This window comes from Psammomys obesus, unplaced genomic scaffold (assembly GCF_907164565.1).
Source record: "Psammomys obesus unplaced genomic scaffold, mPsaObe1.curated_primary_1811, whole genome shotgun sequence".
Lineage (NCBI taxonomy): Eukaryota > Metazoa > Chordata > Mammalia > Rodentia > Muridae > Psammomys > Psammomys obesus.
The window spans coordinates 248539-300871 of record NW_026590435.1 but is presented as its reverse complement, the minus strand read 5'-3'; the positions used below and the strand labels follow the sequence as shown (position 1 = coordinate 300871).

The following is a 52333-nucleotide window of genomic DNA, read 5'->3' as shown; positions in this document are numbered from 1 at the left end:
ACACACACACACACACACACACACACACACACACACACACACACACATATATATATATACAACCTACTGGGTACATTTAGTTATTCTTCTATGTGAATGTATCCTGAGGTCAGCAGTTGAGATTAGAAAACCAATGTGGGATTTCATCTGCAGATACAGCTTTCTCTCTCTCTCTCTCTCTCTCTCTCTCTCTCTCTCTCTCTCTCTCTCCAGAATTGATATTATTTCCTCATTGAAGTAAGACCATGGAGTCCCTGGCCTTACTGGTGTGCTCAGTGATGTCACTATGCTGGTTTTTTGGTGACTGTGTTGTTGAGAGTTCGTGGATCTACTTTTATGCCATATCTAGGAGATGTATCAGCAGGCATCCTGGCTGTCTGGGGGTTTTCTGTATCTTTTGTCATTTTCTGTGAGTCTAAAGTTGAAGAAATTTATTGCAGATGTACCAGTTGGGGTTGGGCAACTTACAGCCAATTATTATTTGCATTTTGACAGTTGTGGATCTTTGTGAGAGTCTCCACATGTTGCAAAAAGAAGCTACTTTGATAAGGGGTAGGTAGTGGGGGAGAATTGCATGGCACTTGTGGACATGATTTAGAAAACATCTGGAAATTAAACTGGTTTAGGAAACTGGAAGTACTGGATTCTCCTCTCGAATTTTTAACCTTTCCAGGCCCAAGTGCTTGTCTATGTTTACAGAACCAGATATGGCATCCTTCTTTTTGAGTAGGCCTTAGGTCCAATTGAATAGCTTTCCATCCCCCAAAGATATAGTTGGCACCAGTGTGCCACTATAGATGTTTTGCCAGTCCTGTCATTCTTGTGGCTCACAGGCTTCATATCTGGGTATTCTGAGTGGTTGCTCCTCTCCCTTGGCAGATTGAATAGCATCTTCTCCTGTCTGAAAACCACTTTCCAGGGAATAAATTTCCAGGAAATTCTAGCTCAATGCCTCAAAATTCTGGATCTGAACAGGCTGGGTATTTGTGGATTCAGCAAGAGAATCTTTTTTGTTTGTTTTGAAACTCAGAATACCATGTTTGGTTTTTATTTATTTAGTTTTGACAACACTCATGGACAGGATACTAGCCCTGAAAATTTTAGCAAAAAGATGTTAAAATTGCTTGAGAATTAAAGCCCTGTTACAAATGTACTTAAAGCCTCAAACTAAATAGCAATTTTTAAAAATAATTAATTTTTTTCATAATTTTTTTTCATTATACATCCTGATTGAATCGGCAACAGAATCTTACCTTCATGTTCTTGGAGGCTCTTGCACTCTCCTGACCGGTTACCACTTAAGAGGAAGTTTCTAATTAATGATATTGGGGTTCTGTTATACTCTCTATGGCTCTTGGAGGGAACATTGTCATTCCAAGTAGCAACACATCTTTACACTACACATTTATATTACACACACATATGTATGCTATGTGTGATTTTAGATAAACATTGAATAATATGATTACATATCTTTTTAAATTTAAATTCATTTTTTATAATTTATTCACTTTACATCTCAAATGTAACACCTTCCTTCATCTCCTACCAGTCCTACGCTCCCCCTGTCTTCTCCCAATCCCCCTTCCCCAGTTCTCAGAAAGAGGGAGCACTCCTCCCCTGTCATCTGACCCCAGCCCATCAAGTCTCATTTGGAATGCCTGCATCCTCTTCCTATGTGTCTTGGCAAGGTCACTTCTTTGCCAAGGTCATGGGGAAGTGATCAGAGAGTGGACAACAAATTCCATGTCAGAGACAGCCCCTGCTCCTTTTACTAGTGAACCCACATGGAGACTGAGCTGTCTGTGAGCTACATCTGAGCAGGGGTCTAGGTTCTGTCCATGTATGGTCCTTGGTTGGTGCATCAGCCTCTTCAGGTTCCCTGGACCAAGATATGTTGGTTCTGTTGATTTGCTTGTGGAGCCCATGTTCTCTCCTGGTCTCTCTGTCCCCTCACTCTTTCGTAAGACTTCCTGAACTCTGTCAATTATTTGGCTGTGAGCCTTAGCATCCACTTCGATCCCCTGCTGGGTGGAGCCTTTCAGAGAACATCTATGGTAGGCTCCCAGCCTCTTCCCTCTCTTCCCTCTCTCAGAGTTGTTTTGACTAGCATTTCACTGATAACTAAGGACTTTAAGCATTTCTTTAAATTCTTCTCTGCCATTTAATATTCTTCTGTTGAGAATTCTGTTTAGCTTTGTACCCCATTTTTAAATTGGATTATTTGGCTTGCTGGAGTTTAATTTCTTAAGTTCTTTATATATTCTGGATATTAGTCCTCTGTTGGAAGTAATGTTGGTGAAGATCTTTTCCCAGTCTGTATGCTGTTGTTTTGTTCTGCTGAGAGTGTCCTTTGCTTTACAGAGCTTTTCAGGTTCATGAGGTTCCATTTTTTGGTTGTTGATTTGAGAGCCTGAGCTGTTGGTGTTCTGTTCAGAGAGTTGTCTCCTGTGCCAATGCTCTTCCCCACTTTTTCCTCCAACAGATTTAGTGTGTCTGGTTTTATGTTGAGGTCTTTGATCCACCTGACTTTAGTTTAGGGCTGGGTGAAAAATATGGATCTATTTGCATTTTTTTTTACATTAGACATCCAGTTAGACCAATAACATTTGTTGAAAATGCTATATTTTTTATATTATATGGTTTTGGCTCTGTGGAAAGCCGCTGGTCTGCCAGGCTGCTTTGTTATTTATATCTCAGTGGAAAGACATGTCTTCACCATGGCCTTCACCTGGAGTCAGTGATAAGCTGCCAAATCTATCTCCTTTTATTTGAGACAGCAGGTGGAATGTCTTGTCAAGTTCATACCTTTTGTGTGTGAGGATCAGAGAGACAGATGGTCTGCGTAAAGAAGATTGACTTCTCTGTGAATTCATGCATTGTACTGAGGTGCTTTTGCTCTGACTTGAAAAGGGATTATTGCAATAAAGCAAGACAACTATTTTCTACTGGAGTACTCTCAGAAAGATCCCATGCGTTGTGTATATGTTTGTTAATTTTTTCTTCAATCCTCACTCCTTGAATTGTTCAACTCTGCCAGCAGGCTCTGGCAGTTTGGTGCCCGAACAGGGACTTGAGATACAGAGAAGCAATAAAGGAAACTGCAGGTGTTGGTAAACTTGGATCATAAAGTTGAAAAGGGCGCAGTGAATAAAATTCAAGAGTAAAAATGGGACAAGACAGTAGCCTCATGGTTTGGTATGGAGTTGAATTAGAAATAGTGTGTATATGAAGCATGTAACTGAGAAAGTGGGACTTTCAGGGTTAGAGAGAAAGAGGAAAGAAAAATGAGAGACAAAATTAATAAAACCATCAGCTCCTCCAAAAGAGTTATATTTCCTACTAATGATAATAATTTCTTGTTAGGAGACTTTGAGGATAACTTAGATCATGATAAGGTTGCAGAGTTGGAAGAATGTTGTATGTGGCAATTAATATTTATTATTAATATATCTTTTAGTAAAGCTGCTGTTAATTCTAAACAGCTGTATAATCAAATCACCACATAGAGACTATGATTTATTTAGTTAACCTAGAACACAATACTGGGCAATAGTTACTCCATCCTAAACCTTCAAGCCCTCAAATTTTCCTAACATTTGCATTCACCCATTATACTTGCTTTTTGTGAAATCTTAGGTCCAGTCCATCTCTCCACGTCTTTCCAAGACCTCTCTCCAGCCTCTGCTTCCATCTCTCTCCTCTCTCCTCCTCCCACTCCTTCCTGTCCTCTGGCTCCTTCCCTCTCCCGCCTACTCCTTCCTCTCCATTGCTCAACATTGTGGCTGGTTGTTTTATTTTGGCATGTTTACACAAAGTTGATGCTTAAAATAAGTATCACAATGCAATGTCCAGATTGAAACCAGAAAGTAGGGGAGAGAAATCAGCATTTGAATGAACAAGGGTAAGTTGTATATATCCCAAAAGAAAATTACACCAACATTTCTTCCTTTAAATCCAATAAAAGGCTCCTTATCTTTCAATACAGTAATAATTATGAAATTATGAAAACTGTTAGGTAAAATCTGCATGTGTAATGTCTAGTCCATGTGAATTTAGCAATTTAGGAGAAAGTATCAGATTATCCTATCTATCTTGACAGAGTTGTACACCTAAATTAACTTTTATTCTTATTGGTATTACCTATATGAAAGTATTTTTAACTTCTAAACAATTTAAGTTTAATTGTGGCACTGTAACTATTTGGTCTTCAACCCCATCAGAGACTTGAGAAGGAATAAAAGTAGTTATTAGAGTACATAGGAAGTGCATGTTAGCAGCTTCAAAAAATAAAAATTGAGAGACAGTTTGCTGCCTGAATAGTCACCCATAACTCTTTATAACATTGGAGCATCATCTTCAGCCTTCTGGCTCAGAATATTTGATAGATATATATGTGAAGCATGAACTAATTAGGACTTGCTTACCCTGTTTTGGCGGAGTTCAGCAGTCAAATTATCCTGCAAAACCTTGCCCATTTTTTGGCAGAATTTGTCTGTTGTGAAGTGAGGGTATTTTCTTTACCTGAGTGGCTCGTTTGCCACATTTGAAGCTATCTCCATATAGAGGTTCCTTGATGGTCATCATGGTCTTTGAGGTAGGCAGGGTGGTGCCAAGAGATGACCTGTCTCATTGTCAAAGAATCTTTAAAATAATAAGGACACTTTTAAATGCCATATTCTGTAGGTCTCTGAATTTTTTAAAGACTACCTATTTTTATGTAATTGATCCATCTACAAAATCATATCTATCTGTTAAACCTAGGATGTATATACACTCCTGTGATAAATTAGACTAGAGTCTGCCATGATTATGAGTTGATTAACTAGCAATTAACTTGGGTATTACCTAATACCCTAACCCATTTTTAATAGCAGTTTAAAAGTATTGGAAGTAAACTTGAATTCGTATCGATATACTAAAGCTTATACCAATGTACCAAAAATACTTATTTTCACATCAATCTGCAAAATCCTATACCAGAGTTAAAATTAACCTTATCTTAGAATAACAAATAAAACCCTAAGTTGAGTAGATTCAATAATCTACCTTTTGTCTTATTCCTATAAGATATCCCTGTATACTCCTTTCTTTTTAAACCATTTTCTCCTTATCTAAGAAAGATAGAAAAAGGAAAAGAGAGAAATCTCTGAGTCTAACCTCGTTTCACTCTGAATAAGATCATTAATAATTTATAAACATCTTCCAATGACAATACAAATTTGTAGCCATAGAAAACAACCAAAATTTCTCAAACCCCTTTAAAGAAAATTGGATGTCATTCTCATGGATTTCTTCTAGCTGACATTTTGGACACGCAGAAATCCTGTTAGGGAGCTCAAAGAAAATTGGAAAAAAATGGTTAATTAAGCAAGCAACAACATTTGTGGTCCAGTCTTTGAATGTTGAGAAATTTCAGGCTTAATGAAAGTTCTGTTTGGAACAGTCTAAAATGCTGGACCAATTAAGATTAGTAGCTTTCTTCAAATGTATCTTGGGATCAGGCTTTGATGAGAAACAGCAACTGAAGGAGTTGAGGCAGGAACAAGCAGAATACTGGAACATACAAGATGCTAGAACAAAAGTCAATGTCTCAGCATGCTGAGGAATGAATCCTGTCAGGTTTGATCCAGCATCTCTGGTGTCCAGTTCTTTTTTTTTCTGCAAACATATAATTTCTCACAAGTATTATAGAGTTCTAAAATTATAAATGTATGAGATGTGCAGGATGAAAGTCAACTGTACACCAATTTTATCTATACCAATTAAAAGGTTAGCATAATACATTTTGAGGATATTATAGCCCAAGATTTATTGGCCAAGTATTGTTGAAGTTTTGGCTGGAGACATATTTTTATGTCTCAGTCAGTTTTAGAGTTGTTTCCATGTAAAGGGATCAACAATAAAAGTTACCATTATTGTTGAACATACAATCATCATGTTGAAATCAAAACAAGGTTGGATAGATCAAAATATCTTTTTTCAGGTCTTGGGTGCCTTTTGTATTAGGCCAAGTTGCTACCTATTTCCCGAGAAATGGCCTCCCTTTAGAGAGACAAGCTAGTTGCCTTGAGCAATAGAAAAGGCACGTTTTAAGTAAACATTATAAAAATTCCTTTTAAGTTAGAATTAGAATATAAGCATTCTGTAGGTAACTTCTACCTGTTTTGAGGTTTAGCCCTAGATTTTTATATATGTTGTAGCTGTTTTTCCTATCCCCCTTTTTTACATAGAATAAGCAGTTATGCCTTTATAGCCAAACTTTATATAAACTTCCTCTTACCTTTAGCATTTAACCATACCCTAGGCATCTTGTACCTGGGTTTAACATTGGTTGTGGCTATTCTTTGGCTTGCCCCTTTTTTTTAATACAGAATAGGCTGTTATGCTTTTGTAGCCAAACTTTGTATAAATTCTCTTTTATCTTTAGCATTTAAGTATATCCCAGGCATCTTGTACCTGGGTTTTTACATTGGTTTTGGCTATCTTTGGCTTGAACCCTTTTTGATACGGGATGGACAGTTTTGTTTTTTAAGCATGTGAATTATAATTTTTTAATTTTTAGGACTTAACTAGACTGGCATGTACTTTTCCATCTGTAAGCCTCTTGTGTCGTTTTTTACATATGCATGACCAACATTTTTCCCCGGTTAAAATGTGTCATGTTCAAAAGGATAAGACAGTTTCCATAGCAGTGTGATATTATCTCTCTTTACAGAAACCTAAAATTGATGTGAATCCAACCTTTAGACCAGTAAGGATATAACATTTATTATTAAGAAAAAAGAATTTACATGGTAACCTTAAGGAAAATTTTGTCATTTTCAGTCTTAGAATATCTCTTTAGCAAGTGGCTAAAGAGCAGGAGTTACCATCCTGGCTCTTATTATGTAAATTAGGTTAATCTGGAACTCAGAGATTTGCCTGTTTCTTTTTACTTTGTGTTGGGAATAAGGGCATGTGCCATCACCAACTTGTTTAAATTTTTTTTTTCTCAAATCCATACCATTGTAACTCAAAGCCTTTAAATGAAAATCAAAAGCAAAGAGATAATAAAATTTTAAGTTTGGAGTCAGTTGTGCCATTTGATGATGTCACTAACATTTGAAAAGAAAGGATAGAACAATCCCTAGCATTGGGAATCAAGGGTAAAAGTCACAGTAACAGATTATAATTCACCAATGGCCAAACCATCTTTCATGAGAAAATTTAACTTCCTTTTGCAGCTGAATCAGAGTGCATGGGTGTTACTGGAAATATAAATGTAGAAACAAGTGTGCTTGGATTATTGTCTTAAAATCCAACTGTTCCAAAATTCATACAATAAAATGAGTTCTGGCTTGCTGGCTCACAGAAGAGAACATGTTAATGTCCTACACATTTCACACAGGATAGGCAGTAGTGTGTCATAGTTTGGCCACCATAAAGGGATGTTGAACATTTAGTGGAAAGTGTGGTAAGTTTAAATCTCCATTCTACAGTCCCACATTAAAACTTCAATGTTCCTCATAAATAAATACAATTTCCATAGGTTACGTTTATTTAGCCTAAACTATTTTAAATGATGTTCAGTATCATGACCAGTTTTTCTGTGTTGCCTTCAGACTCCTCATTTTGTATGTATAACAGGTAGGTACTCCTACACATAATTCTCAAGGCCCTCCTTAAAAATGCTTGGATACACATATATGTGGAACTGGGATTGCAAAATGTATCATTTTATGCCTACATGTCTACGTTTTTTTGTTTCCCAGTTTTCTCACATAAGAAATTCTACTACACTTTATTTGTCCTATCTTTAAAAAAAATGAGTTTTAGCCAGGTATGGTGGTGCATGCCTTTAAGCACTCAGGGAGGCAGAGGAAGGCAGATCTTTGTGAGTTCGAGGCCAGCCTGTTCTACAAAGTGATCCAAGACAGCCAAGGCTACACAGAGAAACCTATCTTGAAAAATATATTTTTGAGTTTTTAATTTGCTTTTGTATCTTTGTGCATGTGTGCCGAAGTCTGTGTGTGGTGAGGCCACAAAACTCTCCATCCCCTGGACCTAGAGGGACAAGTATGTGCTGGAAACTGAACCAGGGTCCTCTGGAATATCAATAAGAACTCTTAACCAGCCAGGCAATGGTGGCACACACCTTTAGTTCCAGCACTTGGGAGACAGCGGCAGGTGGATCTCTGTGAGTTTGAGGCCATCCTTTTCTGCAGAGTGAGCTCCAGGGTAGCCAAAGCTACACAGAGAAACCCTGTCTTGAAAAAACAAAACAACAATAACAACAAACAAAAACAAAACAAAGAACTCTCAACCACTGAGCCACCTCTCCAGGATCCTCTTGTCTTTTTTACAGCATACAACTTAAATTTATCATTTATTTATTTATTATTAATTACTTGATTTATTTTGATGTGTGTATGTGTGCACATGCACACACAAGCCCACAGGCCACCACACACTTGTGGAAATCAGGAGGAAAGTTTCATTACATGGTTCTCTCCTTGTATTATGTGTGTCCCAGCCTCAAATTTAAGTAGTCAAGGCTGATGACAAGTAGATTTCACCACTGAACCTTCTCACTGACCCTTTCTTGTCTCTCAGTCAAGGGTACATGTGTTGCCTCTGCCACAAGAAACACTGATGACCTCTTCTGGAAGTGAGTCTGCATTGCACAGGCAGCTCTCCCCAGCATTTTCACCATTCAGATAGGAGGTTTTGGCATGAAGAAGTAGGAGGATCTCTGTGAGTTGGCCAGCCTGATCTACACAGCAAGTGCCAAGCCAGTCAAAGTTAAGAAGAGAGACCCTATCTTAAAAAAAGAAATGAATATGATTTGTGCATGTGGGTGTGGACGCAGAGATAGAGGCAGAGAACAACGGTTGGGAGTTGGCTCTCTCCATCACTTGTAGATGGGGGTCTGTGTGGAGAGCGCAGGAGTACAGGCTGTACAGGGCTATGCCCACTGAGTACTTAAAAAACCCTTAATTTGTAATCTTGTCCTAATAGCATAGTGATCATCGTCAGCTGACTCTTCTTCATGCTTCATTTCCTATTATAATCAGAACTTTCTGCTTCATTTTATTAAAGCTTAATCTATGTTGTCTGTGTGGACTGGACTGAGGTGAGTCACTCCAGAGAGGCTGTTTGCTTATTTTTGAGTAGTGTGTGTGTGTGTGTGTGTGTGTGTGTGTGTGTGTGTGTGTGTGTATGTGTGTGTAAAATATAAAATAACTTTTTCCTTCTATGGAGATCAGACTATGTCCTGATTTAATTATTTCCTATTGTATGGAACAGTAGCATTCAGGCTGTGTCTTGCCTCAAATGGTTCTATTTGGAAACAGTAGTAGGACCCATTTTGAGTGCAAATGCTTAAACAGAATGATTCCATGTCTTTTTTGTGTAAGCAAATAACTGGCACAGAGAATGAGGCAAAAACTTATAAATAACACACACAGAAAATACTAGCACATATGAAGTTATCGAAGTAAATTAGGAACAAATGGGTGTATCAAAACCCTGTTAGAAACAAAATCAAACAAGCTTGTGAGCTTACCAAACACACCAGACCAACACAGGACACCAACCCTCACCTGGTTCATGTAAAAAGAGGAACTCCTTGCACTGTGGAATGGTACTCATCAACCCATCCTTAGAGCATTGGGTATGCATGTCTTGAAGGAGTGCCTGAATGCCAGACTCCTTCCCTAGAGCTTCGGCTCTGTGTTGGATTAGCTTTGTGACTGCAGTGACACCAGCTCTTTTCAATAAGTCTGAGCTCTTTCAATAAGGTCATTGGAGTCCTGCTGTCCTTTTAACCCTTTATTTGCAATTCTGTAGCATTAAATATATATGTGTATTAGAAGTGTAATGTGTGGCCTGAGAGTTAAGATTAATAATTGTGGTTGGAATAAAAGACTTATGTTTGCCCTTTTAAGGCTACCGAGTGATATCAGTAATACTTGGTGATATAAAGCCAAGGGTATTGATATAGCTGTCAATTTCTTATTCAATAATTATAACGTGTCCATCTGTAGGTACGTACATACATATGTATGTATGTATGGCTCACTATGAAGGGCTGGCTTGCCTGGAACTCAAAGAGGTATGCCTGCATTTGTCTCCCGTGCTGGGACAAAGGGACCACCAACTGGCTCATGTGTGCTTCTGACATAGCTCTTTCTTGCCATCTTCATAATTTACATCTTCAATGGCCTATATGCAGTCTTTTCCTGCCTTAATATTTTAGAACATCCACTTTTCTTTTAACAATATTGTGCTTTCTTCATTCTTTAAACATTTTAATGTAATGGAATTTATTTTTGCTTATAATGAGAGGCAGGAATTTCACTTTATTCTCTCTCCAAACTGCCAGTCAGTTATTCAGCATGCATACGAAATAAGATGCATGCAAGCCTTGCGAGCTACTTTCTTCAGTCTCCAGAGTGAAGTCTGAAGTTCTCTGGGATGACAATCGGGAGAAAGCCAGCTAGGCTCTACCTTCAGCTTCCAATCAGGGCAGGTCCCCTCCTTTTCTCTTTTATATGTTGGGGCTTCATGTCAAGTTCTTTTTTTTTTTTTTGATAACACTATTTTTTTAAATTTTATTTTTTTCTTATCAGTTACATTTTATTAACTCTGTTTCCCAGCTGTATCCCATTCCCTCATTCCCTCCCAATCCCACCCTCCTTCCCTCATCTCCACCCTGCCCCTTTCCAAGTCCACTGATAGGGGGACCTCCTCCCCATTCATCTGACCCTGTTTTATCAGATATCTTCAGGACTGGCTGCAAAGTCCTCTTCTGTGGTTTAAAAGGACTGCTCCTCCCTTGGGGGGTGGGGAGGTCAAAGAGCCAGCCATTGAGTTCCTGTTAGAAATAGTCCTTGTTCCCCTTACTATGGGAAACCAATTGGTTACTGAGCTACCATGAATAGAAGACCCAGAAATAAACCCACACACCTATGAATACTCAATTTTTGACAAAGAAGCCAAAACCATTCAATGGAAAAAAGAGAGCATCTTCAACAAATGGTGCTGGTCCAACTCGATGTCTACATGCAGAAAAATGAAAATAGACCCATATTTATCACCCTGCACAAAACTAAAGTCCAAGTGGATCAAAGACCTCAACATAAAACCAGAGACTCTAAATCTGTTAGAAGAAAAAGTGAGGAACAGCCTAGAACTCACTGGCACAGGAGACAACTTCCTGAACAGAACACCAACAGCACAGGCTCTAAGAGCAACAATCAATAAATGGGACCTCATGAAACTGAAAAGCTTCTGTAAAGCAAAGGACACCGTCAAGTTTCATTTGAAAAGTCTGCTTGAAAGTGTGTGTTATGATAACTTCTCAAACAGTAAATATTCAAATGTTTCTGGTCCTCTTATTCTCTTCTGTTGCTTAGTTTGTCATTTCCTACGCTAGCTTAACAATATTTAAAAGCTTATTCTGAAACCATTCAAACTCATGTTAAAGGTAGAGATGATAAAATGAAGATTTTTATATTATTAAAACCCAGGAGGTAAAGCTTCTTGTAATGGCATGGGCCTTTAGGTCATACTGCACTTGGGAGGCTAAAGCAGAAGGACTGCTTGCTCGGGGCTAACCAGGGTCACATGGGGAGTTCAAGGCTATCCAGGGCTACATACTGGGACTCTGAATCAAAGCAATCCAACAGTCATTATGACTTCTATAATCTATATTTCTGTTCTATTTGTAAATTCCTTACTTTACTTCCTTCTCTCCTTCCCTCTCTTCATCACATAATTTTACCCCAAATCTCATTACAAATTCTTTCAAAAAAGAAAAAAGGCCTATTATATAACCATCACTTAACATAAACAGTAATTCTGAGGGACCATCTATAATCAAATTTGTCCCCAAAATGTATTTGACAGTGAAGAGTTTAAGTTAGCCTGGGTATAACTCCATTTTGAAATAAAGAGCCACCTTGACTGGAGCTGAATTCAGGTACCAGGAAATATCACAGAATGTACACTTGGCAGAGAACAAAGTTAATTCTCCTAGCAACAGCCTCCAGGAAATATCACAGAATAACTACTTCATAGAAAATAGAGACAATTGCCCGGCAATAATCAATGAAAATTGGCTGGGAATTTGCTGGGAAAATTCTCCCCAATGTTTCAGATACAGTTCAAAAGAATAGCAATTGCGATTGTATGCCTTAGGTAATTGTGATTCAGAGGAGGTCACCTCACTCCTCAAACTTTTACCTAATCCTGTAGCATCAAGGCATATGTCCCCCCCATTTGCTGTCATAGAAACATGTGTGCCCCTGTTTGCTGTCATGGAAACCCCCTGATCACAGACTTTCCCTTTAAAAACGCTGTTCACTCAGGGCTCGGTGTCCCACTCCTCTACTGCTGTATCAGTGAGACTTGGGTCCCAAGTTTGATCTCTCTTGTATAAAGCTCTCTTGCTGTTGCATAGAGTCATCTCCTGGTGGTCTCTGAGGGTCCTGTGATCCTGGCATTACAACAGCAGTTTTCTCCAAACAGTTGCCAAACAAAATTGTTCAATCTCTAACAATTTCTTAACCTAGAGCCAGCACCCTTCCCTTTTGTTTTCCTGCCATTGTTTCTTGAAGAAAACAATGTATTCATGAGTATGATTCAGAACTTTTAATACACAGATAGATTTGGAGTCTCCTCTTCACCACAGTGAGGCCTGAGCAGGGACAGCCTGGCTTGCGGGGCATGAGTGAGGCAAGTGGTACATCGTACCAGTGTTGTAGTATTTCTGACATAGAAAGAATCTTGGAATGTCATTCCTCCTGCTTTTCCACTATATGCTTTATTCACTTGACCTTTTCCCTAGTAAGTCAGAAGGACTGCCTGAATGAGAATTAATATCTGTACAACCTGAATGCAAAGAGAAGTTATCACCCATGTGGGAAAGTGTACTGAGCCCCTCACCCAGTCCTCTACATCTCTAGGAGGTAGTGGTAGGTGGAGGGGTAGGAAATGGCACAGTGGGTAGAGAGGAGCATCCAGCCTAGACATTGCAGGTCAGTCTAGCTTCCTACAGGGGGTGGGGATGGGTGGAGGGCAGTCACATGCTCATAGTCACTCCTGCATCTAAATGGTCTCGCTCTTCTGAGCCAGCATCCTGTCTTCTGTATTCCTTTGACTGCAGGGAGACTGACTCTCATCCACAGCACCCTGCAGGTCCTGATTCAGCACAGATGATCCCAGAGTTATTGCTGAGCACCACCCTTCACCTCCCATCTAGATTGCTCCCTTCCACCAAAGACACTCATGAGCTACTCCAAGCTTGTTAGACAGGCAGTGATGGTACACACCTTTAATCCCAGTACTTTGGAGGTAGAGGCAAGCATATCTCTGAGTTTGAGTCCAGCCTGGTCTACATAGTGAGTTCCAGGTCAGCTAGAGATACACAGAGAAACCTGGTCTTAAAAAATGTTGTGTCAGATCACAAGACTCTCAGAGACCACCAGGAGATGATTCTATGCAAGAGCAAGAGATCTTTATTATAAGAGCCATCAAATTCAGGACCTAAGTATCACTGATGCAGCAGTAAAGAAGTGGATCCCCAAGCCCGGGGTGAGCACGGTTTTTAAAGGGAAAAACAGCAAGCAGGGGGGGTTCATGATTTGATGATACAAAATTAGGTAAAAGCCATAGGGGTGAGGTGACCTTCTACATAATCACAATTTCCATTCTTCTAAACTACATCTGGAACATTGGGGAGAATTTTCCCAACTGATTCTCATTGATTGTTGCCAGGGAGGTTGCCTCTATTTTCTATCCACTATTTATTCTATAATATTTCCTGGAGGCTGTTGCTAGGAGAGTTAACTTTGTTTTCTGCGAAGTGCACATTCTGTGATATATCCTGGTACCTGAGTTCAGCTCCCAGTCAAAATGGCTCCTCATTTCAAAATGGAGTCACCCAGGCTAACTTAAACTCTTCATCTGTGCTTGCATAGACATTAAATCAGACATTGCTGTGATCCTTACAGTCCATCTGAGAGCAGAACTTTTATTCTTATGTTTAAGAGATTTTATTTTATTTTTTAGAAAAAATATCTCTTAGCCTTTTCATTTGTATGAGGGTGTGAGATTCGCTGGAACTGGATTCACACACATTGGTAGGTGTTGGGGATTGAACCTAGCTAGGTCCATCTGGAGGAGCAGGCAACGCTTTAACCACTGAGCCATTCCTCAAACAATTCATGATATAAGTTTAAAAATATAGTATTAATTACTGTCAAACAAAATCGTACAATTCCTCTGACAGTGGGATTTTTGGGTGAAAAAAAGTCAGAGACCCAGACGTGGAGAGATTGCTCACAGGTTAAGAGCATTGTCTGCTCTTCAGAGGTAATGAGTTCAGTTCCCAGCAACCACATTGTGGCTCACAATCATCTATAATGAGAACTGGTGTCCTCTTCTGGTGTGCAGGTGTGCATGCAGACTACATTGTATCATAATAAATGAATATTTAAAAAAATTAACTCAGAGACCTGCCTGCCACTGCCTGCAGGAATGCTGGGATGACAGGCATGTGCTGCCACACCCGTTTTTTTTTTTTTTTTGTTTGTTTGTTTGTTTTAATATTTGAAAAAGATTCATTATCTGTGAGTGACTCTAAATGATGTAATCAAAGGGGCAGAGACCCAAGAACCCCTTCTTCATGTGCCAGGGACTGGACATGTTTTAATGTAGCAGCACCAGCAGCTTCTGATGTGGTGACTTCTGGGAAAGGTAGCTGGGCAGTGATGTTATACAGCCTCTGGCCAATTGTGATCCCAGGGACATTATGGCATGGCAGGGAGACTAGGGGAAAGGCTGTGTGGATTCTGAAGACGACGATGGACCACAGTGGCCTGCTTGAAGAGGCTTCCTGAGCCTACTTCCAGGCTCCTTGCCAAACAACCAGTGAGGGAAACTGAGGAACACGGGTCCATTATGTTGGGAACAGCATGTGGCAGAATCTGGGATTTGTAGGTGGCACTGGACCACAGTTCATGCAGGATACTGGGAGAGACACAGATACCTGCCTCTAAGCAATCCCAGTATGCTTCACACCACCAGTATTCCATTTATATAGTTCTCAGATACAATCCCAGAAGTCAATGCTCCAAAGCCATGTTTGTAGTTCTCAGGCAGGTGGGCCTCTGCCGCAATGCATCTTGGGACAAGAAGTTGGTGCTTCCCTGACCAGCAAGCACTCTAAAGTGGGAAATGACTAGTCTGTGACTAGAAGCTTTGTTCATCCCCGGGGCAGGGGCCTGGTAGATGGCAAGGAAGCCTCAGATCCTATGGCCTGGAAGTCTCTGCTCCCAGCAGGGCAGATCCAGAAGCAAAGCTGGAAGAGGCGGGACTTCTGCTATCCTGCGCAAGAACCCTTTCAGGACCAGTTTTCCCATGTCAGCGTCCTTCTTATCCCAAGCTGTTTGCCTAAACTCTGAGTCCTGCCCACACGCGAGGAGTCTTTCTGGCTCCCTAAAGTCCCTGAGCAGCTTGTGTGTGAGGCTCCCACCATTTCTGCATGCATCCTGGGGGAAGTGCATCCTCCCAGGGGGTCAGGTTGTGCATGACCTTGTGTAGGTTGTATAGGTGCCCTCTGCTGGCCTGCAGGCAGGCGAGTAGACAGGACACTATAAATATGAATGCCAATGGGGGCTGAGTAGGTAAGGTGCTGTGCTTAGTGGTTAGGGTGATAGGGACTCAGTACATGAGGGTCCTGCCACCTCTGCTGGCCTGAAGGCATACACACATGGGCAAAGACAAAAAGAGAAGGAAGAGGAGAATGAAGAGGAAAAGAAGGAAGGAAGAAAAGAAAAAAAGATATCTATGTGGTTTTTACAGAAAAACTCCCAGCTAAGTGAAACATGGTTATTATTTGTTGCTGATTTGCTATACTTGAACCATCATACACAGGTAAATGTGCAGGTATTCTACAGTGATACGAATAGTTGAAGTTTTTCCGCATGGTAAATAAAATATTTTCAGCCAGAAGGAAGGGGTGGAACAAGGCAAAAGAACACATTATATTTAGAGTCTGTATCAAATAAGATGGTTTAGTAAACTTTTTCAGAGGAAGCTTCTCATATTCAAAGACAAGAACTATCCTGACTTAAAGCATTTTCTCGAGGCACCTGCACCCACCCAGTACCCAGGAGATTCTTAATTCCATAAATTCTGGATTGACAATTTTGATTTGCTATCTGAAAATCATAAACCATAACCAGCAAATATTTCTATAAATATTAAACCAGGAAAAATGGTGTGATGTCCATTTGTGAGCCCAACTACAACATATGGAATGCACTGTATGCAGTGGCCCGTGCCCTACATAAAATGCTGTTGAGCAAAACAAAAATGGGTCTAAAGGGGGCTGGAGAGATGGCTCAGTGGTTAAGAGCACTATTTGCTCTTCCTAAGGATACGAGTTCAATTCCCAGTACCCACATAGCAGTTCACAACTGTCTGTAACTCCAGGCCTGACACTCTCAAACCAATGCACATAAAATAAAGTAAATTAAATAATAATAATAAAAAAGAACAAGTGCTTTAAAAAATGGGTCTAAAGAATACCAAAACAAGTGTGGGCTTCTACCAGGGCAGGGAAGCCTCACTCATAAGCATGGGAAGCGTCAGGATCTAACATCTTTGTTAAGTAATTTACTGTGGTCAAGCCAATAAAACATTTTTAACTTATAATTAAATATGTAAGTTTAAATGGAAAAAGGTTCTGTCACAGTGTATGTGTGTGTGTATTGGTAATTAGCTTACATGATTTGGGGACTGAAAGCATTAATTTGAAGATATTAAATTTAAATATATTTCAGCAAATGTTTTCCAAGGGTGAGATGAAATTCTGTCCCTAACATGAATTCAGTGGCTGGATCTTTGATCACTTCCCCCTGAGTGGGGAGCATCCTGGCCATAGAAGAAGACAATACAGCCAGTCCTGATGAGACCTGATAGGCTAGGGTCAGATGGAAGAAGAGGGGGGACCTACCCTATCAGCGGACTTGGAGAGGGACAAGGGAGGAGATGAGGGAGGGAGGGTGGGATTGAGAGGGAATGAGGAAGGAGGTTACAGCTGGGATACAAAACAAATAAACTGTAATAATACAAAAATAATAAGAAATAACAAAGAAGTAAAAAAGATATATGTGTACTCAATGTAAAAATATAACATGTTCAATAACCAAAATTTTGTAACTTCATTCAAAATGCCCAGTGCCATAATATACAGATAGGGGATCATATCCAACACAGCAATTTCACCTAAAATACAATCTATATTTATTACACAAGACAATAAGAAGATCCTTTTGTGGACAATAAATAGCCTGTCCTAGAGTGAGCAGTAATTGAAAATTAAATGCTCTCACAGTTGAGTATTAATAGGGTAATATGAAGGTGAAACCAAAACTGTGCTTCCATTATTAAATTTTAGAACACAGACAAATGCTCATGAGCCTGGGCTGAATCTCAAGGTGTTAGTGATAAGTGTTATGTGAGGGTTTCAAACCAACAAGATATAAACTTAGGACTTATTTACACTTACAAGCCTTGAAGATCACCTTCAAATAGGTTATTAAGATTGCTGAGCAAGTCAACTGAACTTTTCATTCAGTCAATGATAGGTAAATAAAAGAAGAACTGTGAGTGTTTAGTAAACTATGTAATTTTTTAGTATTATGGGAATCAGTAATATTTGACATTGATATTGACATAGTCTGTAATCATAGCTTCCAGTCATAGTATATTAGGTAAGTTAGTACATCTCTTGTACAGATAAATGTGTACATATATAGAAGTTCTTTATAACACAAGTTATTAATTAGTTAACAATATTAGGTTGCATTATTAATTTTCAGAAGTTGATTGTTTTTATTATCAGGATAATACTGGTGTCTTAACAAAAATATGGAAGCGTTTCTTCCTTTTCCCTTCTGTGGAATACTTTGAGGAGTATTGCAGTGAGTACTTTGAGATTCTTGAAAAATTCATGCTGAATCTCTAGACCTAGGGATGCTTTCTTTTATTTTTACATTTAATTGAGAGATTTAAATTACTGTTTCTATCTTGGCTGTGTTGTGTCTGTGTAAGTAATTTACTTCATCTTGATTTAATGCTGTTAAATTTTATACCTCTAGGAGTCTAGTTTTAAAGTTTAGTTGAATGAAGAAGCCTAAAATATGAACCTATGATTCTTTGTTTTCCTCAGTGCATGTTGTAGTGTCTGTTAGATCAGGATTGATGCAGTAGACATGGAATTAAAAGAGAGAAGACAGGCATTTCCAGAAGTATGATTTTTCTCTCAGATAGAACACTGATGCATTAGTCTTTTGAGGGGGGAAATGGAGATTCTGTGCTGTAGTGCTGCAGGCTGCAGGATTTAAGTGGCTTGAAAGGGAGAAGAACATATTGTGGTGGTTCAGTGTATAAATTTCTAGCCTTAGACCTGCTTCTGAGGTCTCATTCAGGAATTGTGTGTGCTGGCAGTTATTCTTGAGCTTGGGGTAGTTTTTGAGCAAGCATTTCCCAGTCTGAGATTTTTTCTTTGTTAATATTGCTATTGCTATGATCCAACATTGTGTGTGTGTGTGTGTATGTGTGTGTGTCTCTGTGTGTGTCTGTGTGTGTGTCTGTGCGTGTGTGTGTGTGTGTGTGTGTGTGTGTATAACAATGAAAAAAGACACCATAATTTTACAAAAGAGCAATGAGGAATGTATGGGACTATTTGGAAAGAGGAATGAGGAGAGGGTAATGATGAAGTTATGCTTGAAGTTATATCAGAATTGAAAAATAATAGAAATAAAAATAATAAATCAAATCACTGTCATTGATGTATTAAACTTTCTTGAAGGCAGCAAAAATTCTAATTGATTTTTTTGTCAAACTATCTTTACCACTTCGCTGTAGAATTGAGTCACTTACTACTGAGATTTTACTGAAAGATGTTTATAAATTCTCATTATTTTGTTGATTTTGACGTTATCCTTAGTTTTTAAAAAAATGATTATTATTGATTGCTTTCATTCCTATATTTAACTATAACTTAACTACAATTACTTAGAACATTCAGTTTTCTTATAAAAGGAAATAAGTTGTTCAGCCCTGAAAACATACATACAGATAGCATTATAAAAAAGAAGCATTTTATATTTCAAAATACACACATACACACACACACACACGTATATATATATATATATATATATATATATATATATATATATATAACATATGAAATAACAATGAAGAGAGAAGCTGTGGATTTGAAGGTGAGCAAATGGGGATATGTGGGACAGTCTGGAGGGAGAATAGGGAAGGAAGAAAATTTGTTATGAAATTATAGCCTTAAAATAATTTGTAAGTGTCAATACCCAGGTTGGAAAAACTGAGGCAGGTGAATTCAGGGTCAGGGACTGATATTTGTATCTTTCTAAATACCTAAATTTAATTTATTTGGGCATCATAATGAGGAAGTAAAAAGTTTTATTTAGGTGAGAATCCCCAACTTCCAGAGTTGGAGCCTGCTGCTTTAGCAACTGAGCCACTTAAGGCTTTCTCATCTCTCTGCCACCAAAATCACTCTTTCCCTAATGTCTTTATTGTTTAACAACATGTGGTCTTAATTAGACTAAAAAACAGCTACAGGCTTGTTGAATCAAAGACTTTTTTCAGGCCTTTATGGGCTCAGTAGCAATCCTCTGTTCTCTCACTGAGGCAGGCTCAGAGGGCTGGTAAAGTTTAGGGGTCCATTAACCCTCTGCAAATGAAAGAGAAATGGAGAGAAACGAAAGAGAGAGGTCTCAGGCATGTAAGCTTACTGAAAAAAAAAAAAAAGGATAGACCAAGAAAGTTCTAATATAAGTTAACTTCTAGGATTGTTTTAGTCAAATCAGTAACTCCATAATCAGGAATTAATTCATCTGAACATCAGTGCATCTTCATAAAGATCCCATGGGAAGTTTATCCAACCAGAGATGGTAAAAACTCAGAAAGTGTAGTTTGGTTACTGCCACGGTATGTGTGCCACTACTTCATCCTTGTGGTTATCACATGATGCTGATGATTGTTGTGGTTCATAGGCATCATAGCAAGGTAAGACTGTTGCTTGATTTCCTTTTTTGGAACCGTACAGAGCACCTTCTGATACATGAATGCTAGTCCTCAGGGAGGGTGTGTTCAAGTCAGTTTCAGCTCAGATGTCTCTGGGCTAGTGTGTGAAGTGCTTGGTGTCATCAGCAGTAGGGATATTCCTTCCAAGTTTGAGACAAAAAGGGAAAAAGCAGTAGCATATAATGTTTGAGAAGTCTCTGAGACAACCCCCACCAATAACACAAAAATGGACTTCTCATGCCTGGTTGTTGGAGTTTTTGTTAGATGAAGGAATCATTGTCATCAAAGATAACAAAGTTTCATTTAAACTAAATTTTAGTTTTATACAACTTACATGGATTATAAATGTTTTAGGTAGACAGATACTAGTATCATTCCATATTACTTTTTCAGACATCCTTATTGTTTTTTACCATCCTCCCTTTAGTATGTCTCTCAGTCTCGCCCCCATAATTATTATAACACCCTCTTGTTTTCCCATTTTCTCTTTGAAATCACGTGTAACTTTCTATATCATACTGTCCCCATAACAACTCTATTCTCACCTTGGAAATGGTCCCATTTACATTCCTGGTTCTTGCAATTATTGCCAGATATGGACTCAAATTTCAGTTCATAAGTATTCAGTTTTGAGCTAGGAAACTTATAAGAAAAAATATCTGAAGTTTGTCTTTCTGTGCTTGGATTACCTCAAATAACATTTTTTTTCTAGTTCCATCCATTTACCTGCAAATTTTATTTTTTAAACTACTGAAGAGTAATAAATTTAAAATCATGAACAAATGAACCAATATTTAGTTCATTTGGGGAGGGTTATAATGTAATTACATAATTTTCTGCTTTCTCTTTTCTTCCCTCCAAACCTTACCAAACACCTCACCTGTCTCTCTCTCTTTAAAATTCATGGTCTGTTTTTATTAATTCATATTATATGCATTATATGTATGATGTAGACTTCCGAATATAAGTTGCTCAGTTTAATAGCGTTATATATATATATGCATGTTTTCAGAGCTGATTGTTCGGTATTGGATAACTAACTGAGTTTATGCTCTTTCCCAAGAAGAATATTTATCCTACTCTCAGCCTTTTTTAGTTCTCTGTAAATTTTTGCATGAGACTGAGGCCAATGGTTTATTTTTGGAGGACATTTGCATGTCTATTAGCATTTTTCAACTTGCAGTTCAAGTTTATGCAGGTATATTGGTAACCCTTTTTTATTTTTTATCTTTGTAAGCCTTATGGCTGTAGCTTCTGGTATTATTAAGAGACACACTACCAGAACATACTCTGATCCTATGCCTTATATAATTTTTTTTCACCACCTATTCTGCATGATCTCTGAGGCTTAGATCTGGGAATTGTTTTGTAGATGTATCAGGTGTGAGTATTTTCCAGAATTTTGCCTTGTGATTGGTTGTGGTTTTCAGTCATGATTGTTGTTGCAAAGAAAAGCTTCTTTGGTCAGTGATGAACTATACTTATCTGTGTACATTATTAAAAATATTTCAGTTGTAACATGTTTATATTCATGCATGGACTTACATGTATTAAAGGATTTTGTATAGATCATTCACAGTACGATTGCTTAAAACTCTTTCACAAATATTTACATTATTCCACCCACTTCCTTCTTTTATATTTATACACCTTCATATTTAGAATACTTCCTGCACATTATCCACATCAGATCAATTTTTTCCTGCCATTGTATTGCATGCCTACCATGTTTTCTTGTTTCTACAGTTATTCCATTGAGATTACTTACATCTGAACATTTCAAGCTAGAAGCCCCAGAGTAGAGAATGAGAGATATTTGTCTTCTAGATATTGGTTACCTAAATTATAATTTTTCTACTTATGTCTATTTATGTGTATGATATTTTGCTTATCCATTTATCATTTTAAAGATATTTGTAAGTTTCCATTTCCTACCTATTGTGAATAGAATAGCAAAGAAGGTGACTGAGAGAGTATTTCTAGCGTGGGATGTCAAGCCATTTTTACATATGTCTAGGAAAAGAGAGCAGGGTCAGGGGGTAGAATTATTTTTTCCTTTTAGAAAATTCTCTACACTGATTTCTGGAATGGCTCAATCTGCTTAAAAGCCCCTCTCTCTTTCCAGAGATCTATTTTCTTGCCTGTTCTATAAAAGAATCTCAAATACCACCGAAAGACCTGTTATACTCCCAAAAATAACAAAGAGAACAAGTAATATATAACAAGTTCATGTACTATTTATATCAATTACTCTCATGTAATTACATTTTGAATATGTATATTGTCCACAAATTAATAAGTGACATGCTTAATTTACTAAAATGTGTTTTTAGCAGCAATTTCGATTCTGAAATAGAATTTCTGTGATTGTGAGAAAAAGTGAGGGGATCTTACTTTTGTTTAAATATACATTTCAGAAAAAAAGTTACTTCAAAGTGGGTAAATTTTAGTATACTAATGGGTTTTATTAGAAAACAATACATTAAAATTGTATCAATTTTTATTTGCTATTTTTTGTTTTTAATACATCTCAAAGAGTTCTTATCAGGTCTTAAGAGAATAATGTAGCACTTTGGGAAAAAGATGCACCCTAGCAACCCTGCCCTGGAGGACAAGATGGAGAACACCTCCACAGCCACCATGGCTGTGCCCTTGGTGCTGTGGTAGACAGGGATGAAGGTGACCCAGACACTGCAGAAGACCAGCATGCTGAATGTCAGGAACTTGGCTTCATTGAATGTGTCAGGCAGGTTCCTCACCAGGAAAGCCACAGTGAAGCTTCCTAAGGCCAGGGTCCTTAAGTAAGCCAGTACATAGTAGAAAGCAGTAACTGAGCCCTTGTTGCATAAAATGGTGACATGAGCATATTCAGAGTGTGCATCTGTGTCACTATGAGGAAGAGAGTTTCCCAGCCAGACTCCAGAGAGAATAAGTTGGGTCAGGACACAGATAGCGATGGGCCTGAGATAAACAACCTTTTCATTGTTCTCCTTGGTTTCATGACTCTAAAGGCCAGAATTTACAGTTATAGTTTTTGCCAAAACAGTGGAAATAGCTAAGGTGAACACAAGTGCAAATGTTATTTATTGCAGTATGCAAGAGGCTGTGTTTGGGTGGCCAATGAAGAAAAAGGAGCAGAGGAAGCAGAGGAGGATGGAGATGAGCTGATTCTCAGTGTTGGAGAAAGATCCCCAAAACTGCAGTTGTGCAGACAGAGCAGAACAAAGCTGTGCAGGCCAGAGCCATGCCCAGAAGATCTTCAAAGGACAGGAAGGCCACTGCCTTGGGTAGGCAGTGGTTTCTTTCAGGGTTTGGGTACTCGACTTGGGCAAGATATGCACTCCTGCTGATCTATTGGAAAGAAGTGAATCAACATTTCAGTTTATGCAATTATTTAATCATTGCACATTTAATTCATGAGAGTGCTTTCCAATGTTGTATGTAGCCTGGCATATTCTGCTTCCTGATACTGCCAAGATCATGAACTCTTTGTAATTTCCATTTCTACTGTTTATCTTGTTTACTTAATAAGCTTACTGCTCAACCATTTTCACTGTTTCTCTAGGGCAGTGAAATCTACGTTACTCATATTCAGATGAAGTAAAACTGTCAAGTAATCCTTCGAATGCTTTTTTAATATATTGAGTTTATAAGTATACATTGTATATACATTGTATTTGAACAAAAATACACTTTCTTGTTTCCACCATCATGGGTTCTTCTCGTTTTTTTGTTACTCACAGTTTCAGTGGATATTTATCACCCCACTTCTATATAATTTTTCTCAGGGAACATGGGAATAAGTTAGATACTACCTCCATGGCCTGTGGAACAATTCTGATTTGGTAGTAAATATATTACAGTTTCATCAACATATTGCAACTATAAGCTAAGATCAGCCAGTGCCTATGTCAGCTGTGGAAGGTGCACATAAACATCTGTATAGTCTTTGACATCCTTTGACTCACACAGGACCTTTTGTCTTTCATTATTAATTCCAGATTAATCTGGAAATTGTTCTAATTTTCATTCTTGTTCTTTTAGTCATCTTTTGAAGAATAAAAAATGCCCTGCATGTTACACAATAGGTCTGTACATGTTAATCATTAAATCAGAAAGGAAAAAATTCAGAGGCATATTCACTGGAATGGTGAGAGTCATGAAACCAGCAGAGCTGCTCGACGAAATTTCAGCAAAGCTGGGCAGAATATTACAATCACTGTTCTATCTCTAACTTTTTTTTTTCTGTGTGTAACATTAATAGGGACTTTCTGCACTCATTTAATTTCTATTTTTGTTTTTTTCTACATAAAAGTTATGTTTGAGTCTTTTAATGAAAATCCTATACTTAACTTTTCCTGTCCACTGTTTGGAAATCTCCTTTATGCCCTGGAGTTTATTAAGCACAGATAAGCAGATAGAAAGATGAGGCCATTATTTCAGGAATTTCCTTGTGGTATCTGCCTATAAATAATTCATTGGTTCAGGGAGAGACAATATGCAAACTTCGGCCGGCCAGGATATTCGGCTATAGATTTAAGACATCCTTTTATTATAGGCTTAGAGCTCCCTGAAAATGTTTAAAGATCGGAAGTCATAGAAGGTACACTCCTGAAGGAATAAAAGTCAGTAAATGTAATAGATTGACTAAAATAAATTTTTCCTACTTTATAGCATAGATGATGATACACATAATAAAAGGATTTATTTATTAGTATTTGCTATTCATAAAAATATCAGTTCAGGTACTATCTGTTTATCTGAACTGTGGTCATACTGTAAACACTGCCAGCCTAAAAGCAGCTGTCATATATTAAATGCATTTTCTTGAAGCAGACATTCTTGAGATTCCTTAAATTAGAGGTATGGGGCTAATAATAATAATTCAATCTGTTCTGTTTGTATATTTTAAGTGTAACTGAATTTGTAACCCTGGATATGTGATGAAAAAATCAAACACCCTCTCTGTACCACTTGTGTAATCATTAGTCTATGTTTGTACTGTGAAACTTGTATAAATAAAGAAGTGCTTTGTTGATAGTAAGTTAAAACCACAGAAAGTCCTGAATTTTAGAACTCAGCAGCGAGATTCCCCTGACCACTGCACCTGGCCAACACTCTTCCCTCAGAGTCCCCTCATCTGCTCTGTGGAGCAACCTGTATGCAAAGACCCTCCAAATCTCCTTTCCCTGTTGAGGATGACCCCACAGAAAGGCTCCTGATACAATCTCACAATAATGAACTGCCAACAAGAGAGCATGCATGAGACAGATCTGGGCTCTCTGCACATATATAACAGATGTTCTACATGGTTTTCATGGAGGACACCTAAGAGCAAGACCAAGGCGATCTGTCTCTTTTGCCTCCCATTGGATCCCTTTCCTATAATTATACTGCCTTGTGCAACCTCAATAGCAGAAATTGTTCATAAACTTATTGCACTTTATATGCCAAGCCTGGTTGCTATCCATTGGAGGCTTCTTTTTGTCCTGATAAAGAAAGGGAGGAGTGACTCATGGGTTGGGAGGTGAGGTGAGAAGAAGAGGCTGGGAAAGGTGTGAGCAGATGCTGCAATATTACATAAAAAATTAAATAATATATTTAAAAATAAATAAAAAGATTTTAATAGAAATCAATGAAATAGAAACAAAGGAAACAATACACAGAATTAATCAAAGAAGAGCTGATTCTTTTTGAAGATAAACAAAATTAACAGACCCTTGTCTCAAGTAAATCAAAGAAAGAAATAGAGGACTCAAATTCACAGAATCAGAAACATCAGAAAAACATTACTACTGAAACCAAAGAAATTCAGAATATTCTAAGGAAACATTAAAAAATACTGTATTCTGGTAAGCTTAAAAATGTACATGAAATGGATAAGTTTTAGATTTGCCAAAGCAAGATGATTCAAACATGAATTCAACAATAATTCAAAAACCTAAGTAGACATAAACAGACCCACAAGGAAATTCAAAAATTCACAAAAGCCTCCCACCAAAAACGAAAGAAAAGAATCATGAAACAGCTAGGATACAAAGTGAATAAAATATAATTAATGTGAAAAAATAAAAATGTAATTTTAAAAATCCATCAAAAAAAAAAAAAGACTAAAAAAAGGAGAATCCAAGATGGTGGAGACCAGTGTGCACTGTATCTGAGGGGCAGAGACTCTGAGATCAGTGAGTGGACAGGTGGCTAGATCCAAAGCATTGACTTTGGTGCTTCCTGTTCTGAAGAGGACATCCAGGAATTGGAGTCAATCTGATCCAGGCCATCTCACAGGTCCAGGAGTAGCAAACCTTGGTCCACATGCCATTCTACATACTCCAGGGAGTTTGGAACCCCAGATCCAGGGACTCTGTGCTCTAGCATCCAGACTTCAGATCCCTCCTGCTACCCTAAGGGCAACGTCAGGATTCCTGAGACAGCATCCCAGCCATCAAAGCACAGTACTGCTGGTCATTCTATAGATACCAGATGAACAATAGAATCACATAGCTTCTGGATCCAAGATGGCAGGGCTCTGAGGAATCTGAAAACAAGGAGCACAATTTTGGGCAGGCCTGCAAGCCACAGCCCAACTATTTTCTGAAGAACTCCATGGATGCCTCTTGTACCTGGAGCCCTTTGGGGTACCTGAAACTGCACCTGCACCATGCTCATGACCACACCAGCACCTGCACCCAGAAATTCAGGGATCCAGTGTGTGTACACCCACTGATCTTCAATTCACCAGTCCCCCACATGTTTGTGTGCCCACACGCTGTCCTTCAAGACACTGGCATCTGAATCACCAGCACCCATTCTTGAGCCACTGCACATTTCTTGTCTCCTGAAGACTACTCTAGACTCCAGAGACAGGCGGATCCAGTCTTTGGTGCAGGTCCCAGGAAGAAACAGCTAAGGCTACAGACAACCAGATTGCTAAAGGCCAGCATAAGAACATAGTCAACAAAAACCATGACATCATTGCTCCACCAGAAACCCCCCCAAAAATAATGGATATTTTAATGCAACTCAAACACAGGAACATGACCTTAAGTTTGTGTTTATGCAGTTGTTAGAGGCATATAAAGAGGAAAAGAACAAATCTCTCAAAGAAGTACAGGCAAACCTAATATAGGCCATCATAGAGAGGAAAGCACAACCAAACAGGTGAAGGAAATGAATAAAGATATTCAGGGCTTGAAAATGGAATTAGAATCAATAAAGAAAACACAAACCAAGAAATCCCTGGAGATGAAATAGTTAGAGAAGAAATCAAGCACCACAGAGATAAACATCACCAATAGAATACAAGAAGTAAAGGAGACTATATCTCATGCTATGAAGATACAATTGAAGAAACTGATGCATCCCTCAAAGAAAACATAACAATGGAAAAGTTCATGATACAAAACATCCAAGAAAACAAGGACATTATGAAATGATGAAGCTTAAGAATAATAGGAATAGACTAAAAAGATGATTCTAGGCTCCAAGGTTCAGAACATATTTTCAATAAAATCATAAAAGAAAATTTTCCCAACCTGAAGAGATGCCCATAAACATACAAGAGGCTTACAGAACACCAAATAAACTAGACCAGAAAAGAAAATTCTTGTACCACATAATAATCAAAATACTAAATATACACAACGAAGAAAAATATTAAAAGCAGGAAGGGAAAAAGATCAACTCTCATACAAAGGGAGACCTATCAAAATCACACCAGACTTTTCCAGAGAGTATGAAAGCGAAAAGGGCCTGGGAAGTTTTCATGCAGACACTAAGAGACTACAGATGCCAACTCAGCCTCCTATACCCTGTAAAACTAATAGTCAACATAGATATTCCTTGACAAAACTAAGTTTAAACAATATCTATGCAGCACCCTGTACATAATGAAGCTACTAGAAGGAAAACCCCAAGCCAATGAGATCAACAAAACCCAAGAAACATAGGATATATATAAAGTCATAACAAAAAAAAATCAAAAGAGAAGACCCACATGAACAATAGACCCAAAAAAATCTGGGCACAGGGGTCTTTTCTGAGACTGATACTCCAACCAAGGACCATTCATGGATATAACCTAGAACCCCTGCACAGATGTAGCCCGTGGCTGTTCATTGTCCAAGTGGGTTCCATAGTAACAGGAACAGGGACTGTCTCTGACATGAACTTATTGGCCTGCTCTTTGACCGCATTCCACTGAAGTGGAGAGCAGCCTTACCAGGCTACAGAGGAAGACAATGCAGCCACTCCTGATGAGACCTGATAGACTAGGATCAGAAGGAAGGGGAGGAAGACCTCCTCTATCAGTGGTCTGGGAAGGGTCATGTGTGGAGAAGGGGGAGGGATGGTGGGATTGGGAGGGAAGAAGGGAGGAAGCTACAGGTGGAATACAAAATGAAAAAAACTGTAATTAATAAAAAAATTTAAAAAATTAAAAAATCAAAAGAAAAGTAGCACACAAATACACTATCCATACCACCTTCACAAATAAAAGGAATTAACATTCATTGCTCACTAATATCTATCAACATCAATGGGCTCAACAATCCAATAAAAAGGCACATACTAACAGAATGGTTACAAAAACAGGATCCAGCACTCAGCTGCATACAAGAAACACACTTCGGTCACAAAGGTAAAATACTTCCTTGTAGTAAAGTGGAAGAAAAAAGGTTTTGCCAATCAAATGTACCCAAGGAGAAAGTGTAAGTGCCATCTTAATGTCTAATAATCTAATATTAATATTTAATAATAGACTTCCAACCAAAATTAATTGAAAGAGATGGGAAGGACACTTCATCCCCATCAAAGAAAAATCCATCATGAGGATATCAATATCTTGAACAACTATGTCCAAAAAGAAGGGCACCTGCACTTGTAAAAGAAACATTATTAAAGCTGAAATAATAAATCAGTCCCTACATAGTAAGAGTGAGAGACTTTGTGAGAGACATAGTGAGAGACTTTGACAGATCTCATCAAGTGACAGATCATTGAGACCGAAGCCAAATAGTGAAATAATGAAGCTTACAGAGGTCATGAATCAAATGGACCCAATAGATGTCTCCAGAACTTTTCACCCAGACACAAAAGAATATACATTCTTCTCAGCACCCCCACAGAACCTCCAAAATTAACCATGTAGTCTGGCACAAATCAAGAGTCAATGTATACAAATAGACTGAAATAATCCCTTGTGTCCAATTACACCACCATGTTCTAAAGCTGTATCTCAATAATGACAAAAATAGCAAAAGGGCCTACACACAACAATCTACTCAATGATGGGTGTCAGGAAGGAAATAAGGAAAGTAATTAAAGATTTCCTAGAATTGAATGAAAATGAAGGCACAACATGCCCAAACTTATGAGATACAATGCAAGTAGTGCTAAGAGTAAAGTTCTTAGTACTCAGTGCCTTCATAAGGAAATTTGAGACATCTTATATAAGCAATCTAATGACACACCTGAAAGACCTAGGAAAAAAAACAAAAAAAATGTAGACAAACCAAAGAGGAGTAGACAGCTGGAAATAATCAAACTCAGCGCTAAACTCAATGTACTAAAAACAAAATGATTCAAAGACTCAACAAAACCAAGAGCTGGTTCTTTGAGAAAATTAACAATATAGACAAACCCTTAATGAAAGTAACTAAAATGCAGAAAGACACTAAGTGAACAAAATAAAAAGTGAAAATGGGGACAAGGACAGACACCAAGGAAATCAAAAGAATCATTAAGTCTTACTTCAAAATGTCACAAAATTTAAACATCTACATGGAATGGAAAATTTTCATGATAGATTCCACTAACCAAAGTGAAATGAAGATCACATAAATAGATTAAATATCTCCCCTAAGGAAATATCTCCCCTAAGGAAATAGAAGCAGCCATCAAAATCCCCATCCAAAAAGAGCCCAGGGCCAGATGGTTTCAGTGAAGAATTCTACCACAGCAGGAGAATTCTACCACACCAGCACTAATACCAGTACTCTTCAAACTGTTCCACAAAATAGAAATAGAAGGAACATTACCGACCTCATTCTATGAGGCCACAGTCACCTTGACACCTAAACTGCACAAAGACCCAGCAGAGAAAGAGAACCTCAGACCAATTTCTCCCGTGAACATTGATGCAGAAATACTCAGTTAAGATACTTGGAAACCAAATCCGTGAACACATTAAAGATATTGTCCACCACGACCAAATAGGCTTCATTTCAGGCATGTAGTGCTGGTTCAGTCTATGTAAATCCATCAATGTAATCCACCATATAATCAAACTAAAAGAAAAAGAACCACTTGATCATCTCCTTAGATGCCAAAAAAGCATTTGACAAAGTCCAACACCTGTCCATGTTTAAAGGCACATACCTAAACATAGTAGAGGCAACACACAGCAAGCTTATAGATAACATCAAACTAAATGGAGGGAATCTCAAATCAGTCACACTGAAATCACGAACAAGGCAAGGCTGCCTGCTCTCTCCATATCTCTGAAACATAGTACTTGAGTCATATAGCACACTGCCACAGGAATTTATCCTATGGTCGCCTTGGATCTTAGAAAATAAAGAATATTTAAATAATTTTTCAATATTTTATCGTTTTCAATAAAACATAAAAAGTTCTGTTGGTTATACAGTTGTCTAAGAGTTGGGTTTTTGAATATAATAAATAAATAGTAGATTCTCATCATTATAATATATAGTCCTTCTGACTTTTTATTCTTTTTATAAATATTTTCATTTTAAAAATAGCCTAATTACCTCATTATATCACTTCCTGTTCTCTCTAGACATTCTCCTGGACCCACCTTATATTTATTCTCTCTCAAATTCATGGACTCTTTTTTTCATTAAATGTTGTATTTTTGTCTTTGTGTGTGTGTGTGTGTATTCAAAAATATAACCTACTTTTTCCATATGATGTTACTTGTATATGTTATAACATGGTTGAGCACAACCCTAAACAGACATCCATATTTTTATTTACAAATATTGGCTTTTTCTACTCTTGTTGATACTGAAAATGACAACTATAAATGTTGTAAATGCAGTTCCATTTCTTGTGCATTGAAGAAACAATCACACATGCACTTTTCCTGGACTTATTTTCAGGCAGGAATCATTAGGTTTTCTTTATTATAGAAATACAGTTCGATCTTGAACAACTGGAGATCTCACATTCACTGGGGAGCTAATAGCATGGATCACTGCAAGAGCTGAGATGGCCATTACATGTACCAAAAGGGAGGGTTTTTAAGTAGGTTGAATAGTATGCGTACTGCCACTTAGACATTCATACATTGTGTGACAACATCAATAATTACTTATGGATTTAGGGAAAAGTAAAAGAGACATAGGGAAAAGCACAGCATTCCATCACCACAGTCACTTCTTAGCTTTCCCCTTCTACATTTCCAAGCTGTTTGAGGAAAGGTTATTTTTCTATCTGTATGGTTTGAAATATGCTGTTCTGGACAAAATACAGAAGAAAAACAGCAGACAGGTCTTTCTTGTGGAACTTTCCAGGATCCTGGGCCACAGCTCTGTGCACATACAGATTGAGGAGTCTGAGGGCAACAAAGAAAACCTGGTCGTAATATTGTACATTAATTTAAAATATTTAGCCTAAATAACTAAATTTTATGTATTTGTGAGGAACTCAGAAGTGTGAATATGGGAGTGTAGAATGAAGATTTGAAGTTAGCACACTTCCCAATGCTAAATGCTCAGCATCCCTTTATGGTGACTAAACTGTGACTCACTTCTTCCTAGCCTTTTTGAAATGTGTATAACATCCATATATTCTCTCCTGTGAGGCAGCAAGCCAGAACTCATTTATCATATGAATTACGGAAGGGTTGGATTATCAGACATAAACCCAGTCACTCTTGCCTCATCTATTTCCACTTTTACATTTCCAGTCATGTAGTAATACCCAGGCACTCTACTTTAGCTACAAAAGGAAGTTCAATTTTCTCATGAAAGATGGTTTGGCCATTGGTGAATTTTGATCTATTACTGTGACTTTTACCCTTGACTTCCAATGCAGCCACGCCTTTCTTTTCAAATGTTAGTGGTGTCATCACATAGGATTTCCACCAGTAGAACCTTAGTTAATCACATTAACTATTAAACCTCTAACACAACTTTAGTTTGTTACATGTTAGAAATTGTGTAGGATAGGAACTATTTCTATCTTTTCTTAGACCTCTTTTCTGACTTGATTTGGAATCAGTTTCTGTCTCATAATATATTAGCTTCTTGATAACTGTATCAGCAATTAAGAGTGCATACTGCTCTTGCAGAGAAATATGAGTTCAGTTCCTGATACACATATCTGGCAGCTCATGTACATTAGTTACAGAAATGTGTTGTATCAAAATCCATAATTTATTTCTTGTTCATGCTAGTTCACACCCTAGTAAATCTATTGGTATGCTTGAGTATGAGTTGTATGAATGGAAAGATGCTTAAGCATGATCATGCATGTATAATAAAAGTGTATGAATGTATACATGTTTGTATGCATGTGTGTGTACACATAGAAGCACACAAATACACACCTATATAGCCATAAAAACTCATTTAATCACTGCAGCATGAATGAACACACATTGAAATTCAACTCATCTAATTCTCTCTACAGGAATTAGTTAAAATTATGTGTTTCTTTGTAAACTTCTAACACAACTTTAGTTTGTTATATATTAGAAATTGTGTAGAACAGAAACTAGTCTATCTTTTCTTAGACCTATTTTCTGCCTTGATTTGGAATCAGTGTCTGTCTCATAAATATGTATATATTAACAGGAATATGCTTCTGGATAACTGTATATTTTTATGTGTATGTACATAATTCTGAAATATTGGATTTTATTTCTGAATTAAAGTAATGAAATAGGACTGAAGAGATGATTTAGTGTTTAACATGTTTGTCACATGAACATGAGAACCTGAATTTGATCATGCTGAAGGGATGGAAAGGAAAGTTGAGTGTAGAAAATATTCCTGCAATACAAATTTTGTGATCATGAAGACAGTGAGAAAGTCAAAGAAATGGTGTCCACTGAATACAGTAAAATCATAAAGTGAAGGTTTCAGAGCTATATCCTATTTAAAAATTAAAGACAAAGCAACTGAGGAAGATAACTAGTGTGGCCTTAACAGGTACATGTGCTCATATGTATGAGCATTCACACAAAAGTTCACAATCACAATAGAACAGCATGTAACAATCATTTTAAAGTTTCAAAGAGACTTGGTTGGAATATGAGTCTCAGGAAAGACCCCTGTGCTCAGATTTTTTGGTTCTGTTGCTCTCCTTCTGGAGCTCCTATCCTTTCCAAATCATACTATTTCCCACTTCTTTCATAAGATTCCATGCATTCTGCCCAGCAGTTGGCCATCTGCTTTGATAGTCTGCAGGACAGAGCCTTTCAGAGGCCCTCTGTGGCAGGCTCCTAACTTGTTTCTTGTTTTCTTCTTCTTCTGATGTCCATCCTCTTTGCCTTTTGGGATGGGGATTGAGCATTATAGCCAAAGTCCACCCTCTTGATTAGTTTCTTTAGGTGTACAGATTGTAATAGGTTTATCCTATATTATATATCTATATGAGAGAGTATATACCATGTGAACCATGCATGGAGATAACCTAGAACCCCTGCACAGATGTAGCCCATGGCTGTTCAATGTCCAAGTGGGTTCCATAGTAATGGGAACAGGGACTGCCTCTGACGTGAACTGATTGGCCTGCTGTTTGATCACCTCACCCTGAGAGAGGAGCAGCCTTATCAGGCCACAGAGGAAAACAATGCAGCCACTCCTGATGAGATCTGATAGACTAGGATCAGAAGAAAGGAAAGGAAGACCTTCCCTATCAGTGGACTTGGGGAGGTTCATGTGTGGAGAAGGAGGAGGGAAGTTGGGATTTGTAGGGGAGGAGGGAAGGGTTTATGGGGGGGATACAAAGTGATTAAGTGTAATTAATAAAAATTGAAAAAAAATTTAAAGAGACATCATACGGTCTGGGAGACAAAGCACATACCTAAGCACAATAAAGGCAATATATAGCAAGCCAATAGCCAACATCAAATTAAATAGACAGAAATTTCAAGCATTTTCACTAAAATCAGGGACAAAACAAGGTTGCAAACCACACTATACCCCATCAACATAGTACTTGAATTTCTATCTAGAGCAATAGAACAAGTAAAGATGATCAAAGGCTACAAATTGAAGGAGAAGTCAAAGTATCACTATTTGCAGATGATATGATATTGTACATAAGTGACCCCCAAGTTTCTACCAGAAAACTTCTACAGGTGCTAGACACTTTCAGAGGATTGTCTGTATACCAAATTAACTAAAAAACATCAGTAGCCTTCCTGTATGCAAGCAACAATAGGGCTGATAAAGAAATTAGGAAAACACACTTCACAATAACTAAACATACTATAAAATTTCTTGGTGTAACTCCAAACAAGCAATTGAAAGATCTGTATGAGAAGAACTTCAAGTCTTTGAAAAAAAGAAACTGATGTCCATCCTCTTTGCCTTTCAGGACGGGGATTGAACATTTTCGTCAGGGTCCTCTCTCTTGATTAGTTTCTTTAGATGTACAGATTTTAGGAGGTTTAGCCTATGCTATATGTCTATATGAGTGAGTATATACCATGTGTGTCTTTTTGCTTCTGGGATCCTTTCCAGGTCCCACCATTTACCTGCAAATTTCATGATTTCCTTATTTTTCATTGCAGAGTAATACTCCATTGAGTATTACTCCACAATTTCTGCATCCATTCTTCAGTTGAGGGGCATCTGGGCTGTTTCCAGCTTCTGGCTATTACAAATAAAGCTGCTACAAACATGGTTGAGCAAATGTCCTTATTGAGTACTTGAGCCTCTTTTGGATATATGCCTAGGAGTAGTATGGCTGGATCTTGAGGAAGCACTATTCCTAGTTGTCTGAGAAAGCGCCAGATTGATTTCCAGAGTGGTTGTACAAGTTTACATTCCCACCAGCAGTGGAAAAGGGTTCCCCTTTCTCCACAACCTCTCCAGCATGTGTTGTCAATTGAGTTTTTCATCTTGGCCATTCTGGTGGGTTTAAGGTGAAATCTCAGGGTTGTTTTGATTTGCATTTCCCTAATGGCTAATGAGGTTGAACATTTCTTTAAGTGTTTCTCTGCCATTCAATATTCCTCTACAGAGAGTTCTCTGTTCAGCTCTGTTCCCCATTTTTTAATTGGATTACTTGGTTTGCTGCTTTTCAGCTTCTTTAGTTCTTTATATATACTGGATATTAACAGGAAACAACCTAGGAACCTGCCATAGACGGCCTCTGAAAGACTCTGCCCTGCAGACTATCAAAGCAGACGCTGAGACTTATGGCCAACTGTTGGGCAGAGTGCATGGAATCTTATGTAAGAAGTGGGAAATAGTAAGATCTGGATAGGACAGGAACTCCCAAGGAGAGCAACAGAACCAGAAAATTTGAACATAGGGGTCTTCCCAGAGACTCATACTCCAACCAAGTACCAGGCATGGAGATAACCTAGAACCCCTGCACAGATGTAGCCCATGGCAGTTTAGTGTCCAAGTGGGTTACATAGTATTGGGAAAAGGGACTGCCTCTGACATACTCTGATTGGCCTGGTCTTTGATCACCTCCCTCTGAGGGGGGGAGCAGCCTTACCAGGCCACAGAAGATGACAATGCACCCACTCCTGATGAAATCTGATAGACAAGATCAGAAGGAAGGAGAGGAGGACCTGCCCTATCAGTGGACTTTGGGGACGGGCATGTGTGAAGAAGGAGGAGGGAGGGTGGGACCAACAGGGGAGGAGGGAGGAAACCACAGGGGGATACAAAGTGAATAAAGTGTAATTAATAGAGAATTAAAAAAAAAAGAAACCGAAGATGTTAGAAGATCAACAGTTCTCCCATGATTGTGGATAGGTAGGATTAACATACTAAAAATGGCAATTCTACCAAAAGCCATCAAGAGATTCAGTAGAATTCCCATTATTTTCCAACACAATTCTTTACAGACCTGGAAAGAGCAACCATTAATGTCATATGGAAATATTAAAGACATAGGATAGCCAAGACAATTCTGGACAATAAAAGAACTTCAGGCAGTATCAACATCCATGAGTTCAACCTATACTACAGAGAAATAGTAATAAAAATTGCATGGTATTGGCACAAAAACAGGCAGGTTGGTCAATAGAACCAAACTGAAGTTTTAAATGAATGCCTGCATGTAGAAAATGCAAATAGACCCATATGTATCACCCAGCACACACTCAAGTCCAAGTGTATCAAAGACCTTGACATAAAAGCAGAGACTCTAAATCTATTAGAAGCCAAAGTGGGGAAAATCCTGGAACTCATTAGAATAGCAGAAAATAGAACCACAACAGCACAGGCTCTAAGATCAACAATTAATAAATGGGATCTCATGAAACTGAAAAGCTTCTATAAATAAAAGGACATTGTCAATAGAACAGTATGACAGCCTACAGATTGGGAAAAGATCTTCACCAACCCTACATCACAGAGAGGAATACTATCCAAAATACACAGTAAACTTAAGAAATCAAGCATCAACAAATCAAATAATCCAGTTAAAACATGGGGTACAGAAGTAAACTGAGAATTCACAATAGGACTCTCAAATGGCTGAGTAGCAGCTAAAAATGCTCAATGTCCTTAGCCATCAGAGAACTGCAAATCAAAATGACTTTAAGATTCTATTTTACTCCAGTCAGAATGGCTGATTTAAAAAAAAAAATCACGTGATCACACATGTTGGCAAGGATGTGGAGAAAGGGATATACTCCTTCATTGGTGATGTGAGTGGAAACTTGTACAACCTTTCTGGAAATCAAGCTGGCACTTTCTCAGAAAACTAGGAATAGTTTTACCTCAAGACTCTGATGTATCACTCCTGGTCATATACCCAAAAGATGCTCCACCATACAACAAGGGCATTCACTCAGCTATATTTTTAGTAACCAGAAACTGGACCTAGGCCCTCTGCACACATGTGGCCAATGGCTAGTTGGGTCTTCATGTGGGTAACCTGGTAAGTGTAGATGCGGGGTGGGGCTGTTTCTAACATGGCCTCTACTGACTGTTTTTGGAGCACTTCCCCCTGGCCTGGTTGCTTTGCCTGGCCTCAGTGGATGATGGTATGCTCATCAAGTTCTGGTGTGACTTGATGTGCTGGAGAGGTTTGATATGGTGGGAGGGGAGATATCCTTTTCTGGGAGGAAATGGAGAAGGAAACAGGAAAAGAGAGGAAAGAGGAATCTGGGAGGTGAGGAGGGAGGGACCATCCTTTCGATGTAAAGAAAGTAAAATGAAATTTAAAAAACAGTTATTTTAAAATTTCAAAGAGATATCACATGATTTTAATAACTCCTTAAAAATATTTTTCTACATATTAAATAATGAAAAATTCCAGACCTGATTGAAGTTGCTTGGCCATTTAATCAGAATTTTCATTGATGAAAAAGCCTTGATCTTGTGTACTCTTGAAGAGAAACTCTCCCACTTTAATAATGAATTATGCTTAGAATGTTCCACAAAAATTTGTATGTCATACATTTCTACAATATTCTTGTTCTCATCAAAGCTTATTTCATCTCCAGCATTTGTCACTTGAATTTTCCTCAGAAATGGATGCCGCTGAAGAGAGACATCTTTTGATATGAGTGGCCCATACAAATTACTGGTTGATGATCTTGAAGAGAAAGTCCTTTTTTTCTCTCTCTCTCTAACATGGGTTTATTTTTGAAGAGGATTAGTTTGTTTAGGTTGACTCCCCACTTGTTTTAGTGAGATGAACAAATCTCCCCATGAAAGTAATGCAGAAGTTGCTGAACACAAGGAGAAATGTTGTCCAAGGTATGGAAAATGTAGAGCATGTTCTTAGAGGGAATAAGGCCCTGGGCCTTTCTCCAGCATGAGCAAAACATTTCTAATTAGAAAATGTAAATTTTTGTCAAGAAAATTTTGAGCAAAATGTAAACAACAGTATTTTGGTGGGTTCATATGTACTAAGATATGTCCATTTTTATGACACAAAATAATATGAGTGTATTTCAAATAGGTAAATAGGTATGCATACATATACAGAGAATACCTTGATGTGATATTAGTAGAGTTTATGCAAAGTATCAGATTCATTTAATATGTATAATAAATAAGTTTAAAATTTATGGCAACTATAACTCAGGAATGTGAATAGAGACCCACTACCTGCCTTCATATCTCTTTGGTTTATTTTCTGTCACTTTTGACTTTCAGCTTTGATATGAGCACTATGTGAGAAAATATGCACTACAAATGTGCCTTGTGCCGCTGAAGGCCAGGAGAAGGTGCTGGATCCCCCAGAGGTGGAGTTACAGACAGTTGTAAGCTTTTAAATAGATACCAGGAACCAAGCATGGGTCTTCTCAAGAGCAAGAAGTACTCCTAAACCCTGAGCCACCTAAAGCCCCTAGATATGTGCTATTTTTATTTTTATTTTTATTTAATGTCTACAATTATGTATATACGTACACAAAGTGCATGCCTGATGCCTGCAGAGAGCAAAAGAGTGTGTCAGATTCCTTGGAGCTGAAGCTAAAGACAGTTGTGAGCTACCATATGTGTGCTAACAACCAAACTCAGGTACCCTGTATGAGCAGCACCTTATTATAACTGCTGAGTCATCCCTACACCATGATTTAATTACATATATAACAAATACAATGGGTTAATACTTCAACTTATGATATTCAACGTTGTGTAACCTAATTCCTACTCATGTTATAAAGAACTGTTGCTTAGATACTCTGTCATCCATAGAAGAGATATAGTAACTTACCTAAGATCCCATCTCTGGAAAGCCATGTTCACAAACTGTTTCAATGTCTATGTCAAATATTACTATTTTCCATGATACTCAAGATTATATAGTACACCATACATTTAGAATTTATTTTTTATTTATCTATATTTGATATAATTTTAAGTTAAATTGACATGTTCAACAATCTTCTTGATGATACCCTATTTGAAGGTGATCATCAAGGCTCATATGTTTGAATGAATCCTGTTTTTATCTTGTTGTTTTAAAACCCGAACACATCCATTTATCACTAATGCATGGAGATATAGCCTCGGCTTATGAACATTGTGCTCTAACCTTTTAGATAGAAGCACAGTTTGGTTTTAAATTCATTTTATGCAACTAAGAAAAAATAATTTGTACAAGCAGTTACTTTTTAGTTACTTATGACTCTAGGACATATTTATTTTCCACAAAAGATTCTTCCTATAGTCTTGTTTTATTAGAAGAAATTGCATTTTATGTGAAAGAGCAGCTTTGGATATGATCACCGTGTCTATATCTTATGGCATTCGACATATTCCATTGAAAGCACATACATTTTTATTTTTGAACTTGCTTTATTTTTACATGGATTATATTTATATCTTACAGAATTTCATCTCACACTATGAAAGCATTTGTTAAAAGACTTTCAATCTTACTGTCAAGTCAGTGCTTTCATTCCCAAAATCATATAAGAAAATTACAGACATACATATACACTGTGACAGAACCCTTTTCCATTTAACTTATACTTTTAATTATAAGATGAAAAACATTTTATTGGCTTGACCATAGTAAATTACTTACTATTAATGTTAGATCCTGAGCTTCCCTTGCTTATGAGTGGGGCTTACCTGCCATGGTAGAAGCCAGTCTGTGTTTCTGTCTTCCTTATATCCCATTTCAGTTTTGCTCAAAAGCATTTTATGAAGGGCATGGGCCACTGCATACACTGCATTCCATATGGAATAGCTGGGCTCAGAAATGGTCATCAGATCATGTGTGTGCTCAAACTCAGGGAAGTATTTGCTGGGCAGGGTTTAGGATATTTACATTGCATCGCAGGAGGTGAACAAAAATAATTGTCAATCCAGAATTTATAGAAGTTAAAATCTTCTGGGTACCGGGAGGATGTAAGATCCTCAAGAAAGTTCGTTAAGCCAGGGATAGTTCTCTCCTTTGAAAATGATACACTTCCCCTGAAAAAAATTATCAAATACTTCTCATTTGCTGCTGACTCTAAATATACTGTTGCTTTACCATGATCCACACCTTTCCTCTGGCTAAAAAGATTTCATTATTAATGCAGAATAACAACAAGTCATCTATATCACCATATAATACCTGTACATTTACTTGTGTATGTTAGTTCAAGTCCACCAAAACAGCAACATATTTTAAACCTTCCTTCCAATAAACTGGGAAATTTTGTGTAAAAGCCATGCAGATATCTTCTGATGCCATCTCTGCTTTCAGGTGAGAGAGGACTTTTTTTCCTTTAGATCATCAACCACAAAGATTCCCACCCAAATCCAGCCAAAGTGTAGCAATAAAGAGATCATCCCATGGGCTAGACTTCTGTCTTTAGGAGACATCTGATAAAAGTATAGGAATGTAACTTTGTCATTTAGCTCGGTATCAGAAGGTCCATATGTGACCTGAGGAATCAAAGGAAAAAAAAAGTGATACTGATATTCTAGGTATTTGGGGTCATTACCTTAAGAGAGGAAATCTGTTCATTCTTCACATATGAATTGTTTAACTGAGTGATAACAATCACAGTGATGCTGTGGGTTTTGTAATCTTGATTTTTTTTTCCTGACCCTTACACTCACCCAATGGTTTCTCTGTTTTTAATAATGCCCTCTGGTGGATGCTTTACTTCAGTATAGGCTGGCAATCGTCAGTAGTGGAAATATATCTAAGTAGGTATTTTCTATGACTGTTCTGAGATCTACTATCTTGAATGATATCATAAAAATTCCTTGGGCCATTTTCACTGATGATCATCTTGAGGATTGTTCCAAATTTGGTTAAAAGTCCTGGACTTTCTATTTTCTGTGTCAGATATTGACCATTCTATGAATTATGAGAGGTCTATGGGCAAATTGGGTAGTTAGGTATCTGTGTTGTAGACTTTGACTTGTGAGCAAATACAGCCTGAGTATCCACAATACACCATGCCAGTACACCTTTGGAGACAGAAACATGAATACTACTAAGTGATCTGCTTCAAAATTCTTAGAATGTCCTGCTCATGCTTTTCACCACACCCTTTCCAATGTTAATCATTGCCATATCATGGTAATTCATTCACTGGTTTTATGTGAATGAATAACACTTGTTTGTTATCTTTGGAAAATTTCCTATGTGATTGTACACAAAAATACTTACCTAACTTACTTGTGGGACTTTGTAGAGCACCAAAAGTGTTCTGATAGCAGCACAAAATTCCAGCCTGGTTCCTGAAATGATTCCTAGAGCTTTGTGTTGTGTTTTGCATTGGTAGTTAGGGATATAATCACTCTTTCCAGACAACAACATCAGAGGGCCCTCCAAGGTTCTTTTGTTAGAATTAAAGGCATTGTAGACATGGAAACCAATGTCACATTGGGAAGCAGTTGTGAGTCCTTATTGATCTCCTCAATGGCAAAGTATACAGTCATCAAAATTTGAAATTTTTTCCATCTCCATCTAAACCCAAAGAAGTAGAGCGAAGAGTATAGTTAGTCCATTTTTCTCAGAGATTTTTTTAAATCAAATTCAGGAACCTAGAGGTCTTAGGCCTTGACTTTTCCTGTAACAGGTAAAGCTGTTGTGAATAAGCCTCTGACAACTCAGGAACATTATGGAATGGCTCTTAAACTCTCAGAAATTAAATTGCACCTAGTAATTATTTTCTTATTGTGCATTGTGTGTATAAATTGTCACTTGTCTGTGTCCTATGACTGCTGAATGCATAGGTGCTTATGATGTTTCTGTTCATAGAAGCACTGGGTTATGGAAGAGTGATTAAGGTGTTCACTAGGAGTGTGGATAAGAGCTTCGTGTAATTTTATTTTGTAATGATTCAACTTCATAATCATTTTTTTGCAACAAGTTTGTTTGTATGCACTTCTATTGTTAAAGTGTCTCTTTGGGGGAGAGATATCCAGGCCTTAGGCACACTGATCCCTTTTAATAACATTAGTTCACACTGCCCACAGGGTGGCCTAGGAACCATGTATAGCTACAGGTCATAAAATCGCTTTGGGCATCTTTGCGAACCAAGCACAGCTGTGGCATTCATGCTTCTACAAGAAAGTCAAGTACATGAAATAAAAAATAAAAAACATTTGTAAAATAGTGTTCTGGAGACAGAAGAAATGATTGAGATGTTACGAGTACTTGCTGCTCTTGTCAGAGTAGCCAGTTTTAGATTCCTATAATATGTAACACCAGTTCTAGGGGATCCATATCCTCCACTGGCCTCTGAAGGAACTGGACTCTGAAGGAACCATGCACATAAATGGTACACACACATAAATGTATAGGCAAAACACTCATAAACATAGTGTAAAACTTAATAAATCTGTACAAAAATGTAAAAAGTAGTAAAAAAAATAGTAAAGGAAATGTGTTTCTCTGAGTTGGCATATTAAATGAATGAGGAGTTCACAGTGAGAGACAAAAGTTAAGGTGGCATATAAAAGAGAGGAAAACCCTAAGTACATTAAGACAGTACAAAAGTGCTCACAATGGGAGGAAGTTAAACTTTGTTGCAGGTAGGTGGGTTGAATTGTTTCATTCATGGCCTTCAGTGCTTGGGGATGGGCCACCAGAAGCTTCTTTCAAAATCTGTGGTAGATAAGAGTCTGAATGACCATAACAGAGGGAGCTTAACAGAAGTCATGAGCCTGAAGTCCACTGGGTTCTACTGAAGGAACGATTCTTACTTCAGACCTCCCAACACTGGGAAAAAATGCCATTTACTTACACTGCATTAATCTGAGATCTATGGATTAATGCTATGTTAAGAGGTAACGTGTTGACCAAACCAGGCAATTAGCAACAACTGAAAGAAAGAGAATTAGCCTTCCCCAAGGATTATCCCATACTAAATATTGAACTATATGAGTGTATACAAGTATCATTGAGAACTCCTGGAAAGAGCTGTGTCTGCAAAGACTGGCTATAAAAACTTCATTGATGTGGAGACATTGGAATGTAGTACTTCTAGGGGCTCATTCCCATAGTCCAGGTTACCTGCAGCACCCTGAATAGCCATTTCTCTGCTGTTGAGATGATCTCCTATAGCTAATGAATAAAATCATTTTGGAATGTAGTAACCAGCATACCACTGGCTTCTGCCAATCTAAAAGACAAGAATGACATCACATAGCATCTTGGGCCTGTGTGATAACTTTCCACATCTTGCTTTTAACATCCTCTCTGATGTTTCCAGCATGGTATTGGATTTATAGCTTTTTAAAAAAATATTCTGTTACTATGAAAAATGCATGAAGCTGCTTCCACATTGTAACATGGAATTTGGGATTATATAAATTGTGTTTACAGACTCTCAAATCTATTATAGAATAAATTCTCTCTTTTTTCCATTTGAGCTGAGGGCTGATGCTTTTTCAATCACATAAAAAGCAATACTAAAACCTAAAGGATGGATTAAGTTGGTTATATCCATATAGTTATTCATTTATATGTGTGTGACAGGCACTCCACAAGAAGATCATCAGGGCCAATCAACCCAGGCCCAGAGGGTCCTACAGAGTCTGAAGCACCCACCAAGGACAATGCATCATCTAGACCCAGGTCCTCTACATATAAGTAGCTGATGGGCTGATTAAGCTTCTTCATGTGATCCCACTATTTAGGGGAGTGGAAGATATTTCTGACATGTACTATGTCTTCTATTTGTTGATCATTTTTCCCCTGATGGGACTGCCCTAACAGACCAAAGGAAAGGGAGATGAGCTCAGTCATCATGAGACAACAGGAGCTGGGGTGTGTAGGTATGGAGCAGAATAGGGGAGGGTATATCAGGGATAGGGAGGGATTTGGAGTAGAAGAGGTTGGGTTGTATGACCAAGATATAAATTGCATTAATTAATAAAAATATTCAAGTGACTGTGGTAATATATCAGATGCTCCTCCTCACACCTCTCAGAGAGTTCTGCTGAATATGGATTTTTTGGTTTTTATTATAATACTTATTTCTTTTTAATTTATTTTTTATTTTTATATTAACTACAGTTTATTAGGTTTTTTTTATCCCAGCTGTACCACTTCCTTCATTCTGTCCCAATCCCACCCTCCCTCCCTCATCTCCTCTCATGCCCCTCTCCAAGTCCACTGATAGGGGAGGTCCTCCTCCCCTTCCAACTGATCCTATCTTATCAGGTCTCATCAGGACTGGCTGCATTATCTTCCTCTGTGGCCTGGCAAGGCTGGCCCCCCTAAGGGGGTAGGTGATCAAAGAGACATCCAATGAGTTCATGTCAGAGAGAGAAATGCTGATCCCCTTACTAGGGAACCCACTTGGATACTCTGCTGCCATGGGCTACATCTGTGCAGGGGTTCTAGGCTATCTCTATCCATGGTCCTTGGTTGGAGTATCAGTCTCAGAAAAGACCCCTGTACCCAGATTTTTTTTGTTCCGTTGCTCTCCTTGTGGAGTTTCTGTCCTCTCCAATTCTATCTCCCCATTCTTTCATAAGATTCCCTGAACTCTGCCCAAAGTTTGGGTATGAGTCTCACCATCTGCTTTGATACCCTGCAGGGTAGAGCCTTTCAGAGGCTCTCTGTGGTAGGCTCCTGTCCTGTTTCCTGTTCTCTCCCTCTTCCAATGTCCATCCCTTTTGTGTTTCTGAGTAAGGATTGGTCATCTTACCCAAAGTCCTGCTTCTTGCTTAGCTTCTTTGGGTGTACAGATTTTAGTATGTTCATCTATTATAGTATATGTCTAATATCCACTTATAAGTGAGTATATATCATGTGTGTCTTTCTGCTTCTGGGATACCCTACTGAGGATGGTCTTTTCTAGATCCCACCATTTGTCTGAAAATTTCATGATTTCCTTGTTTTTAATTGCTGAGTAGTATTCCATTGTGTAAATGTACCACAATTTAAGTATCCATTCCTTAGTTGAGGGACATCTTGATTGCTTCCAGATTCTGCCTTTAAGGAATTTAATGAAAAAGGCTTTCTCTGACAGACTTCTGAAGTCTGAAGTAGCTATGGTTATCCACAAATAAGATGGGCAGAAATGGCCTTTTCTTTGATCATATTTCAACTGTGGTAATGATGACAACTAAACTGTGAATTGCCACATGCTTCATCCAACAATACATCCCTGCCCAACCTATGGACATTCTTTAGTCAAATGCCCTATTCTACCTGGCCTAGGTAGGTTACTTTTTCCTAGTTTCTCCTCCACAGAAAAATCTCTCAGACCTTATTAGTCTGGTGTTTGAAGGCTGATGATGCCCTGTGTGGCAACTGAAGGCTTAATATGGTTTTATGTGTCATCCAAAGACTGTCAACCTATGCTCCCTATAAAGTCTTTGAGAACACCATGGAGGACCCCAGACTGCGTGCCCAGGTATCTGTTAAGTCTCTGTCATTTTGGCTGATACAGAGGTTATTTGGATTATACTTCCTGCTCAGACTTAACCCTCTCAGATCTCTTGTCGTGCCGACAGCAGGTTGTTACTATAGAAGTTTACCAGAGGTAATAAAACCTTAGGCAGCTCCTCTGAACATGGCTGCATCTGCATGGTCAGTCCATATCATACATACAAGTCAGGTCTTGTTCCTTTCTACAGATACTAAGTTCCCTGCTGAAGAAGACATTATATTGCTGGCTTCACATTGAAACAGCTAATCTCACAAAACTAGATTTAAATAAAATTCAAACTGAAGCTACTCATACCTAAAAATTTCTTTTTTTACAATTCTTTCATTTAAAATAACTTGCTTGTCAATCAGTTCCCCCAGTAATCAAACAAATGCGCCTCCTGGTAAAAGCCTGTATGGGGGAAACAAACACTATAAGTTGATGTAATGTTTGAATGTCTAAGAAAGTGGTTTAAGGTATATAAATGCACTTTGTAAATATCCTAGAAAGTGGTTTAAAGTATGTGAAAATGAGAGCTAAGTTTTCAAAATATTAGTTTTAAAATATTAATCAGTGGAGTTCTAATATGCTATGAAAACCACCTTGCGACATCATTGGCTTCTCTTCTCTTAGTTACAGAATCACACTTATTAGTGTCCTTTCCTTCCTACTGAAGATATACTTCAGTGCTTCTCATGCTGCTGAAATCTTATCTATCATTATATATCAGACAGTGGAAAGGCTGCTCATTTTTCATTATTTTAGCCACAACCATCCTTTTTTGGTGCCAAAGCTTTAGTAATGGCTGTAAAGCATGAGTCTAATCCAGCTGCTTACAGACACTTGTTACTTGATTTTTCTACAGTGAGAATTGCAGTAGATTACAGATTGTGGTCATGTTAATATACTCAAAGATGTTATATATTTGTGTAAACTTTAAAAATTATGATTTATGCTTCAAAGAATTGATACTTGATCCCCCTGTCACAAGTCAAGCAGAAACTAGATTAAGACTTCTGTCAGTTAACAATTCAGTCTTCTCTGCCTCTTGTCTATCTCTGAGGATGGGCTCTTTCCTTCCTCTTGTGTTAAAGCATTCCTAAGAGTACTTTACTTCCAAAATAAATTAGGCATCCTGTTTCTTTTTCTATTCAGTATTCCATAACAATACAACTACCAGGACCACAAGCTTGTATATTTGTTTCCTCCTTAGAGAGGAACTATGTTTTGAGGTTTCAAGAAAATACTTCTCAGCAGAGGACCTTCCTAATTCCAAAAAATGATGTTCAAATGAACACATGTAACATTTATAGCATCAAGAGAAAAACAGAAAATATGAAAAAGCATAATGACTCCTTGACAGTATCATAAATAATCAAGAACATAACTCACAGTTTTTCAGAGAGTTAAAGTGACAGATACTACTTCAGATAGTAAAGAGATGTATAACACAAAAAAAGATAGAAGCAAGCAATGAATTCAATTGGGCATCGAGACAAGAATCAACAGGGTACAGGAGAACTTGGATGAGAGTTAGAATAAACAGCAGTGCACAGAAAAGACTCAGTACTAAAAAGACAAATCCTAACACAAAACTGAGATTCTGAGGGAGGAGAAGGACAGATAGAAATGTTAGAAATAAAAAATCATAAAACCTCCTATTAAAACATATGGCACTTTATTTCCAGCTGGTCTAACTAAGCAGAACACAGAATATGGGTATGAAACATGAATTTCAGGATCCTACATTACATTATCAATGATAAATAAGCCATAAGTATGACCACTGTGTCTAAACTCTGAGCTACTTTAAAGATACTAAAGCCAGAACATGTGGAACAGGAGATGCTAAGATATGTACTAAGGAATAGGGATATTCAAGTTAATTTTATTTTTCAAGTCTCTGGAAAGAAACAGATATTCAACCACAAGTCATTTAGATAGCCAAATAGAGGTGAGCAAAGTGGAAATTTATCTTGACGTATTAGAGGCAATGAGTTAAAAATATATAAGTCGGACCATGGAATCACACCATGGAGCAGACACAAAAGCTGGTGGTTACTCTGTCTGATTTCTTCCTGACTGGAAACATAACAAAGAGAAGTGGAAATATTTGTAGATGCCTAATGAAGAAGAAAAATGTGAAACTGTCTTTCACATTGCTCCGTATCTAGTTTATTATTCTCAATGGAATTACATGTGTTTAGCAGGTCATGAACCACCTTGTAGCCAGAACACCCATATCACATTCAAACAAGTACTCACAGAAAGGTATTCCAGAGTACAATTGGTTGACTCTCAAAAATGTTCTCAACATTTTGGGATAGGTCGATTGGTATGTAAATGGGGATAAATGTACTGAAGATAATGTCTGTCTCCATGTAGGTACTGAGCTCCCGGTAATGTCCACTACTGAGGTGAGACATCTCCAATGATGTATATACAGATTGCAGTAGTAGACTGAAGCAAAGCAAAAGAAGAGACATGTCTAAGTTTTCACAACACAGAGATGGTCCCCTGCATATAGGTTGATCCAAGAAGATTATGTTAGGTCCTGGTACAGGCTCAGACTTCAATAGTATCAAGGAATACTTTGTATGCTACAGCTGCTTCCTACAGTTGCTTCAAGCTCTCAGTCTGGGCTCAGGGTTTCCAACTCAGCTTTTCCATTCTGATTTCCTCCAGGAATTCTGGCACCAAAATAAGAATTATACAGAAACAAAAGAGAGTGCAAGCTGCTCATAGTCGATTTAAGTCATGACAGGCAACACATTTACAAGCTGTATGTTTATTTTAGATGATCAGCAACTTCCCTCTTTACATTCTTTCCTGATTACCAAACATGAAACACCTACAGAATCCAGTTAGAAGTTTCTGGGGACTGTGAATATGAACTCAGTTTTGAACCTGGCAGCAGAAGTCCTGAGATGGCTGGACTCAGGCAACTGTCTCATAACAACCACAAAAAAAGAATAACACTTTTTCTACTTTCCTGTAATACTATTTATCAAAAATACTATTGAAATAATTTTATGGTATTATTACATATTTTTGTTATTATAATATAATATATATAATATAATGCAAATCAAATTTTGATATCTACCTTATGTAAAATCCATTCATGGAAACTTGGCCATGAAATTTCAAAGGAGCTAAAAGTGCAAGAGGCTTTGAAGGAAGGAAAGTGAAAATATGATGTAAGGTTAATCTTAATATATAATCAAACAAACAAACTAATTAATTGATGACTCCTATGTATCATTTTACAAAATTTTCGTTACTGGAATTAATATATATATATTACAAACAAAAATCTATCTATCTATCTATATATCTAGATATAGAAAAATATGCCTATATAGCGAAATTTCTAGGCAGGCACCACCTTAATTTCTCTATGTTCACTGAGTTGTGTAAGTGTTGAATCCAGCAATAGAGACTTGTAGTCAATTTGTGGATGGCAAACTATAATGTTGACAAAAGACTGCACTGTTTGGGCAGTCCAATAACACTCCTTTGGCCAATACCTCAAGTAGAAATAACCCATTCACAGTATTGGAATCTTCATTTAATGACAAGTGACATCCCGTTGTGACTCTCTCATATTATTTCACTCAGATCACCTTCAGATATGTATATATTTTATGAAGCTTCTATTGTATGAGGTTACTTCCTTACCATTGAAATGACATTTAATTTTAGCTGTATCTCCTTGTATTACCTTCTACATTGCCCTCTTCCCTCCCCCCTTCCAAGTAATTCTCCTTTTTGAACCTATGTTCCATCTATAAATATCTATTTTATTGCCCTATCCTAGGGACAGCCATTTACTTCTTCTTGGACCCTAGTCCCTTATTCTGTTTGTATCCTACATGGTTTTATATACTCTATCTTGCTTATCATCACTTTACAAGTAATATTAACATGTAAGTAGTAAGTTTGTATTTTTGAACTTCTGTTACTAAACCCAGACTGATTTTTTCTAGTTTACCCATAAAAACACACTTAATTTGAAACTACATAATTTACTTTTTAAAAATGACTGAGGATTAAGTTGTTGTGTATATGTACCACATTTTCTTTATCTATTCTTCTGTTGATGGATATCTGGGTTATATCCAATATCTGGGTATGTTGATTAGAGCAGGTATAAGCATGTTTGCACAAATATCTCCGTGGTGGGATGAAACATTTTTTGGATATATGCCCAAGAGTGGTATAGCTGGTTCTTTTTTTAATTTTTATTTTTTGGATTAATTACAGTTTATTCACTTTGTATCCCAGCTGTAGCCCCCTCCCTCCTTCCTGCCCAATCCCACCTTCCTCCCTCATCTCCTCCTTGCCCCTCTCTAAGTCCACTGATAAGGGAGGTCCTAGATTATCAGGTCTCATCAGGACTGGCTGAAATGTCCTCCTCTGTGGCCTAGCAAAGCTGCTTCTCCCTTGGGGAGGGGAGGTTAAAGAACCAGCCACTGAGTTCATGTCAGAGACAATCCCTGTTTCCCTTGCTATGGAATTCACTTTGATACTGAGCTGCCATGGGTTACATCTGAACAGGGGTTCTAGATTGGTTCTGGTTCTTGAGGTAGAATAAATCACATCTTGCTGAGGAACAGCCCCAAGGATATCCTTAGTGGCTAAACAGGTTTCTACTCCTACTAGCAATGTATTCTTAGCCATAGTGACTCTCTTTAAACTACAACTCAAACTAATTTTGGTATCCATTTCCCTGATGACTATGGATCTTGCACATATCTTTAAATGTTTCTCAGCCATTTGAATTTCTTCTTTTAAGAATTCTCTATTTAACTGTATGGGTTTTTATTTCAATTATATAGTTTCTTGATATCTACATTTCTTTCTTTTTTCTTCCTTTATACATTTGATTATTAGCCCTTATTAAGATGGAAGTTGGTAAGAGCATTTTCCCTTTCTGTATGCTGACACATTTTCAGAATGATGGTGTCTTGTGTTATGCAGAAATTTTCAAGTTTTATGCTGTATATTTGAAGATAGTTAATCATTATGTCTGGGCAAAAGCTGGAAGATCTCCAGTGCTCATGGATAAGGAGGATTAGTATAGTAACACTCCCCATCCTAAGAAGAGCAATCTACATATTCAGTGCAATCCCCATCAAAATTCCAGATAATACTTTCCGGGTATTTAAAGGACAATTTTCAGCTTGAAATAGAAAAATGAACAAACTGTGATACCTAATATAATACTGAATAAAAACTGCTTGAGGGATCACCCATCAAAAGATTAAAATGAACTAAAAAACTATAGTAGTAAGTAACAGGATGATATTGGCAGAGTAACAAACACTTTGGTCAATTAAGAGATTGAAGATCCAAGCATAAATCCACATACTTATGGAGACATTGTTGTTTTTTTTTTTCTCCTCATCTATTCTTTTTTTTTTAGTTGTATTTTTTTTATTAATTACACCTTATTCATTTTGTACCCCCACATAAGCCCCTCACTCCTCTCCTCCCGATCCCACCCTCCCTCCCCTTTCTGCATGCATGCCACTCCCCAAGTCCACTGATAGGGGAGGTTCTCCTCTCCTTTCTCATCTTAGTCTATCAGTTCTCATCAAAATTGGCTGCATTGTCCTCTACCATGGCCTGGTAAGGCTGCTCCCCCCTCAGGGGGAGGTGATCAAAGAGCAGGCCAATCAGATTATGTCAGAGGCAGTCCCTCTTCCCATTACTATGGAACCCACTTGGACACTGAACTGTCACGGGCTACATCTGTGCAGGAGTTCTAGGTTATCTCCACGAATAGTCCTTGGTTGGAGTATGAGTCTCTGGGAAGTTCCCTGTGTTCAAATTATCTTGTTCTGTTGCTCTCCTTGTGGAGTTCCCGTCCCCTCCAGCTCTTACTATTTCCCACTTCTTACATAAAATTCCATTTACTCTGACCATCAGTTGGCCATCAGGCTCAGCATCTGCTTTCACAGTCTATACTGCAGAGGCTTTCAGAGGCCCTCTGTGGCAGGTTCCAAGGTTGTTTCCTGTTTTCTTCTTCTGGCTTTCAGAGGCCCTCTGTAGCAGGTTCCTAGGTTGTTTCCTATTTTCTTTTTCTTCAGAAGTCCATCCTCTTTGCCTTTCAGGGTGGGGATTGAACATTTTAGTTAGGGTCCTCTCTTTTGCTTAGTTTGTTTAGATGTACAGATTTTAGTGGGTTTATTCTATGTTGTATGTTTATATGAGTGAGTATATACCATGTGTGTCTTTTTGCTTCTGGGACAACTCACTCAGGATGATCCTTTCCAGGTCCCACCATTTACCTGCAAATTTCATGATTTCCTTGTTTTTCATTGCTGAGTAATACTCTATTGTATAGATGTACCACAGTTTCTGCATCCATTCTTCAGTTGAGAGGCATCTGGGTTGTTTCCAGCTTCTGGCTATTACAAATAAAGCAGCTACAAACATGGTTGAGCAAATGTCCTTTTTGTGTACTTGAGCCTCTTTTGGGTATATGCCTAGGAGTGGTATGGCTGGATCTTGAGGAATTGCTATTCCTAGTTGTCTGAGAAAGCGCCAGATTGATTTCCAGAGTGGTTGCACAAGTTTACATTCCCACAGGCAGTGGAGAAGGGTTCCCCTTTCTCCACAACCTCTCCAGCATGTGTTGTCACTTGAGTTTTTCATCTTGGCCATTCTGATGGGTGTAAGGTGAAATCTCAGGGT

General features: G+C 37.9%; 1 pseudogene; it reads right to left on the bottom strand.

The window, feature by feature from the left end:
• Window positions 1-22631: 22631 nt before the first annotated feature.
• LOC129676850 (vomeronasal type-2 receptor 116-like) lies at window positions 22632-48057 on the bottom strand (annotated as a pseudogene).
• Between the last annotated feature and the right edge of the window lie 4276 nt (window positions 48058-52333).